Source organism: Glycine max, chromosome 17 (assembly GCF_000004515.6).
Source record: "Glycine max cultivar Williams 82 chromosome 17, Glycine_max_v4.0, whole genome shotgun sequence".
Classification (NCBI taxonomy): domain Eukaryota; kingdom Viridiplantae; phylum Streptophyta; class Magnoliopsida; order Fabales; family Fabaceae; genus Glycine; species Glycine max.
The window spans coordinates 33,080,845-33,152,933 of NC_038253.2; the positions used below are offsets into that span (position 1 = coordinate 33,080,845).

Genomic DNA, 72,089 nt, shown 5'->3' on the forward strand with positions numbered 1-72,089 from the left:
CATGATGCGATCAAGGAACAAGCCAGAGTGACTTTGCTATGTGCCCCTAAATCAGGAACCTAATGGAAAGGATCCAAAAGTCCACTTCTAGTGACAACTCCCAAGGGTACTCTCATGTAACCTTATCGGTCTCTAGAGGTATCATCCTCTTAGATAATACATTGTGGCAATAGGGACTATCAGTGACAATGCATCACTAAAAGAGGAAAACTTTAGATGAGGCTTCACTGTTATCAAGCAAGTCGGAGACCCAGCATGACCACAGATCAATCTCCACTCCTTATGGCTCACATAGACCTGGGTATAGGGCCTAATATCTCAACATGTGTGCAAAGGTGTAGGTGCCATGTGTGCATAGAAAAAAAAATATATCTAACTATGAATGTAATAGATAGACAGACACACACCAAACACAACAACATAGCAAAGGTTATATACAAATATGGACAAAACAAAAGATAAAAGGGAAAAGGAAACATAAATAAAGAAAGGTTATATACAAATATGGACAAAACAAAAGATAAAAGGGAAAAGGAAACATAAATGAAGAAGTCACGATAAAAACATTGCACATTGATTGAATGGCCTAACTCTCTAACGAGTCCCCAGTGGAGTCACCATCTGTCGCAACCTACCCTTCAACGAGAGGGCGAGGCAAAATAAAAATGTGCATCTTCCAAAAAGAAGAATGTGCGGGAGTCATCGTCATTAACGTTAATTCGAGGAAAACATTAAAAAAATCAAAAAGAGGTCTGCGAATTTTGAAAATAAGGGTTCGGGAGTTGTTTACGCATGGGGAAGGTATTAGCACCCCACGTGTCCGTCACAAGGGATAACAACCTTTAATCGAGTGTGCAAAAACGTGACTTCAATATTATTTATTTTCCCTTTTTATATTTTTTTATTTTTTTGGGATCGACAAGGGTGTTACGCTTGCTCCTACGTATCCTCAAGTGCGATGAGGAATTTCGACCTACGTATTTCTTTAAGTCTAAATGTTTTGTGTGTTAAATTGATTTTATGTTTTTGAAAGATTTATTTTAATTGTGAACAAAAAGTCATCCAAGGCATTGAACCTTGAAACGATGTTTTAAGTTTCAAAAAGCAGAGAGAATCGTTAAGGCATTGTACCTTGAAACGATCTCAAGAGATATTTGATAAAAAAAATAATAAGAGGTTATCAAGTGGTTTTATCTTGGTTTTGCTTATTAGCTTTCAACCTCTTTAAAGAAGACTTACGGCACTGAATGATCAGTTAAAATTTACTGTACAAAAGAAAAGGGATTACCGATTATAGAAGAAGGAGATGAATGTGCATCAAACAACATATGGGACCCCTAAGGGTGCATAGATCATGTTCAAATCCTTAAAAACAAACACTAACCGGATGACAAATGAAGAATACCGAAAGAAAATCGATGTAGAGGTTGATTACAATCACAATTCGGCAACGCCTCGACTTCATTTTCTCTTCTTTCTTCTTTTTCTCAGTTATTTTTCTCAAAATCTCTCAATGTTGAACCTTGGAACCCTTTACTCAGCCTCCCTCATGCCTATTTATAGCAAAAAAGGGCACTTGGTGGACTTGCAGCTCGCCCAGGCATGCTGGTTAGTTCAGCCCTAAGGCATTTGGGGGCCCAGGCGAGCCAGAGGCTAGCCTGGGTGAGCTAGGGGCCAGGAAACTCAATGAAAAGACCCTTTTGCCCCCTCCTTTTGGTATCTTTTGAATTCTTGATCAAAACACTAAATGATCATCTGCTTTGCACTATAACTGGTGTTCAACACCGTAAGTCGACTAGCAAGGATCAAAAGATCAATGAATGATAGTCCCCAGACGAAATTAGGGTATGACAATCATTAAAAAGGAAAAGATTGTTATGTCAAAAGACATTTATGTCTTAAAGACAAATAACTAATTATTTTGATTAGATGCAAATAAATACAAATAATAAAAGTTGTCTTATATGCTATCAGATCATGATTTGTATTTGTGCATCTGTACTTTTAGATGATGCATTCATAAGATGATCTGGTATAGCATTTAAGTAGTGCATTTAAGATCTTCATTTAATACTTTGTGCTTGGGATTCTTTCATGCAGAAAACATTCTCCTAGGATATGTCAAAGTCCTATGAAGAATAAATAAAGTCCAGAATGTGGAAGACGTTGATCCTCATCAAAAGGCATGCTCTGTTGTTGCGAACCTAATGATGAAATAAGTGACTTCCCTACTAAAGTACAAGACACACTAACCTATTAGTATGGACTTTGCATGAAGAAGGGACATGTATTAATGTAAGCATTAAATGCTTCAACGGGATCAAGACTTCTAACAAAGAGCAAAGTGAAAAATCCAACCATTGTGAGACAATGAATACTTGAATATGAAGGTTATATATAGAAGAAGCTTTGAAGAAACAAGACACAAATCATATATGCAAACATTCTCTTTTATTCTTTTTTGTAAAGCTTTCTGTAAATTTTTGTATAGATACTAGCTCTCAAAACACTTTGTATACCTTGAGAGAAAAGACTAAAAGTGTTGAGTGATATATTTGTCTATAAGACGGTCACATATTTAGTCAGTGTGCAAACTTCAAACAAATCTTGTTGATTTTTTTAGAGTCAATACTGACTTGGTAGGATAAAGAATATTGATTTTAAGTTAAGCTTGGGGTAGAGCTTGCATGTGTAAGAGCCAGAAGTGGCAGTGAAAATACTTGTAGCTTTGATAAGTTAGTGAAAAATTGGTGGGTTGCCAAGAACTGGACATAGTCTCGAGTTTGAGATGAACCAGTATAATTATTTGTGTGCTTCTCTCTATTGCTTTAACTGATAAAGAGTTTAAATCTATTTTTAGATCTTTTATCTTGTTTTGTTTTACAAAGAAAATTATTTTTTCCATCGTCTAGTAAAGTCTAATCTCTAAGTGTCTTTAGTTCTATCTACATTAGACGATAAACATTTTTTCAGTCTTAGAAAAAGTTTTAAATTTCTAAAACCACAACTCAATCCCCCTTCTTGTGTTATTTGCTTCTACAAATCCAATGTATGAAATGTATGGTATTATTATGTGCACCTAATAATGTAAATCTTAAGGGTTCCCTAGATTAACAATTATAGGAAACCAATAGGATCTTGAAATATATGATTCTCACAAATAATAGATAAATAGTACATACCTTTCTCCATAGTGAGTCTTTTCTCTGGTGCACTTTGATTCCTTGGAAGAGGATAGAAATAAGATTTCACTTCCTTGACTATTCTTTTTGTCTCTCTACATTTGTGATGGCTAGAGGTTAGAGAGAATATTTTTCTGTCAGGAAGAGGACCCTGTTTCACATTAGTAGGTATTAAACCCTTTATAATCACTACTCCCATCAAGTAGAAGTTATCTCTAGAAACTTCTATTTAACCCAATTATAATTTAGTCCTTAATTATTAATTATTTATTTATTAGTCCCTGTATAAGTCGCATGTCTCTTACATGAGACATTAATTCTAACATTCTCCCACTTGGCTCATGCGACATTATGGACTAAATAAATAAATAGATTAAACTAACATAATGCCCATTAAAATGACTAAATTATTCTATACATTGGGTACATCATAATTTCATGATTAAGAATTGAAACCAATTCGAGTCATGGCAGTTATGCGTCACTTAATCGACATAGTCCGTTCCATTTACTACAAATTAGTCTTCTCCTTAATATGACCATTAGTTAGGAGTAAATGATTGGGCCAACATAATGTCTTTATTCAAGAAAAAAACCTATTAATATTACTCTAATACAAATATGCATGCAAACATAGGAAACAGGTAATCAGAAACATATTATAAATGAGCTCAGAGTGTCAGTAAAATGCATAAGGTAAATTACACTTAATGATCATCAATCACAATAATGTCCATACTTAATGATCATCAATCAACATGTTCTATAAATGTCTTGGGAGTCAAAGGGTCAACTATCATAAGTTTTGTACTAATATGTTCTATTAACATTAACACTCTTTTGTTTCTAAACTTCTTCCTTCATAACAAAGTACTTCAATTCCATATGCTTAGCACCCTTAGAGTACTTGTCATTCTTAGAGAAAAATATTGTTGTGGAGTTATCACAATACATTTTCAGTGGTCTACCAATATTGTCAACAATTCCAAGCCTTGAAATAAAGTTTCATAGCCAATTAGCCTGAATTGTAACGTCATTACATGTTGCAAATTCAGCTTTCATGGTAAATGCAACAACAACTGATGCCTACAGAATTGCTTCCATTTGTTTTCATTTTAGATCATTTCTAGGACATTGTGCGAGACTAAATTTATCTCCTTTCTAAATTAGAACAGGTGATGTTGAGCACTTTTCCATCCTGAATCTCTCTAGTTCTTTATTGATATATGCTTTCTGAGACAAGCCAAACAATCTTTGTGATCTATTTCAAAATATTTCTATCCCTATCACATAGCTTGCCTCACACATATCTTTCATTTCAAAGTTGCTAGAAAGAAACTTCTTAGTCTCACAAAGAAGACCAATATCATTAATTGCAAGCAAGATATCATCAACATATAGAACTAGAAAAATAACCTTACTCCAATTGACCTTCAAATATATACACCGATCAACTGTATTTTCCTTAAATTCAAAGGAAACAATGGTATTATTAAACTTTAAATACCATTAGCAAGAAGCTTGCTTAAGACCGTATATTGATTTCTTTAATTTGCACACTATATGTTCCTTTCCTTCAACTGAGAACTCCATTTGTTGGTCCATATAAACATTCTCCTCTAAATCTTCATTAAGAAAGACAGTTTTTACATCCATCTGATGTAGCTCCAAGTCATAATGGGCTACTAATGCCATAATAATCCTTAAAAAATCTTTTTGTGAGACCAGTGAAAACGTCTCTTTATAATCAATGTCATCTTTCTAAGTAAATCCCTTAACAACAAGTCTAGCCTCGTTACATTCAAGGTTGTCATAGGAGTCACATTTAGTCTTGAAGACCCACTTACAACCAACTTTTTTACATGGAATTTATCTCTTCTTTCATGGCATTTAACCAATTCTCAAAATTATCACAGCTTACGGCTTGTGAAAATGAAACTGGATCATTATCATTAATGCTTAAGTTTGTTTTTGTTTCATATAGGTATACCACATAGTCATTCGAAATAACTGGTCTCCTTTCTCTTTGAGACCTCCTTAATGCTACTTCTTGTGGTTCTTCCACAATAGGTTCATTATGTATCTTGGGCTCATTATTGTGTTGCTTTTCTTCATTATTGTTTGGAACAACAACTAAAGGAGCAATCACCTTACTGCTAAAGGCATAAGCTAAAGGGACTTGTACTCTAACTTCTTTAATTTCCACATCTCGTGGAACTATACTCCCACTAATTTCACCATTTTCAATGAACCTTGCATTTTTAATTTCGACAACTCTCATACTATGGTTAGGACAATAAAACATATACCTCTTTGACTTTTCTGGATAACCAATGAAATACCCACTAATTGTTCTTGCATCCAATTTTCTTTCTTGTGGATTATAAATCCTTATTTCTACCTGACAACCCCAATCATACAGGTGTCTTATACTAGGTGTCCTATTCGTCCATAATTTAGAAGGTGTCTTTGGAACTACCTTACTAGGAATCCTATTTAACAAATACATGACAGTTTTCAAGGCATACATCCACAAAGATACGGGTAAAGTTGAATTGTTTAACGTACTCCTAACCATATCCATTAAAGTTTTATTATGCCTTTCTGATACACCATTTTTTTGTGGTGTACCAGACATTGAGTATTACGCACAAATGCCACGTTTCTAAAGGAGTTTAGCAAATGGATCTGAGTGTTGCCCAGTTTCATCGCCTTTATCAAATCTAACAACTTTTACCTTTCTCTCTAATTATCTTTCTACTTCATTCAAGTAAATTTCTAAGGCATCCACTACTTAAGATTTCTCATGCAGCAAGTAGACATAACCGTAACATGAATAGTCATCAATAAAGGTGATAAAGAATCTTTCCTTTTTGAAAGAATTAACATCAAAAGGCCCACAAATATCAGTATGCACAATTTCAAGAAGTTGAGTGCTTCTTGTAGCTCTTTTCTTTGTATGTTTTGTTTGTTTTCCCTTAATACAATCCACACAAAAATTTAGATCCATAAAATCTAGATCAGGAAGAATTTCATTCTTTATTAATATTTTCATCCTTTCTGTAGAAATGTGACCTAAGCTTTATGCCACAAGAAAGCATATCATTCATTCATTAAACTACGTTTAGTGCCAACATTATGATGCAGAGTTAAAACGGTTTCGGCATACAAACCATCTAATTTTAATTTATATAAACCATCACAAAGAACACTAGTACCAATGAGAAGATTATGCTTAAATAAACTGAAACATCCATTACCAAAAATTAAAAGAGTATCAGTAACATCAAGTTTGGATAATGAAACTAAATTCCTAGATAAACTAGGTACATAAAGAGTTTCTAGTAAATCTAAATGATGTTCAGTGTCGAGTTTTAAATGATAAGTTCTTACTGCTTCCAGTGGAGCTTTCACTCTATTTCCCATGAAGACAAACTTCTCATTTAGGCTTTTGGTTTGAATTGTAAGGAATCCTTGCATAGTATTAGAAACATGAGTCATACTTCCAAAATCAATTCACCTTATATTATAGGGAACTTCAGTTAAGTTTGATTGAAAACATACATAAGCATTAAGCTCACCTTTCTTTTCGAACCAAGACTTACACTTTGGGTAATCTTTCTGGAAGTGTCCAGATTTCCCACTAAAATGGCAATTATTACCCTTTGATACCTTATTCTGGATTTGCAAAGAGTCGTCATTGATCCTTAATGGCCTTTTGCCTTTATCATGTTTCTTCACAAATTTCTTTCCAGCTCCTTGATTTCCTTGGTGGCTTACATAATGGACTGAGTGACTTCTTTGATTCTAAGCCTTATTTCTTCCTGAACTAACATACTATGCAATCCATGCACATTCCATTTATCTTTCATGGTTTTATAGCTCATTTGGAACGGGCCATATTCAAACGATAACGAGTTCAGAATAAATTGAACAAGGAAGTTCTCATTCACAGTCATTCCCAAGGTCTTAAGTCTTGCTACAATGTTTCTCATCTCAATGACATGCTCATGCATAGTACGTGAACCATCAAACTTCATGGTGTCAGTGTACTCATTAATGTTCCAGCAAGAGACTTATCAGTTTTTTGAGAGCGCTCTCCCACTAACCCAATAAACTCTTTAGCACTTTCAATCTTAGGGAGAGTTGTCTTAATACTATCTGCAACAGTCATTCTCATGAACATTAGGCTGAGTCTGTTAGATATTTCTCAAGCTTTATAATGAACTTTCTCTTCTTTGCTACTAGCATCAATAATAATAGCAGACTTCTCTTCCAATACAGCAAGATCAAGATCCAAAACACTAAGATGAAATTGGATTTGCTCATTCCAGCCAAAGAAGTTAAGCCCATTAAAATTGGTACAGATGATACATGAGAATTCAATGAATTAAAAACATGTATTGCATAATAATATTCGCATAAGTGTTTTGAGACATAAAACACGTCATATATATGATTCATTCAGATAATGGTCAATGTACATTGATGCTCTCCTTTGGGTGATACACCAGCACACAACATACAAACATGATAATGCTAATAAAACTCTTAACATTATTTGACAATTAAATATGCACCAATTAGTATTACCTATTACCTTTGGGTATATAAATAAAACTAATGGTACACACAAGTTACTTACAATTATATTCATTAATTATAAGAACAACTAATTAACCTTTGGACGATCCATAAATATTTTATAACAATGAATTTCAATTACTCATAAACTGGTAATCATATAATTTAACATTTATTATTTTGAGTAATTAAAATAATCATTAATTTGAAATTAAATAATCTTATAGATTTGTCTACTTTGATAACTAACAAATCTATCATACCCTTAATTCCAAGTAAATATACGACCTACACATACTTATTGCTATTAACAATTGATAACCATTTTACCAATCTCATTTCAAGCCATAAAATAATATTCATTCACATTAAAAAAAATTAAATTCACATACAAGTCTCTCATACAATATTGGAACATAAATATTTGTCCCAACATTTTATGACATCCACTTCACCACGTAAATATTTCTCACAAATACTTTTATTGCGTTCCATGTTTTCAATGTCTAAACCATGCATAAAGCTTTAATTGACCCTAATGAAAAAGGCGCTTACCAAGCACATTAACAAGGCAACCAAAGTACCAAACCAATCACCTTCACTGTACTGAAGAAAAGGAAATTACAAAAGCTTTGTGACATGATAATCATAACAATAAGCTTCGTGATTAGAATTCACGTAAACTGGAGACGCTTTCATCCAAAATATTTGAAGATAAAGAATTAAAACTCCAAATAAGAATTCTTAAAGAATTCACATTTACCGGATGTTCATTCATAAGGAAATTGCTTGTTTTCTCACTAAATCAGTATAAGTCTTCGAGGTTATTATATTTGAAGCGGAAAAAAAAAATCAACAATCCCGATTTTGATACAATATTATATGCAATCGGGATATGAATGGCCAAAGTTTTATAATGAATCAAAATCAAAATCAGACGTTAACGTTAACTTTCCGCTGCAATTATTTGTCCGTGATTCAATATTATACTGTAGCAAAAAAATAAATTTTTAAATTTTATAATTAGGTTCGTGCAAAATAAATTATTCTTCATTAGATATTAGAGAAAACACTTTTTTAGTAAGAAAGAAGACCTGTTTCACATTAATGAATATTAATCTTTTTATAACCATTACTCTCATCAAATAATAATTATCTAAAAAAATTTATTTAATCTCATTACAATTTAGTGGTTAATTATTAATTATTTATTTATTAGTCGCTGCATAAATCACATATCTCTCACATCAGACATTAATTCTAACAAATAAATTCAACCGTCTAAAAAAATGATCCACCAAAAACCATTTAACTTATAGGATCATGCTCGACGTCGTCTCCAAATTAATGTATTACTCTATCAAATGCATGCTTGAAATTATATATAGGTGCACCTGTAAAATGAAGTAAGAGCATTCAAAAAAATGGAGAGCCTAATATAAAAAGCTAAGTGGGTGTAAACACATCAGAAATGTGAAAATGGCCTAATGGTTAATTGGTTTACAAGCCTTGAATACGTGTGGGGATGGAACCAGGAGGTTTAAATTCTAACTCCAATACTTTGTAAACTTTTTCCTTATGTGTTAATTGGTCTACCATGTCAGATTCTGTTAAATATTATGGAACCAAATTATCAATTGGAAGATACTTAAGATATCCAATTAGTACAATTAGAATTAGAATCTAAAAGACTAAAATCAAACCTGGAAAGTGGGGGCACATTGCAGTGCAAAATGGGTCGTGGAATTGAAATTACTAAAGTCTCACATGGGGACGGCAGGTAAAACAACAGAACTGTATATGAATTATGAAAATTTAAACGTTAAGTAAATCGTATTTTAATGTATACATTAAATAATATAAATTTCCACCAAAACAATAATAAAAATAAAATTTTATTATAGATAAATCTATAAACATATTTGATTAGAATTTAATATTTAAAAATATAAAACTCAAATGATAAGATACAAATAAGGTAGAAAAAAGTTGTTAAAAAAGGAAAATTAAACAGCCGTCACTTGTTTTCACACCATAAACGTTTATCGATCCTTCTCTGATTATGCGTGTTTTTGAATCCATTCCTCCAACAGTACATGAAATGCTTTGCGAACACAATTGTACGTTTTTTCTTCTTTTCAGAAATTATGTCCAGGTTTAACCGACGTAGATTTTTCATGTGATATGTGCATTATAACGTGCGGTGGGGATTCATAATTTGTTTAGGTCGTCGTTTCCTTTTATTTCATTTAAATAGAAAAGTAGATTCACATGACAGATTTGTTTTTTCAAAATAATAATTTTGCAGTTCTGGGATATTAAAAATTACGTGATACTAAAATTCACCACATAATTTAATAATTTTCTAATAACATGATAAAAAGAGTCACATACAGGTAAATAATTAAAAAAAACATTTTAATAATAAATTACTAAAATTGTTCAATTTTAATTAGGGAAGCAGCTAACATTAGATAAAAGAGATACAAAATCATCCGTCAGTCGAGAACCAAGCTGATTATAGTTAGTTTGGTTTAGATTTAGGGTGAATTCAAATTTTTAATTTATTTGGTTTAGTTGGGGTTTTGAATTTTTTATGATTTTCAATCCAAATCGATCCAATTCACTTAACATTGTTTACATTATTAGGTAATGATAAAAACAATACTATACTTTTTGTAGATTTTATCACTAATTATATTTTATTAAAAAAATTATTATATTTTCTTTCCATTTCAAAATAAGTGTCATATTTTAAAAAATTTGTCAATGTTAATTTTTCAATATAATATAAATTTTTTTCATTAATACCTCTAATAAGTATGCTTAATTTTTCAATGTAGTATTAATAATAATATTAATTTTATAAAATTATTATTCCCTTTAATTTATTTATGAGTTAATTACATTCATCCCCTTGAGATTTGCATTATTTACACCTAGTATTCCTCTTTTTTATAACCTATGTAAAAACCCCTATTCTTTGGGTCTCATAACAGTAACATCCCCTGGCCCTTAACATCGTTAAATTGTTAACGGACTTGCGCATGTGAGTGGCACATGGTTTTTTAATAATATTTTCTTCCAAAAACACCCTCATCCACTTCCTTTACCCAAGGCACACTACACTCTTCAATGAAGCACAATATCATAAGCAAGGCAACAAATTGAACTTTATTCCAAAATCCCAGCAACGTGAGATAGATGAACAAGAGGACACTAGCAAGACAAGAACGTAAACAAAGGGAACCTTATTCAAAAAAACCCAAAACTGTGAGATGAATAATATCACACCAACAACTTCCAAAATCAACGTTTATATTCAAGAAATTGTATACTTAATTTACTTCACCAAACACAAAAGCAAGATTAAAAAATTCACTAATCATTCCACAAAATTATCCATCAAGGAAATTTTCTAAAATGGGTAATTAGTCAAATAAATGGAAACGTTGTATTATTCGCCAACGACTTTGCCGTCGTCGTTGTCGTATGCTACTTCTTCGACGCACTCGCCCTCTCCCCCTCAAGAACTATGTCGACACCAAAAAAAACACAATCCCGATTCCCTCACGCAAGAAAAAGTTGTTGATCAGATCTCTGTTGTCCTCGACGTCCTTTGCCTCCACCACCGCAACGTCTGGTTCAAGTGGCAGCGGCGCCTCCCATGCGTCCTCTTCCGACGAGTGGGGAGAAGTTGGAAACGCTCTACGAATGCACCCAAGTCCTCCTTGGGGAGCTGCCGGCGCCGGCTGCGATAGGTCTCAGCCAGAACGGCCTCCGACGAGTCCTAATCAATGAGGAGCCGGAGAGAAATGCCACCCAACCCTTACCTGTAATCGTTAAATAAGTAGGGTAATTGGAAATTTTCATAGGTTGATTTTGTATTTGTTTTATTTTTTTATTTTAAAACATTGACCGAGGATAAACATTGTGATAGTTGAGGGGGCTAAAAGTAATGTTATTAAAGAAAGGGATATCATGTGTAATAACTTCGAAGAGTTGTATGTAATTTACTCTTTTATGTATTTGTTGACTTTTCTTAGATAGGATGGCACTTATTTTAAATTAGATTGAAGGAAGTATTGGTGAAAGTAAAAAATATTTATTGTTTTTTAATGACTAAATATTTTTTATTTAATATTTAATTCTTTTCATAATTGTCACTATATATCTCGTTAATTTCTTTACTCAAATATGATAAAAAAATAAGAAAATAAATATGATCAAATTACTACAAAATCATTATAGAATTTATAATGTTGTTTACTCAATAAATGTAGAGGAATTTATGTATTCTTTTTTAAGAAATGAAGTTGGATACGCTTATGGTTGTATAAAAAGAATATATTTATTGGTATAAAAAAATATATTATTTAAAATTATATGTAATAAAAAATCATATATAAATTCATGATTGAATAATAAGATGTATCTAGTAAATTAGTTATGAATATAATTTAAAATAAGAATTTTAATATAATTATTATGCATAAATAAATATTTACTGATATATTTGTAATATTATTGTTTATTATATTGTATATTGTTTATATATTACTATCCTTGCCTCTAGATATAAGATTCTCTTTTTTCTTTAAGAAAAACTCTTCTATCTATTTCATACCTTTAAGAAAGTTGGATTAATTCATTTAAAAAAAGTTGATTAATTTAATAAGTAACATTAAATTTGTTAAAAATTTATATTTTTTTAAATACTCTTAAAATTATTAGGATTCATCATCATTTGCATGCTATTTAATTGTTTTCTACCGAATTAATTAATGTGTTTTAGTCTTTATCTTTATCCTTGTAGAAGAGATGATGTATTTATGTTTTTAATTCATAACATTCATTATTGTAAAATAATTAAATATATCTTAATACTATATATATTTAGCAGGCGTGCGACTTGAGTTTAAGTTCAATGCATGTGATTAGATATTCTTTTGCATAAACCGTCAATTAATCGAGTATAAATACCACTTAGTACTTTTCACTTTTATTTAAAGATGCAATGGGGTTTTGGTGGCCTTGTGCTTTGTCAATACAGTCACTCTTGCTATATTCACTGTCTTTGTCAATTTATATTTTTTTTTGGTTCATCCTATTTGATGCCACGAAGATGAAAGCTATGCCTTGTTGCAATTTAAGGAAAAGTTTGTAATTAGCAAGTATGCTTCTTATAATCTTTTGAGTTATCCTAAAATAGCATCTTGAAATGCAACCATAGATTGTTGCTCATGGGATGACATTGAATTTGATGAGCATGCAAGTCATGTCATTACCATTGATCTTAGGTTCAGTTTAAAGGTAAAACAACTAAAACTTACGCTTTAGGTCACCAGTAAAAAAAAATATTTTCTGTTAGTATTTATAAAGAAAAAAAATTTCATATGTTGATAAAAATGTCACACTTTTGTAAAAAGGTCTAACATATTTAAAGTAAAAAAAAAAATATTTAGGTATTAGTTATGGTTGGATCGATCCTAATTGATCTTGATAGCAGTCAACTCTATGGTACAATAGAGGCTAATTGCAGCCTCTTTCACCTCAAACACCTTGATGTTGTTGATAATAACTTTAATCCTTCTCAAATCCCATCTAGGATTGGTGAGCTTTCACAGTTAAGGTATCTGAACCTTTCTGAAGCCAATTGTTTTGGTGAAATCCCACAAGTTTCACTTTTGTCCAAGTTACTATCTCTTGATCTATGTAGCTCATTTTATTCTTCAGATGCAGACAATCTTCTGAGTTTGAAAATATCCACTCTAAGAAGCTGAATTCAAAACACAACTAATCTTGAAATTCTTCTTCTTAGTTATGTGACCATTTCCTCGTCTTTGCAACGACTCTCTCTTGATCACTGTGAACTACACGGGGAATTTCCCTCTGGAATATTCCAACTTCAAAACTTGAGATATCTGAATATGGGAAATAGGCAAAACCTCACTGGTAAATTCATGATTTTAATTCTAGTGTACAAATTACAATGTTAGAACCGGCTTCCACAAGTTTCTATGGTTCACTTCCTGAATCCATTGGAAATCTAAAATCATTGAATTGGTTATCAATTTCACAATGCAATTTTTCAGGGTCTATGCCTTCTTCATTTGGAAACCTCACTCAGCTTATGGTTCTAGATATTGAACACAACAAATTCAGGGGCCATCTTTCATCATTCTTGGAAAATCTTTCCAAATTACGCACCCTAATAGTTGGTTGGAATGAATTCATTACTGGCACTTTCTCATGGATTTGTAAGTTGTCAGGGATTTATGTTTTGGATATAGACTTGGTAAATATTGATAGCCAGATTCCATTATGTTTTGCAAATCTCACCCAGCTATCTCGATTTTCCCTATTTCACAGCTATTTAAGTGGACCAATTCCATCCTGGATAATGAACCAAACTAATTTAGCTTACATGGATCTTCCAGGATGTAATCTTCATGGTGCAATTCCAAACTCTCTCTTCAAACTTGAGAACCTAGAAGTTTTTAATGTGGCCTATAATTTGTTGGAAGGAGAATTGGAGCTTCACAAGTTTCAGTCGTTCAAAATGCATTCAATGCAACCCTTTCTCGAATTCAATTGTTAGGTTTGCGTTCTTGCAACATGATTGAGTTTCCAAATTTTCTTACGGAACTTGGCTGAGTAGTCATATCTTTACATGTCAGACAATAATGTCAATTCATTGCCCAGTTGGATATGGGGAATAACAAATCTTCAAGGCTTAATTGTTTCCAACAGGTCATTGGTGGGAAAACTATCCCTACTGATATTCAATTTGAGATCATTTGTGCATCTTGATTTATTATTTAATAACTTAGTTGGCATGGTTCTCTCATGTTTCGGAAGTTCTAGTCAATCTCTGAAAGTTTTGGTGCTAAAAGGAAACAAATTCATTGGCCTCATTCCTCAAACATATATGATAACAAGTGATATGAGAATGATGGATTTAAGCAATAATTATCTGCAGGGTCAATTGCCCAGAGAATCGGTCAACTGTAGAATGCTAGAGGTTATTGATGTCAGGAATAACCAAATTAATGACTCATTTCCCTGTTGGTTGGGAACACTTCCGGAAGTTGTTGTTTAAGTGATAATTATTAGTATGGATCTATAAAGTACCCTAAAGCATGCACATTTCCCAAACTGCACATCATTTATCTTGCTCGCAATCAGTTCTCTGGAAGTTTGCCTTCAGAAACAATCCATAATTGGAAAACCATGAAAGCTTCAAACGAGAGTCAATTACAGTATGAGGGTGATCTGTTCTATTTGTTGTTGGGAAGCCTCCATTGGATTATAGACCAAGGTTATTATTCATTGACAATGTTTAACAAAGGGATAATCATGGTTTATAGAGATCTCCAAGACCTTTACTACTTGATAGCAATTGATCTTTCAAGTAATAAACTCTGTGGGGAGACTCCACATGTTATGGGAGAGTTAACTGGCCTTGTTTTGCTCAACTTGTTCAATAACATGCTTAGTGGAAGCATTCCTTCTTCCTTAGGGAACCCTTCAAACCTTGAAGCATTGGATCTTTCTCTCAATAGTTTATCAGGAAAGATTCCACAACAATTGGCAGAACTAATATTTCTGTCGTTGTTGAGAATCTCACATCAGGTGATTAACGAACATGATAAGTGTTTATATAACTGAGTAGGTCACCCCTTATGAACCGGTTTTTAAGGAAATCTTTCGGATGTCTTTACTACACTTTAACATGATATCAGAGCTAGGTTCCCATATTGAGAATCACACATTGGGTGGTTAATAGTGTATTTTAATGTGTCCTTCAACAACCTCTCAGGTGCTATACCATATATTAAGCAGTTTAGTACATTTCAAGGTACTTCATTTGAAGGTAACCAAGGACTGTGTGGGAATCAATTGGTAAAGAAATGTGAGGATGATTGAGAGTCACCCTTTGTTCCACCTTCAGCCTCAGATGATGATGATCAAGACTCTGGATTTTTTGGTGAATTTGACTGGAAAGTGGCTGTGATTGGGTATGGGGGTGAACTTCTTGCGGGAGTGGCATTGGGAAGCACTTTCAGTCACGAGATATTTGCATGGCTTAAAAGGGTCTCTTCAGTTGTTTGGTAAAAGAAAAATAGAATTTATGAATTTGTTTTTGGTACTGTTGAATTTAGATGGGTCTACTATATATGTTTCCTTTCGTTTATTGTCATTTCATCTTTTCTGTAGCAAGAATGTTTTATGCTCTTTAAATGGTGTCATGTTTTGTTTGATTATAATTGAGGGGTTGGATTCTTTCTGGTTCTTGAAAGAATCTAAATCCTTCTTATCATATTACTTTAATACATACTTTAAAAACATAAAAAAAGTACATTACATATATATATATATATTTGATTTTTTCCTTGATAATAAAAAACTTGGCAAGTACAGTTATAAAGCATAATGAATATATAATAATATATATCCAAGTTATTGATCCAAATAATTTGGATTGATAATTTAAGTTTTTCGTAATATTTTAATTTCGAATAAAAAGAAAAAACAAAGGTGATTGAACTTTTTTTTACTGCGGAGGTGATTGATCTAAGCTTTATCAAAAGAGAATGATATAAAATTTAGAATTACTAAGTAAAGACAATATGTATCTATTCATGCATAATCAAGTATGCTTTCCCTCATCGTAGCAACAGCAAGCTCTTCTTATAAACATGCAAGTATTATATATATAATGTGTTATAGGATATTATAATTGTATATAATGTCTATAAAATGTTACAAAAAAGTATTTAATGTATGTAATAACAAAATATTATTTTAACTATTAATTTAATGGTATATTTATATGATATATTACATCAATAATAATAATAACTAAAATAAGGTGTACCTACCTTAAATGACTAAAACAATACCTTATTTTATAGAAACCAAAAGGTTATTTAATTTTTTTTTTTAACTGATCAATTAGAACATTCTAAAAGGCGTGTGTGTCTACTAATTAAAATAGTTATATATGTATAATATATATATATATATATATATATATATATATATATATATATATATATATATATAAAATCTTTTCTTCAAAAAAATAAATTTTTAAAATAAAAACTTCACTTACGTAAGAGTCCTTTTCACATAAAATGTCACTTATTTCGCATGATGTACATAAATAATAGCTTAAAAAAATTGGAGGGAAATAGATTAAAGTTTAAAAACCTATTATCCGTTACTTGAAACAACTTTTATTATAAAAACTAATAATTAAAACTGCACTTATTAAAGTGATAACGTTTAGGCTATAATACATAAAATAATGGTTTTAAGTCAAGAATAATCATTTGTAGTCCCCCTAAAAAAATCATTTGTAGTCACTTAATAAATTTCTGTATTTTATGCACTTAATAAATTTCTTTATCATAAAATAAACTTTTTAATACAACTATAACTTTATGAAATAAAATTGAAAACTGGATTTCTTCTTTTTATCAGAAAAAAAACGTCTATGTGGCCAATTATGGTCTTCAAATTCTTTTCTTATGTACTAAGTATTGTTTTTATTATAAAACCCACTTAATTAATTCTATTATAAATATAAAACCACACATGTTATTAGTTTAAGTATATAGTATATGTTTTTGTACATGTCCGAGGGTATAAATGTAATTCTCCCTTATTATGATGAGTCATATTTGTTCGTATTTGTGTTTATCACCTTCTGTAATGTACCATCGAGTTAAATATCACTCAATATAATAAAACAATAATAAAAATAAACAATTAACTTTATCTTGAAAATCTCATCGTCTCATATTCATGGACCTTCTAACATTACAATGATACTATTATTTTGATAAGATTTTTTTTAAGGTAAAATAATGAATATTATTTTGAAATATAATATTATGATTATATTATCTTTGTTATATTATTATTATTATATTATTATGATATTTTGGATAAGGTATCAGGAGATCGAGTTCGAGGGGTACAGTTTTACCTCCAACATCCTGATTACTTATTATATTAATACTCATAATAAAAACTATAATTTTCTTTATTAACAAAACAACTAAAATAGTGAATAACTACTCCATTTTAGTAGCTTAGAAAATCAAATAATCATCAACATATATGTGACTCTGTGATTCACGTCCACTATGCATCAAACCATGCTCCATTTTCACTTTTTATTTCTATATTGAAAAATGTTCTTGAAATGTTTATGTTCACGTTCAACCAAAACACATGTTTGATCTATTTCAAGGATTAAAACATCTACTTTGCATGTAAATAAAATGTTGGCGGTAACTAATAAACAGAATTAACAAGTTATAATACTAACTTGAATCAAAACAACATGTAGCACATAAAAATGAAGTGAGAGGATTTTAGGGGTCAAATATCCATTCCTCTTCAACCATAAAAACAACACAAAAAAATAAATAAATAATCACCCTAGTCCCCCCCCCCCCCCCCCTAACCTCTATTCGTGTATCTTGAAGGGGAAGTGTGCTGGAAATTTTCTCTTCCAAGGCCTCCTCTAAGATTCCTCCAAGGCTTCAAGAACTCACAAACTTACTAGAACCTCTCATTTTCTCATGTAAGGAGATTTTTCTGTGATGAAAGCTTCGATAGAACCACTATTTATAGAGAGAGAGCAAGGTGTGTAGAAGGTACTGAATTGAGATAAAATAATAATTATAGAGCTGAACTCTAGGCTTAAATGGGTGGTGCCCTAGGTTGATGATAATTGTTGTGCATGATTACATTTGAGTTTCATTTAACACAACAATCACCTGCTTTTTCCTTAATTTTCACTTAGTTTAGTCTCAAATAGTTAGAATTTATTGCTTTTATAGAACTTTAGGCTTGTAAAGAAAACTTTAAGTTTTTCCTCTAGTTCTTATGTTTTTATCAGTGTTTTGGAACACTGAGAGAATAAGAGAAGTTGTCAAAGCAAAGAAGGCCCGCCCAATGAGAGCTCGTCCCAAGAAGGCCACGTGGCAACTTAGGAATGGAGGAAAAAGGATCAAGTCATTTGAAGAACTCGTCCAGCAAGCAAAGTCCACTGATATGAAGAAGTTTCAATTCAAATTGGAAATTTTGAAAAATTCTCCGAGCGAGTTTAACTCACCCAATGAGCAAGGACAGTTGAGAAAGTGACTTTTAGATTTCATGAAGAACTCGTCTAGTGAGTGTTGCTCACCCAACAAGTAGTGTGCTTTCTTAAGTGACAAGACAAAGGCCTTATACAGGTTCTATTATCTTATTTGTTATCTTCCTTGTTTATTCTATTTGTTATCCAAATTTGATCTGTTATCCAAATCAAATCAAATCAAAATTTGTTATCCAAATCAAATCTGCTATCCAAATCAAATCTAATATGTTATCCAAATCAAATCCAATCTGTTATCCAAATCAAGTCTAATTTGTTAATCAAGTCTAATTTGTTATCCAAATCAAATCCAATCTGCTATCCAAATCAAGTCTAATCTGTTATCCAAATCAACTATAAATCCAAATCCAGTCTAATCTGTTAACCAAAATCAAATCTGATTTGTTATCCAAATTAAATCTGCTACACATCTGTGATAATTAAACTGTCTTTCCTGTTATATACCTTGTGTGTCTAATTTGATTCATCAGGAACTTAAGAGGGAGTGAGTGGTAAAAGGCAAGAGTGAAAACATCACACAAAAGCCTATATTGAGAGCATCAAACACGAGTGAAATACCATCAAAGAGAGAAACACGTGAGTAGAGTGTGGTGAGGTCCTAAATCTTTTTTTTAAATTACTGCAAAATTTTTGTTCCTTAATCATGGCAGGAGCTGGTGACAATGGTGGTGTATATCATCAACTGGACGGATCTCAGCGCTTATTACTGGACGCGATGACTACACAAATGCAACGTTTGTTGAACCGTAATAATGAAGAGCTCTACAGGCAATAGAAGGACTAGAGCACCAAATGAATCAAATGTTGGGGAAAGGGGTCAATAATGGACCGAACCGAATAGAGGGCAAGACAAATTGAGGGAGTAAAACTCAATGTTTCCCTTTTAAAGGTAGGAGTGACCCAGACGCCTACCTTGACTGGGAGATGAAGATTCAGCATGCATTCTCCTACAATGATTATCCTGAAGAGCAGAAGGTGAAGTTAGCAGCAGCTACATTCTCATACTATGCCCTTGTTTGGTGGAAGAAAAATCAAAGAGAGATGAAAGAGAAGAAGGGTGGGAGATAGATACATGGACTGAGATGAGAAGGGATTATGCGAAAGAGGTATGTTCCAACTAGCTACAGTAGAACCATGCGACAGAAACTCCAGAGGTTATCCCAGGGAAGTTTGATTGTTGAGGACCAGGAGATGGAGATGGCACTAGTGAGGGCCAACATTGAAGAGGACACCAAAGCAGTGCATGATGGCTTCACCAACAAGATTTTTTCCAGCACCATGACCAGAAAATTATTCTTAAACCTCTATCCCTCAGAGAAGTGTGTGATGACCAAATCAGAAGGAGAGAAAAGAGAGAGCAAGAGAGAGACAATAGTGAGGCACCACAAAGGAATAGAAAAAGGAAGAATGATACACTTGAGAGATGGAGTGATACACAAGAGAGAAAGTGATAATTCTAATCAGTTAACTATTTATGTTTCTCCTAGTGTTCAACCCTTATTACAGGAATTTAAAGATGTCTTTCCCAAGGAGATTCCCATGGACTGCCACCTTCAAGAAGCATAGAACATCAAGTTGATCTCCTTCCAGAAGCTTCATTGCCTAACAGGTCAACTTACAAAAGCAATCCCCAAGAGACTCAGCATAAGAATGCACAGGCCAAAGTTGAGTATGTGAAAAGATTGTATGACCAAGTGAAGGTGCAAATTGCAAAGAAGAATGAAAGCTATGCCAAGCAAGCCAACAAGAAAAGGAAGGAAGTGGTACTTGAACTCGGTGATGATCCTGGACATTTGAGGAAAATGTTTTCCAAGAAGGAGGGAATGATGAGAATCCTGAAACTGGCCAAATACAGGCTAAAGGCCCAAGTGGAGAAGGACAAAGCCCCGAGTGGAGAAGGATGAATGCCCAAGTGGAGAAGGATGAAGGCCCAGAGGCAGAGACATTATCAAGACTATTAATTGTTGCTGAAAGTCCAGATTAATTTGAAGACCCATAATAAATATACCAGATGATGTGATCCTGACTAGGAGCGGATTGCTTGATACAGGCTACAGAGGTTTGGAAGACGCCACTTCCAGTGAAGGAAGATAAGTCAGGGTAGACGCCACTTCCAGTGAAGGAAGATAAGTTAGGGTAGACGCCACAAGGATTACCTTGATAAGTCTGATATTGGTTCTACAAGGAACCTAGAGAGAAGCTCTCACCAAATTTTATGAAAATGCAAAAAGTTTCTTTATTAAAAACAAAAACTAATACTTATAGTGTATCTGAACAAAAAGATAAAAATAAACATGAGCCTTCAAAACAGTTTGGGCCAAAAAAATTATAATAAAAAAATAGAACATATTTATTATGGGCCTTCAAATTAATCTGGGCATTCAGCAACAATTAATAGTCTTGATAATGTCTCTACCTCAGGGCCTTCATCCTTCTCCACTCAAGGGTTTTGTCCTTCTCCACTTGCTCCACTTGGGCCTTTAGCCTATATTTGGTCAGTTTCAGGATTCTCATCAACTTTTTTTCTATTTTTTATTGCTTTGTGTATGGCTTAATCATCCATGTGCATGTTGCTATAGTGTGTTTGTCATTGGAAAGTGTTTTCTACACTAGGAACTAAAAAGGAGTTTCTAATTAACTCATTTCTAGGGATAAAATGGTGTTGATTAGCCCTTTTACAAGCCTTTGTTCGTAAGAAAATCACTTAGTTTAGCTTGCTAAGGAATTGGGAGTGAAATTAAGTGGTTTAGGCTCCTTTACATAAGGAATCATGATTTGTGTAGATTAGATGGTTAAGGTGACATTAGGAGTAGTATTGAGTGAGAAAACATCCTTTTATTACATCAATAGCTCTTTTGGCCAGCCAAGTACCTAATAGTTTCATAAATTTTGCATTATCCCTTGTTTTTGTCTTCCAAGAGTTTGTGTTATTGCCTTTTAAGTTTTGCCCTGTTTTCCTTTAGTTCTTATTGTTTCTTATGGCACTTTAAATTTCTACACATCTTGATTTAAAACTCAACAATTGCTTTATTTAATAGCTTAGAATTGGTTATATATAAATTGCTTTGCACTATCAAAGTCTCTGGGGACGCGATACTCGATCTTACTGTTTTACTAGTTGTTCAATTTGGTGCACTTGCCAATCAGTATCAATAAGTTTTTGGCACCATTGTCGGGGAATTTGTTCCTTGTCCTCGATAGCTTGTGTGTCTATTTTCTAGGTCTTTGATGCCAATGGAAATACAATAAATCACACTAGAAAGAGGATTGAATAGTGTGTTAGATAAACTTAGAAATCTTTTTGCAATTGAAGTGTTTTGATAAACAAAATGATCTCTCATAGAACTGTCATCTAGTGACAGATCTTAGGTTTTCACAAAAGACTATGGATTATTGTCTGGTGATTTATAGAACAATGATTTAATGGAAAATTTAATGTAAAACTTATGTGCAAAGATGTGTCAATAATGCGCCTTAAAAAAATACATAGACAAGCTTAAAGAGAGTAGTAGAAGTACTTAGTTTATATTAGTTCACTCAACTTAAGCTACGTGTAATTCTCCTTTACTAAACTTTTGGCTTGCGCTAATCAACATTTGATTACAACAAGTATTCTAACATGACACTTTTGGTTTTACAAGTATCATCTAGGCCATTACTAGCACAACCCTCAGACTCCCCCTAAATTTAAGAACAAAGAAGTATTATTTTGTCACTAAACCACTCCTGGCTTTCAAAAACAAACAGTTTGAAGAACCACAAATTCTAACACTCAAGGAGTGTGTTTACAATGATGTAAGACTCGGTCCAAAAACTTTACCAAGCAAAGGATAAACTCAATAAGCATTGTGTTTCACTCAATAGTATTTCTCTTGAATTCTTTCTTGTTTCTCCTCAAAGTATGAATATGTTCCTCCATCTTGAGCAAAGCTTTGATGCACTTTTAATTCCTGATGGATGATCGAATCCATTTGAGATCTTGTGCATTCAAATTCTGATTATTGTCAATCTGGTCTTCAAGTTTTAGCTAGAGATAAGCGAGATTAGTGCAGTCATTGGCTTGTGCGACACATTCTCCTCAATGAGGATGATCTTAAATCTATTTGTTCCAAAAATTTTCTTCTCATTCTAATTTCAAAAAGTAGTCATGTGTAAAAGAAAAGATAATATTGTTTAACGGGATATTCTTCTTATAATTGAGATCTTATTTGAAACATAATGATTGGATCACACTTAATAATATAACGGGTTCATTTTAAGTGATTGATGTTTATTGGATGCCAGGTATGACTTAGTATGAACAAGTTCCAGTGTGTGAGAGTGGACGATCATAAAGAGCCCTTAAGATTAGAAAGATCTTACCACATTGGCTTCAACTGATAAGTCCTGATTCACTTACGTATAAAGCATTAGTCAACATAAATTATACATTTGTTTTCATCAAAACCTAGATATGAGTGGATCTTTCAATGATGGACCGTCTAGTTCTAACAATTAGGAGTTGCCTTCACCATGGTTTTAGTCAGCAGAGGATAGTCCATATTTTCTATGGAGGGTTGTCCTCTCACAAGACTAACCTTGATGCTTCATGTGGGGGGTAACCTGATGTTAAAACCCCCAGTTGTTGCCATCAAAATCATTGAGGATATGAGTTCCAATCCCAAAATAACTAAAGGGATATGTGGATTATGACCAATCAATACTAGGTGGAGACAGATGCGTCTAATACAGATCTTGGATAAAAAAATTAAGTGTTGTCTAAGCAAATTGAAACGATAATGAAGGCATAGTCTTGGGTTGTAGTTTCTACACCTCCTTACCACACTTGTGATAAGTGTGGATATGTCCATGCTCCAAAAGAATGCATAGTGAGTGATGAGTTGGCCTAAGCTATGGATGAGATTAACTTTGTGGGTGGTAAGAGAATGGATATGAGCAGTACTCCAACAACTACAATCAGGGGCAAAAATTCAGGTAGGTTCAAAATCAGAACTTGCGTAGGCCTCCACACTTGCAAAATCAGGGGTTTAGACAAGATAAGAGGTGACCTACTTTGCAAGACATGTTGATGAAATTCATGACTCAAATTTATAGCAGATGAAGCACATGGAGACCCGGCTCTACAACATGGAAGTTATCTTGTCTCAAGCTTTTGGAACTCTTCCTTCTCAAACTGAAAGTAATCCTAAGAAGAATGAGGTGAATGTTGTGAGTACTAGGAGTAGAAGGCCTATGACAGAGTTGAAGAAGAAAGGAGCAAACCACTTCCCACCAAAAAAAGAGATTCTTACTAAAGGGAGTCTAGATGCAGAAAAAGAAGGTAACAAATAGGTACTGACACCTCCTCAAGTAAGTATTACCTTCTCCTAGAGAGTGCAAGATAAAAGTGAGGATGGGCAATTTGATAAATTTGTAAAGATGATGAAAATTTTGCATATCAATATTATCTTCGCAGAGGCAGTTTCTCAAAAGCCAAAGTACATCAAGTATTTAAAAGAAATTATTTCAAACAAGGGAAAATTGGCAGATTTTGCTACAATTGGCCTCAACGAAGGTTGCTTTATTGTGGTTTTAAAGAAACTGTCTCCTAAACTTAAAGATCCAAAGAGTTTTTCAGTTCCTTGTGAAGTTGGCAACCTGCATTTTGATAGTGCATTATGTGACTTAGGTGCTAGAATTAATCTTATGCCTTATTTTTGCTCATAAGAAGTTGGTGTTACAAGAACCTCAACCCACTAATATTTCTCTTTTGTTTTCAGTCTAGTCCATTACCAATCCACAAGGGATAATGGAGAACCGTTAAATTGGAAAAATTATTTTTCCTACTGACTTTGTGATTCTGGACATCGAGTAGGATGAAGAAATCTCAATTCTCATGACACTTCCTCTATACAAGAGGAGTTTTGATTGATGTCCAACAAAGGAAACTAATTTGGAGGCTAGGAGATGAGGAGGAAGAGTTTTGAGTGTTTGATTCTTCAAAGAGATCCTTCATTTCCTGTAACTATGTGCAAGTCACAAAAAAGATAAAGATCATTGTGGCTAGGCCTCCCCCAAGTGTGGGGAGGGAAGACCCTCTAGAAAGGAATGTCATTCCAATGGACCCCAAAGGAGGTATGAGAGATAAGAAAGAAGGTCATTATTCAAGCTCGTAGTTTCAGGAGGGATGACCATATGAGAAGTTTACTCCAAGAAGACTCTATTCAAGGGTGGTTGATTTCATCCAAGAAGGGTTCTAGTGGGGCTCGTGACGTTAAACAAACGAAGCAACTTGTGTTTTATTTCTTAAATCCTAAGTAGTCTAGGTTGCAATTTATGTTTCTAAAATACTAGAAGTGTAGTTAGTAAGCATAGCGCAAAAGGGAGTTCAAACAACAAAAGAAACTTATGCACGGGGCATGCATAAACATCCACATTTCAGAAAATATGCACAACCCCGGGCATAACCTATGCACGCCCCTCTTTAACAAAAAGAAAAGGGAGGTGTTGATAGTAAAAATGGTACCTTTTAGAGTGCATATAGTAAACAAAAAATTAATTAAAAATAATAATTTTGTTGCTTTGTTTCATCTCTTTGGTTTGAACCTTTACTTTTCTTTGCAGGTTTGGAATTTGGCATGGCGAATGTCTCAGGATTGCTGTCATCCCAACATCTTTTTCACCTCAGGACTCCTTTTTCTTGTAGTTCTCTTCAATTGCGGAAGTCAATGTTTATTTGCTTTTTATTATTATTTGTATTATTCTTAGGATTATTACTTTAATTTTCATTGTTATTCATTTTTCATTTTTCGCATGGAGACCATGTTTCATTTCAGTGTGGGGAGGAGGGTGTATTCAAACCATTGTACTACCTACTTGTTTTAAGTGATACATGTTGTATAGTTCCCTGGAATTCATCCAGGCTTTCCTTATCTATTTTTATTGTATTTTAGGAATAAATGAGAAAGTTCATTAAAAAAACAAAAAAAAAATATTGAAAAATAAAAAAGATAGACCGAGTTAGTAACCAAAGGGTGGCTTCGCTAACAGGGGCTGAGAGTTAGCATTGCTATTTGCTACTAGGGGTTTTGAAAATTATTTTTTAAACTAATCTTTTTAATTTCTGGAAAAAAAAAAGCATCTTAAAAGTTATTTTTAGTTTACAACTTTCAATTTCCTACTACTAATTTTTCCTTGCATTTTTGTTTTGCGTTTTATTCTCCCCGTTCCACTTTTTAAAAGAATATTTTATAAAGTAATTTTTAAAAGCTAAAATAAAAACACTATCAAATACACCATAAATTTTCCTTCCATATTCTCTTCTATTTAAATTTTAAACTCCTTTCTCATCCAGTTTTCTTTTCATTGTTCCAAAGCACAGCATAAGAGTGCTAACGCAAGGGAGTATTATTAAAAACAGAACGAAGAATTCCGGATCATGCATTAGTCTACTATTTTACCTAAAAACTAAGGAAGAAACAGAACTATTTCCTATTCAAAATGGTGTTGTATTATTGGCCGATTTCTATTTTCATATTGAATGTTTGAAACTGAGATGGGGTAGGGAATTTGTACAAATATAGGTAGTCAAAAATTCATAGACCTATACACCATGCAGATCAGTGCTACAGTTACTCTGAACTGAGCAGATCCCAAAGCTGGAAAAGGTTCCAGAAGACACTAGACAGGGAGAGGGGAGTTGCAGTATGCAGCAATAAAATCTCCTCCCCTCACTGAACCCAACTCTCATTATTGAACACCCTGGATAATGAAAATAAGGCCACAACTCTTGACCAAGTAAACCAAAGGCCATGTGAATTACCAGATTAGTCCTCAAAAGCTTTCATTTCACCAAGGGAGTCCCCTCAGAAGCTTTCATTGCTTCTGCAGTCATTAGAGCACTCATGGCCTTGTGAATTACTACATCTGCTTTATATAACAATCTCTTAGCCCTATCTCTCTTCAACTTTGCCACATGGCGTTTAAAACGAGCCTCAGCCACAGCATCACGTAGTCTTAACTCCTCAAGGACTGAAGTATCCAATTGTTCAGTCCCTTGCCTCATAGGGCCAGCAAGAAGGTGATGCCTGCTACCAGGCGTATCATATCTGGACTTGTGAAATTTTGGGATATGATTTCTATATCCCGCTCCATTACTAGTAGGATAGTATTTCAAGCTGCCAGCATCACGAGGTAAGAATACCCTTGGTGAGGTCAGAGCCAATGATGAATCATCAAAAGAATCGTAATTGTGGCCTTGGTATAGGAACTTTTCATCACCAAAAGGTAAAGCATTCTGTCTTCTTCCTGAGTTTACAGAAATTAGATGTTAAGGAGAATGCTCTTAATTGGTTTCTATAATGTAATAACCAATGAAATCAACTTGTAAATCAAATACTCACTGAAAGTGTGGAAGCCATCCTGATCTAGATTACTGTTTGCATGCCCAGAGACTGAAATCTTCTTTTGGGATCGATGTTTCAATCCCTTGTTCAGTGATTCCAGACCCCTAGGTTTCAAACAGAAAGCAAACATGGCTGGCTTCTCCAAAGTTGTAAACTTGTCCAGGCATCCATTAGAATGGGCATTGTTCTTGGTCATGGCTAGTTCCCACTCTCTCACTTGCTTCTGATATCTTTCCCATAGAGGGGGCTGAAAATTACATGAAGGTTCAGAGATGAAATTTCAGGAAAATAATAACAAAGCATACACATTAGGTATAGAAGAAAACAGCCATGTTGAGAAATGCCAAGGTAAATTGCATAAAGTCATCATGCTTTCAGCCAATCAAATACAAATATTATGCCCACTTGTGTACTTGTGTTAAAGTAGAAATTGAAATAAATCATTCAAAGTTGTATCCAATAAATGTTATAAAATTCATTTTCTCCTAGCATGTTTTATTCTGTGGTAGCATTAATACTGCATAAATCTTGTCTGAATTTATTCTGTTAAGTACTTATGTCAAAAACAAAGAGTGACCCAACATTTACGGATTGAATAAATATCAAACAGTAGGTAGAAATCCAAATATGTAGCAGGGTTTTAACCTGGAGGCAATAAATACATTTAAAACCATAGAAATTGTTAAGTAGAACAACAAATAAAATGCATCACTCTTCAATGGCTGAGAAAACTTATTCTTAGATTTGAAAGGGATTAAAGATAGATAGATTCATATTTTTAGTGTAACAAAGCAAAAGATCAATCATCAATCTATTACAGCATTACTACATAATAATCCTGCTCTCCTATTATACCAGCAAAGCTGTCTTTCATATAGTCATTAAATGGAGGCAGACACATATTCCCATAATCAAAATAATTATAACATAAACAAGTTAATTTGAACATTACCTGAAAGTGCCGTATTAAAGCCATCCCCTTCTTCTGCCTTCTCTCCTGCCAATGGTCATAAATAATTTTGACAACTGACAAAGGCCCAACATTAACCATGAGTTCCTCTACCTCATTAGGAGTAAAATGATCACACTTCTTAGCATATGCAACCTTTTCAAACATGTCTATTGTCTTCTCAAACATCTCCTCTGAGATCCAACTCAAGTCGTTGTTGTCTTTTACAGAATTTTGAGCATTTGAAATCCACTGCTCATCCTCACTATCCATGTCATACAGAACAAGGGATGGATTCAGAGCCATCTCAACATCTGTTTCAACCTGTTGGTAGTACATACAGCTCTGAACAAAAGTTGCTTCACATCCATTATCATTGTTTTCTTCTATCAAATGAACACCAGGAATAGGTATGTTTTTAACTGAAGCAGCACGGATGTTACGGTTGTAGCATTCCTCATGCATCTCCTTGAAAAGAGCCCACTGACTCCTATCAGGAAATTCCAAGATCCAATCCTTCCCTCCTTTCCACATCATTGCATGTGTGTACCGATTTGTTGATCCAGGCTGCAGAAACTGATGTGCTTTGTATGAATACCTAGTAATTCCTAAAAGTTTCACAGAGAGTCTCCATTCATTGTGGTCAAACAGCTCTAGTACAACATGGGCCCCAGATTCTCTCCAGCCCTTATTACCAAGAGTAATCAAGACATTTGCACCACAAGATAAGCATTCAACATTCTTTTCAAGGCCCCTAGCAACATCTGATGACTTCTTCTCACTAGCCTTTCGAATTCGTTTGTGAGGAAGCCCTTTCTGATGATGGTTTCTCTGCTTTGAACTGAATTCATACCCTGCTGAAGGCACTGAGTATGACACTTGTGTACGCGGTTTTTTCGGTCCATTGCAAAGAGAATCAGCCTTGCCATCAGACCACACATGAGACTGAAATCCCAATGACAAGGAACTATTCCGGTTCCAATACCAAGAACTTCTGCGAGCAGTTGGATTGGAGCTTGGAATACCACCTCCATTTATATTCCAAGAGAAACCAGGAGAGTGTTCAGCATCACATAAATCACCATCATCACCAGGTTTCTCAAATTGATCAACTGCAGGAATTTGAATGCTGAGATCACCAATAGAAGAATGAGAACCATCATCAGCCTTATCTTGACGTATTAAAGAACTTGAAGGTAAAGAGCCTAACTCTTGCTCCAAATGGTGGTGGCATTTCCATTCTGGTACCTGAGTTGTACTAAGCCTCTCAGAATCATGGGAAATGGCAGTACCAGTACTGTTAAGACCAATGTTCAGGTAATTTTGAATGAGAATTTTATCACTGCAGGTAGAGGGATGATCTGAGTCAGCGCAAGACCCTCCATCACCTGCAACACCATTTGACAAAGTCTCCATATCTTTCCTCAGAATAATTTCAGAATTCCTGTGTGAGCAACCACTGGTGTTAGTACATCCATTTGTCACCAAACCAGGGTCTTCCTGATCGAATATTGGTGTTTGATCACAAAAGCTTATACGATTTGTAGACTGCTCCATCAGCAACATGAGATGCAAATGAAGAAAAAATGTAGGGGCTGCAGAAAAAGAAAGAGCAAATGGAGGAAGTTTCCACTTGCCAGCATCAGAATACTGATGAGTATCAGCTTGAGCGGACACTTTGGAAATACCCATGATGTTAATCCCTGGCCTACTCCTCTTCTGCCTGACCTGTTGCATGATTTGATTCACAACAAAACCCAAGATAAGCTAACTTGCAGTGACTTTTGGAAGCTTTGATATATAATGTTGATTACAGTAACAAGTGTTGAGCATGGCAAATAAATTCTTAAAAGGGGAATAAGGCTGGGGTTACCAATCAGAATATATAGGAAAAAAAGGGAACAAGTACCTTGACTGAGGAGGACCCACTGACAGATGTTATGGAGAACCTACATGATCCATTTTGAAGTGCCTGGATGTTATCATATGTGCATTCAGAAAGATGGAGCTGCTTACTGAGCAGGCAATGCCTCTTAAGCTTAGAATCTAAGCACATCCACTTTGAATTCTTCACTTCAGAGAAATTATAGAACTCAAACACAAGCGGCTTCTTAATAACATGAACACTAGAAAACTTGAATCCAATAGATGTACATGGAAATTGCAAGTCAACATACTTCCCTCGGTAAGCAGGTTGATGAAATACCCTAAGGACAAAAAAGAAAAAAGCTGCAGCCATGTTCAAGCAGCCTTCAAATAATAGAAACCTCAACCCAACCACATTATCAACAAAAAGCATCTCCAAACAAACTCTAGGCCACTTGGTCATAACTGTACCGAACCGAAGCAGCAAAACACTGTAAAGCAACCACAAATTTTCTGATTGAAAAAAGTCATTCAACACCAAACGCATTGGAAAGTTTAAGCCAAATTTGAATGATGCTGACTCCATGTCCCAAAAAATTTTTGATACTCCCGCCTTTAAAGTGAAGCACAATGGGCCCCCAACCTCAGCCCTGCCATTACTTGGATTTTTCATTTTCTCAACCCCACAAAACATATGGTTAAAGGCAACGGAACCAGATGCACCTGTAATAGCATAGTTTTCTTCAGAGATATGAGGGGATATTGGAGCTGGCTTTCGAATCCGCCTTCTGAAATAGACAATAGGCTGTTTTCCATCTTTAGTGGCAGTGGCACTTAGCAATGAGGACTTGTCCCTAAAATCATCACTTAATTTATCTTGTGATACAGAATCACTAGAGAAATTATTTTTAACACCTCTCAAAGAAATCTTAGCTAAATGGCCCTTTGCTGTAACAGGTTCATCATATAAGAATGATGACATTGTGCTTGGAATTGTACCAGAAGTTTTCTGTTTCTTAATGCCTTGAAAAGAAGATCTAAGCCGATGAGAAGATCGAGCCAACCATGAAATTATAGGCTCCGAGTCCATACTGCTCTCACCACTACGATCATCCTCTGTAGTTCTTTGCCTTTCTTTACTGGATTTGCTTCCCTTTTGGTGATCAGAACTCCTACGTTTTGTTAAGGCTCTTTCACCCTTTGCATTTCCAGGAACTTCACTACGAAGTAACAAGAGTTTAAATCTCTCAGTATGTAGATTAACCCATTCTACATCTCGATCATCATATTTGATATGGTAAAGCTTGCTTCCTTCATCGTAGTTATCCACGAAGCCGTAATACCAACTCTGGTCCAAAGGCCAAAAGATTTTAATTCTTCGGTTCAGTACCCAATATGCATTTACATCACCTAAAAGGATTTTATAAAAATGGCGCCTCTTCCTGGAATCACCCTTGTTTTTATATTGTTTCCTAGGCCTCAAAATTCTGCCAGCAGTATCAGCTGACGCTGATTCTGAACCTGACTGAGACTTTAAACCACGGTTAACAATACTTTGACTAGAGGATCCAAAAAAGGGCAAACCATTTAAACCTTTCATAGAAAATCCAGTACAGCTTGGATCAAACCTTGAAGATAGCATCCTAGCTGCATTCTCCTCAAGATTTTCCTCTTCATCTTGCAAATCGCCAGGTATTTTACAACTTGAAACCAAAGGTTCAGCCTCCTTGGAAACCTTAGTTCTATCTAAAGCTGAAGCCTTTCGCTTCCTATTCTTCCTTCGTGACTTTGATAAAGAAGAATCACCACTATTTACAACAGAATGAGATGCACAATCCCCATCCTCCTTAACATGCTGAACTGAATTTGAATCACTATTCCTATTTTCCTTAAATTCATCAAATTCTTTCGTATGCTTAATCTTGAAAGACTCAACCCCACTGCCCAAATCATCACTGCCTAACTTAGGCACCTGATCACCATAGCCAATTTTCAGACCAGACTGCTCCACCACTTTTGATGCTTGAACAAGTTCTGATTTCTTCCTCCCCACAAAACTCCTCTTCCTCTTGGGAATCTGAACATCATCATCACCAACACTAAATGAAATTCTATTTAGCGTACTACTACTACTACTCAATCTCTGACTCACCCCTAACTTCAACTCACTGCTACCATCACCATTTTCTAAGCTACTTAAAAAGACTTTCTTTCTAGCCTTTTTTTTCTTCCTCTTCTCATCACCACCCCCACTACTATTTCCAATCCTCTTTAAGTTCTTCTTTGCAGTGTTTTCTGTCAATTTTGATTTATATAGACTTTTAAGATCCAGTGATCTTGATTTCTTGAGAATTGCAGTGTCATTGGTGTTCTCTGCTCTCCCTTCCATGGAAAATCAACATAACAAACACGCCCACACCAAAATTCCCCTAATTTTCACATGCCATCATACATATATGGACATTTTCCCGGATCTGAAACACCAAAACCACAAAAATATCACAAAAAATCCCTCAACCAACACAGACCTAAATTCAAAATACCCAACATCCCCCATGCATTCTATTTATTGTATCAAACCACACCCAGCAAAATTATGCAAATTTTTAACAACGAAAAAAAGCAATTGTTCCAAAATTTACTTACCTCAACCGAAATGCCACCGGACAATTGATTCATCCAACAGATATCGAAGATCACGAGCGCGAATTGACGGATTAGGGTTTGAGAATCTCTAGCCGATTGGAAACCCTAATAGAAGCCCTGAAATTGAAATTCCCAATAATTTATATTTTTTAGTTTTTTTCGGTTTATTTTTTTCTTCTGTTATTTTAACCGCGTGAGGGCTAGGTTTTCTTTCTCGCTTCAGGAGGTAAAGGGTTTTAATTGAAAATTTCCAGAACTTTTATTTAATTTAGATGGAAAATCATCACAAGAAACTGTTTCAGATCGACACGTGGTTCCTTATCGCCCGTTGATCAAAATCTGTTCACTTGGATGTGATCCTCTGCGTCGAGGTATACACTGATTAAAATTTGTTAGCAAGTGATTACGATTTGCGGTTATGATTCAACGTTTTTGAAGAAAACAATTTAGTCAAAACGGGAAAATAGAAAGCGAAATTAACTAGCTAGCTTGCACGGTCGTACTGTGTGTTTTGTCGACTGTTCTGAAAATTAGTTTCGTGATTGACTCATGAGAGGTAGTAGATGAGTGAATTAGTAGTTTAATCGATAAATTAGTAATTAGTTTAATTTTACTTGGTATATATTAAAATTAAAATTATAATGTATATATTATATATTATATATAAGTATATAATTAACATTATTTGATTAAGAAAAGTTCATTCATATTTTAAAATTTAAAATAATTATTGTAAAATCGATCGAGTCGCCAAGTTTCCTCAAAATCGGTTGAGTTTGACTGGATCATCCCGGGTCACATACATAAACAGTCCAATAGCAAAATCGGCCCGATTAGGTCACTGATCCTGGTTGGATTGATCCGACCAATCGTGCCAAATCGATTTTTATAACACTGGCTTCCCATTTTCACCATGTTTTTAATAAAATTCAAAAGATAAATAATCATTTTGATGTCTAAAAGTAGGTGATGTTAATAGATTGATCCTAAAAAGATGAAAATTTCAAAAATTAGTTTCTAAGAGTTAAAAAAAGTACAATAAATTGATCTTCTTGCTAAATCATATATCTCTAAATTTAATTAAATATTAAAAAAGTACGATAAATTAGTCTTGTCGTTAATTCACATATCCCCAAATTTCGTTCCTCACGACAATGGAGTATTTTTGTAGAGTTTGCATGTTCACCCAACCAACCCAAAATCGAAAAAAAAAAGTGCATTTCAGGTGGGTTTGAACAGGTTGCAGGTTAAATCAGGTCGGGTAGTCAATTTAAAATGGTTTAGGACGATTGGGTTCGGTTTGGACTTCTTAGACTGAACCCGACCCAACCATGCATATTGCTTGTAGTCTTGCATATAAGGCTTGGGCCCAATAATTGGTAGAAGCCCAATTCCTTGAGAGACCAAGCATACACATTGGCTCATATTCACTCATACTTTAGAAACCCTAGTACCTTACCACTAAAACTTGACTCAGCGTCGCTCTCAGTCTCACTTACACCTCTTAGTGTTGCTCTTTCAGTCTCACCTTTTAGCATCGCTCTCTCAATCTCACTTCTCAGCACTAAAGTGTCGCTCTCACCTCTCAGCATCATTGCCCGCGACGGCATTACCCACCAACAAATAATTTCAATTTAAAATGTGAAACTACATGATACCCTCATAAAAACCACTTTACTCATTTTATATAACTCATAAAACAATTATATATGCATTTGGAATTCGTTTGGAAAATTTTAGGAAAACTTCAATATAAAATACCATTCTAACCAAATTTGGCTAAAGCCAAAAAAAAAACCGCTCAAGTCATTCACCAAATTTCCAAAATATTCTTAAGTCCAATATTTTCAACTCAAGCAAATTTCATCCAAACTTCATACTTCACATTTTGTCCAAATTGGCTTAAGCCTGACTACCTCAACAAAATGTAATATTAACTATTAAGGTCTAGAAGAAATTGGTTTAAGCCAATGTTGTCCACTACACATTCTATCTAAAATTTGCTTAAGCCCACAAATCTTGGTTTAAGCCAATTTTGTCCAGAATGCTAAATCTCAAATAAGAACCCATATTTGTTTAAGCCTATAAAAGTCTTAGCTTCCCTTTCCAACAAGCATCTCCAAGCTAGGATTTGAGAAGAAGAGGGAAACAAGATCTTTGAGACCAAGGAGTTTACTCTAATCTTCAACACCACCACATCACACTCATGAAAATGCAACAAAAACCACATCCATGAGGGTCTCTACGTCAAAAACTATTATGGATCGCTCCAAGGAATGGAAAAGAGAAAAGAAATGGAGCAAAGAGATCAAATGAGGATGAAGGAAAGCTCACCCACTCGATGGCAAACAAAACAAGCCACCAAAGACATATGAACTCAAACCTCAAACTTAAGGGAAAAGAGGAACTTAGAGAGGAAAAAGTGATAAAATGAGAGAGGGAGAAGGGAGTTTCATATCTTCAAAACTTTGGGTGAGTGTTTTGTGGTGTGCTTTGGACTTCTCCCACCTTCAATTGCTTTCCACTAAGCACACTCCCTTCTCTACACACTAAAGAAGATTGAAACCTCATGAAAACCACTAAAGCACATAAAATACTTAGAAGTCAAAGATATTTTATTAGTGAGCTTGCGAATTAACAAAAACTTCAAATTTAGTTTTCTCTAGTATTTGAATTAAATCATTTCTCATAAATTATTAAAACCATATTGTTACACATATTTGATAAGCCAAAAAAGTATAATAAGAATTTCTTTATTATTTAGAATGAAAATTTATTTTTTAATTATTAAATAAAAAATTGAAATTTAGTATGATATGATATAAATTATTTAAGAGTTCTCTTCAAGGAATATCTTACTATATTTTTCCTTATCTTCCCTCCCTTTTTTTAATTTATACTTTAGTTATTTCATGAATTGGTTTTTGTATTTTGTGATCATATAAATTGATGTAGGTTGTATATGTTTTCTTGATACTTAAATATTTCACGATAACATTGGTTTGTTGCCTTCATTCTCTGGAACAAACCTCAACACCATAAAGATATATGGCTTTGGCATTTATTTCATGCACTCCCACTATTGTATTGGGCACCTCCTATTGCATTCTAGAAAGCCTATTTCTGAATGTAATGGAATGGGTTTTTCATAATGCATTGGGAGGCACAGGATGCAATAATGGAGGTGCAGGATACAATAGCCTATGGCTTTTCTTGGATTGAAAAAAAGATGATTGCCATAAAAATTTTGTTGCAAATAGTCTTGGTTTTGGAAACGTTTATAGCAATGCATATGATTGAGTTTTGACTCGATTTCCTACAAGGTCAAAGACAATAAACATGCATATTGCACAAATTGGACAGATTTCCAAAGCTTCATTAGAATGTAATTAAGGTAGATTTTGAGTAAAGAAGAAAATGGAAACAATAAAGACATAATTGTGATCAGGTTGAATCGTCCTATTGTGTAATCCTTGTTTAAATAAATATAGATTTACCATATATTTCATTTTGAAATGCAATGCAAAGGCTTCTTCTTGAGAACTAATTGGGCACAATTATTGTGTCCACTTCTAGAATCAATTTATGGTAGGGTAAAAGTATTACAATTCAAAAAATTAGTTTTCAGAATGAATTAAATACTTTCTAGAAATAAAATTTAGTAAGTATAAGATGTTTACATTTACTAAATTAATACACTCAATAAATTAATTTTCAAAAGTGTAAAACTTTTACACTTTTGATTTGTTTTTCTTTCTCAAAACATGATACAATAAGTGAGGCTCAATCAATTTGTTGTGGAAGTTGTTGCATTGCATTTCAAAACCAAACATGCAATAAATATTTTTTTATTTAAAATTAAGGAATGTGCTTTAAATATCACAACAATTCAATTTGATTATCGCAATTTTTCTCTATTTTTTCTATTTTTATCTCCATTTAAAATCTATTCCCCAATCCATTAAAGACTAAGAAATTAAAATCTTGTTGTACAACATGCTTAGTCTCTTTGACCCCATAAGAGATCCAGTCAAAATCATATGCATTGTTATAAGTGCAAAATGCATTCAAAACCAGTGTTGCTTGCAACAAATTTTTTTTATAGCAATCTTCTCTTCTTTAATATCAAAAAAGTCATATATCTTTTGTGATCATGAGATTTTTTTTGAAGCATGCCGGTAACAAACCAATGTTGTTAATAGCATTTTCAGGTAAAGAAAACCCCCATAATAAAACTATGTGTGTGTGTGTGTGTTAATGATGAGGACATGACCAAGAGCAAGGGCAAGGATCCACTTGAAGGACTTGGAGGACCTATGACAAGGGCTAGAGCAAGGAAAGCCAAGGAAGCTCTTCAACAAGTGTTGTCCATACTATTTGAATACAAGCCCAAGTTTCAAGGAGAAAAGTCCAAGGTTGTGAGTTGTATCATGGCCCAAATGGAGGAAGACTAAATGACACCACTTTGTTTCAATTTTAGAGTGTTTAGTTTGTCTAAATAATGGCCCAATCCTTGTAAAGTTGGCTGACCAAAAATATGTTTTGGGTTAATCAACTAAAAGGGCTTTAGTTAGGTTTAGTTCAAGTTGTAATAAGGGCCCAATTGGCAACCTAGGCATCAGCCTTTTGGGAGACCAAATGGTGGCTGACTTGTGGGCTGTTGGGGGTGACTTTTGGTTGCCACAATTTCAGTTACACTTAGCCATTAAGTTTTTTTTAATTCCCTAGGTTAATGGCATTAAGTTATTTTAATTCTAGGTTAATGGGTCATTACTAAAATCTGCTGTAAAGCTTCTATATAAGCTGAACCATTTTATCAATAAACACAAGTTGAGTTTTATTCAAAAAATTAGAGTTTATCTCTTTTATCTTAGTGAGAGTGATTCTCCTAAATTCTTGAGTGATTCAAGAACACCCAGGCTGTATCAAAGGACTTTCACAACCTTTGTGTGTTGCCCTCGCTGGAAAGAGTGATTCTTTCCTTCCTTTCATATTCACCCTTGTTCTTTCAAACCACAATTCCAGAAAATTCACCTCTGCCCAGAATTATCTCGTGGCCATAACTCCCATTTTATGCACTCAAATTAAGTGATTCTTGAGCCTAAATTGAATTTCAAAACGAGACCTTTCACCTCGTTTTGGAATCACCTCATTTGGAGCCCTGTAGCTTCAGTTATTGCCATTTCTATATTTCTGTCCAGCCACCACTTAACCTACGTTTTACCATCCCATTCATCCATTTTATGCCAAGAACCACCTTATTAAGACCCACGAAATTAACCACCTTATTTTCCATCCTTTCCTTAATCAATTTCCGCATTTTCCATCAAGGTTTAATCCTAGACGATCCTAAGTCAGCCCTTGTGCCATGAGGATTCATATCAGTTATCATGAAAGTTATAAGAATTTGTAAATAAAAGTTTGATTTTCACTTTAAGCCAAGTTACCACAATAGGTCAAGAGCTTCAAAAATAGGTGATTCAATTTTTTAAAATGGTCATCAAGGCATTACAAGTGGAATTCATAGGTTCTACTAACACCACACCACACAAAGCAATCATTCTTATATCACTATTTTAATTTGGTGTTAGGGTGCTTGCAATGAAGTCCTAGAATGGATTGTAAAAGTGATGGATCTCAATAAGTATTGCAGAAGGCATGTGTTTTAAAAGGGTGGTTTTTTCTATTATTCAGAAATTTAGTTTCAAAATGTGTTAAAATTTTACCACTTCTAGAAATTATTATTGACAATATGTTAAATACATTCTAGAAATTAAATTCCAAAATATCTACTAAAACCAAAAATACATTATGGAAATTCTTTTTTTATATATATAAAAAAAAGTATCATTGGGAAACAATTGATTACAAAAATAGGTAGGTGCAAAAAGCAAAATCCCAAGCAAGAGTTGCCTCTTTCTTAGCAAAAGGCACTCACTTAATGAGTGAGCACCACTACATAAAAGACATTTCATGTTAGGCTTTCTACATCAATTGTTTAACAATCAATATGTAGAAAAATGAACACAGTGACAATTTTGAAATTGAAAAAAACTAATTTGATGGAAAAAAAGCCTTTTTTAAAAAACTTTTGGTTGTTTTCTCAATTGATGTAAAAGACAATGGCAGGGGGTAAATGGGGCTAGGCTGAGACTTAGTGAAGCAACACAACATTGTGATATTTTAATGAAACCTTAAGATGTCTTCATTCTAAAGCACAAACCCATCTTTTAAGAAACCCTTGTGGAGTTTTGCATGAATGACCAACACATTTAAGTGCTTCTCAACTTGTGACTGCTAGCAACATTGTCTCTTAGTCGTTGTCGTTGATGTTTTGGACTAACATGATGTTGTCATGGACGTCCAATGTTATCCTCACAATCTCTGCAAATGTTTTGGACATACACAAAATCAATGTGGATATCCACTCGTTGATGGGTCTTAAGAAGCTTCGTGTTAATCATCTTTCACCAACGTTAAGGTATGTAGATATAAGGTTGTGTGGGTATGGAGATCTAAATCTAAAATGCTATGAAAGAGGCCATGAAGCAGGACAAGACATCATGGATCTACGAAGGATTTGAGAAAATGAAAAAATGTGAAAAATTTCCTCATTGTTAGACTTCTAAGAGGTCGAATTATTTAGAGACTTAAGATTGATAAAATGGTGAAATATAATCAAATTGGTACAAGAGATCGAGTTGGAGTGGATTGGTAAAGTAGATTTGGATTTGGAAAATCTAGAAAATGGGAATGAAAGATAATACATCGATTCAAAATAAAATCGATGTAGAAGACAAAAATTTCTACAATGTTGACATCTACGTCGTCTAAACCACTTATGTAAAATACCCATTTTAAGCAACATAAAAGGGGTTTTATGCAATAGTGGAGTACCCAGATCATAATTCTTAAAAATATGCTTTCCTACGGCCATTAATGGCTATCCAACCATTCCATACCAACATAAATGCATCATATTTTTTCCTTCTAGTATGTAGACAACAAATTTTCATCAAATAACCATTCAATTATGCAAACACAAAAAAAAAACCCCAATTTTTCATATTAGGGTTCCAAAATCAAATTAATCCTTAAAAACAACTACAACAATCCATAGATCGGATTAAAGAAGGGAAAAAGTGAAAAGGAAGCACTTACAATGTGATCCTAATGTGTAGGTGTGAGTGGCTCCTCTTGCTCATTATCTTCTTGTTCTTCTTCTTCTCTATTTTCTTTCTTTTTCTTCTAGTGGAATGTGTGTGTGTGTGTGTGTGTGTGTGTGTGTCTTTTTGTGTTATGAGTGGTTGGGGATTTGGGAAGGGTTTATGAGCCTTGGCCTTTAGTGGGCCTCATGGGCCCTTCCTCATCTATTCTAACTTTGGCTCACTAATCGTGCTTAACATAGAACAAAATTTTGTATCACGTAGTGAAATCATAACAATAGAGTAAAAATGACATTTAGGTTATCATATCTCATTATTACTCTAATAGCCTATTATGGAGATGTTTAAAAATAAATATAAAAAAATGAAATAGGAGGAGGGATAATTTTTTATTTGAAAAAACTTATTAAACATATATATACTATTTAGAAAAAAAATATTTATTGCCTTGTAAATGTCTTTCCTTAATTATCTACTAATTTTAAAAACTAGAGAAACATGCTTAAGATTGAAAAGTTTTGAATGGGATAAGGAAATTTACTTTAAATGATTCAATATTTTTGTAGGATCACTATGTTCACCAAACTTCTCCTTTCGAGTATTTAACACAACTTGATCGATACTGAGGACAAGAAATCAAAATCGCAAGTTAAGCTGAAGCAACCACATGCCCAATTGACTCATGTTTTTTGTGGTAATTCATTAATATAATTAATGTGCTTCGAGAATAGACAAGTTTTGTATTAGAGTCTACAAGCCATCACAAGCAAACTTCATGGGTGCTACTAACACAATATGAAATCTGCACCCTTCAATCCATGTTCTAATTAGTCGTTGGAGGATGCTCATAGAGAAATCATGGAGAGGATTCCACGAGTGACGGTTCTCGGAGAGTGTTGCACAAAGTTGGTTTTTAATCGGATGAATTTTAAATTTATCTCCTCTTCATAAATTTAGGTTCTAGATGTGTTAGAATTTTAACAGTTTAAAAAATTAGTTTCCACAAAGTATTTAGTTATTCCAAAATGTTTATTATGACATATGTACTAGTGCCAAAAATAATCTCAACAAATTAGTTTCCAAAAGCAATGTATTTTTTAGAGGGGAAGGGAGAATTACCAAAATCATAGGGATGTTTATATAAGTAAAAAAAAGAGGTGAGGAAGAAACAACCCTAGCTAGTGTAAATCCTAGTAGCATAAAGAATACTTATACACCCACTCACGTTTTTTGTACTTTTCCAAATTATCCATTTTCTAGAAATTAATTTTGAAAATATATTTTTTGGTATTATAATATTGCTAAGTTTAATTATCAGAATCAATATCTATCTATCAATCATCAATTAATATCAATGTAGTTATATCATCAAATAATCAATTATAAATCAATATCAATATCAATATACTAACATTAGTGAGAGTTAATCTTGGAAAGTTGTCATTTGTTGTATCATTTTTCTTCTTCTTTGTTTGGTGGAAGTGAGGACTATAAAGTTTCTTCTCATAGTTGGATTCATATGGACACTTTTTCTTTTCTCTGGGAGAAGTGAGGACTAGGAAAGTTTCTTCTTTGTCCTTTAAATAGGGAAGCTACAACAATCATGTCTTATTGGTATTCATTAAGTGCCAAGTACATTGGTACTTTCAATTTTTTCGCTTTGTTGATGGAAAGGGTGTAATCCATGGCACAATACTTTTTTGTTCATTTATCTATGATATTGTTATTTATAAACCTTTTCTTATAAAGCAAGTGTAGATATTAGAAAATCTACAATACTCCATCTTCAAATTGCAATATGCATAATCAAATTAAAATTATATAAATAAGATTATCCAAGAGAATAATGAGGCTCCATTGATTTCAAGGCAAGTATCTTCTTAATTGCCAGTATTTGGTGTAAAACTCAGGAAAGAATATAGTATTTTTATGGCATTTAGTTGTAAAAAAAATTACTTACCATAACAGAAGAGTTTGACATACCAAACATGCCATAGCGCATATCTAACTTGGTGAGGTGGTTTAAACCGTAAACATAATTGTGTTGGTTGAAGTGCTTCACCTACAATGATGTGAGGCCCCATGCCTATGGCACCTTTCCCATGCCTTTTTGGTTCACACAAGGCATGCTCAATTCATAGCAGAAAAAATAAAAAATGAGGCCTTTTATTTTTTCAAGACTTTATTTTAAGCTCCTAGCCATTGCTCTTCTAGTTCCTTGATTCTCAATAATACTCCTCAAATTGAGAATGATTTTTATCAACTTCTTCTAAAATTTGTTACTATGGAGGAAGTCAAAAGTGTTGTGTTCTCCATGAACCCTTACAAAGCTTATGGGTCAGATGGTTTCCAACCAATTTTCTTTTGATCTTATTGGGAAGTCATTACTCAAAATACCTTTGAGATGGTTGCTAATGCTTTCAGTTCTAGTAATATTAATCCCATTTTGGCATTAACTCTTATTGTCCCTATTCCCAAGGTGGATAGCCCTTCTTCTTTGAAGGACTTCAAGCCCATTAGTCTTTGCAGTATGGTTTTCAAGATTGTCTCTAAAGTTCTCGTTAACAAAATAAGACCTTATCTAAATTCTATTCTTTGCCCTCTGTAACATAGCTTTATTCCAAAGAGATGGACTATGGATAATGTCATTATTGCTCAGAAGATTTCCCACCATAGTTATAAGAAAAAAAAGTTAAGACTGGTTATTTCTTATACAAAATTGATTTTAAGAAAGCCTACAATAAAGATGACTAGGTTTCCTTAAGCTTACTTTGTCTGAGTTTGGTTTCCCTCCTAAGATTATTGATTTGATAATGAGTTTCACAACCACATTTTTCTTGTCTCTTAAATGGAATAATGAGATTTTCTATAGCTTTTCTCGTACTACGGAACTCAGACAAGGAAATCCAATGTCACCCTATATTTTTGTCATTTGTTTGGAGAAATGATCTTTTTTTTGTTCATGAGAAAGTTCAAGCCAATAAGTGGGAACCTATGTCTATTTCAAATTCTGGACCTAAGGTATCTCATCTTTTCTTTGCTAAATGATTATTTGTTATTCGCCAAAGCTACTGCTTCTCAGGTTTGTCTTGTAAACCAAGTTCTTGATACCTTTTGCAAAGTTGTTGGATTCAAAGTTAATCTTCAAAAATATAGATTCCTTGCTTCAAAGAATATGCTCAAGGATAAGACTGAGTCCTTTAAATCTATTCTTGAGTTTGGTCGCACATACCATATTGACAAGTACCTTGGCTGGCCTATTCTTACTAAAAGATTTAAAAATAGGGACTTTGATTTCATTCTTGACAAGATTCAAAGGAGACTAACGGGGTGGAAAAGCAAACTTTTTAGGAGAGCAAGTAAGGTTAATTTGGCTAAATCTATTTTGGAGGCTATACCATCCTATACTATACAAAATGTTTGGATTCCTGAAGGGTTTTATGAGAGAATAAATGCTTATATTCGATTTTTTGTTTGGGGGAAACCTTATACTCATTAGGTTGATTGGAATATTGTTGTTTAACCAAAAGCCTTAGGGGGCTTAGGTTTGAGGAAGGCGTTTGAAATTAATGTTGACCTTTTGGGGAAGCATGTTTGGTCTCTCTTGCATAATGATGATAAACTTTAGGTTTATCTTCTTGATGATAAAAATCTTCAAGGAAACAACATTCTTCATATGAACAATGTCAAAGGGGGTTCCTACTCTTTTGGAATTCTATTATAAAAGCCCAAGAGGTTCTCCAAGATGATTTTATCTATAACAAACAAGTTGAGGGAGATTCATATGACGAGCTTGTAGAAGCCCTCAATAAATTGCATTAAGCTCTGCAAGAAGGATATTTCCCTGACCCAAATAGCCACTAAAACCAGCAATCCATTGCCCATCACTGGTTCTGAAGAGACCACCAAACCTCGCTCTTCCAGACTCACCCAATTTTCTTCCATTGACATTGAGAACATAACTTCCATTTCTGTTGGGATGCCACATGATTGGCTTGCTACTAGTATGTTGCGGCCTTTGTCCATGAAAGCAAGCATGCAATATGCCTGCCAAATGCATCACTGAAAAGGTAATTTGGTTAAGGCTAGTATATTTCTAGTCAAAATAGAACCTATTCCTAACTATCTAGACATTCCCACTACTAAAAAATAGGCTTTAAGCATCGGTTATTAAGGACTTTCAACATCGATTATTAACCGATGTTGAAACTACCAACGTTAAAAGTATCAATGTTAACATCAACTATGAAAATCGATGTTAAACTAAACCACACAAGATCGATTTTTCAAAAAACCGATGTTGTATCATAATAAATAACCCAAAAGAAATGTAAAATATATATAAACCAACATCGGTTATTAGAAAAACCGATGTTATTTTTTGGTTTTTTTAATATCTTGTCTGTTTTTTTAATTACGCCAAATTAACCTGCAAATTGAAAACAGAACCAATCCAAACAATTTTTATCAGGCAGTTCAAATTTTGTCTATAATAATTAAATAATTACTATCAATTAAAAGAAATATTTAAAATAATGAAATTGAATACATAAAATCATTGTAACCTAATCTAAATTAACATAACTCTACAATTGTAAAATTACTTAAACACCTACTGTTTTATTTTTAACTTTTAGATAATATCTTGCCCACTAAATGTGAATTGTCTTCATTCTCTTTGGTTCCAATGGTCTTGGATCAGTAAAATAGTGCATGATATAATAAAACATAAGTTAATAAGTATAAATAATAACAATTATAATGAATTGAATTAGTTTTGAAGTAAACAGTTACCATTTCCCAATTATCCTTGAATTCTCCTAGGACTATCGTTGACATCCAATGCATTACGTAGTACTCGTACTCAATGCTTCCTTTTTGCTTATTACACAAAATTGAATATGATATTCCGATATTCAAAGTTAACCGAAAATTAGTTTACAGAGTAATAAAATGAAATTTTTAAGGAATCAAACATTGTTTAAATGACTTACTTTAACTAGAATCCATCTAGCCGCAACCTTGGATTTACTTCCTTGACTATCGTTGAATCCCTTCAAAGCACTAATTAAGAGAAACATGCATGTGTATTGTACAATTAAAATAGTGATGTCAAATACTAATCATAAAGTAAATGTATTGCAAAATACAATTGATTTGTTAATAATTTCTTTCAAGTAGTTGTCGGGTCTATTGTGCAAAGAACAAAACCAGATGACAACATTGTCCTTAGGACATATAACGACCATTTGCTAATGTGCACTACATTGGAGAACATTAAGTTATTATAGTGCATATTATTTAAATTGATTTGTTTAGTTTAACTTACCAATTCAAGTAGGCCCATAGGTAGACATCTCTCTATGAATTCTGCATCCATTTCTTAATATAATCTTCTAATTCAAATTGTGATTGTCCAGATCTGTGTATGGACTATGGCTTGAGGAATTCATACACAGAGGCATTCCCCGCTCGCATACTTGTCTCAGTCATATGCCTATTGTTGTTAAAATAAAGTAAATAGTGCATGAATTTAAAACAATCAGTTAGCTAATATATATAATAATGTAAGGTGACTTAAAAAATCCACAGTTGTATAACAGAGATGCCGAGACATTGAACACTGTGTGCTATTTTAGAAAGATCTTCATGCTTTATGTGCAAGGCGAAGTGATCATTATACACCTCAAACATGGTAGCATCCCACAACATCTGCAAAAGCTTGAGGAAAAGCTGCGGGATGGTCAATGCCATCATGTATAAGGGTTCGACATCAGGATTCGGCATATCTACAGGTTTCGGTAGTCCCTAAGGTCCTTTTTTATCCTACATAGTTAATAAACATAAGTGAATGGCAGTCAACACTTTATTTGTAACAAATCCTTTTTAAATAATAACAAATACAACAAAATGAAATACATGTTCTAAAAAAGGTTGTACAAGATGTGTCGGCCAAACAAAGAAGGTGTTAAGTGTCTGCCTCACTAATTGAACCTCTTAAGTGGGTACAGGAACTCGAGCATCAGCATCTCAAACTTCCTCAACACTAACCTTGACTTGATCATTCCCAAGGGACATTGTGGACGATCGTCGACCCCTCATAAACTCTTCCAAGGGAAACCAAGTGGGGAGGATTCTTATCGACATACAACCCACATTTTTCTAAGTCACTCGTATCTGGGTCATGCCCCGAGGGATCGACACAACTTTCCTTTGTGCTGACACGAGCCCGTGATACAATAAATACATTTAATAGTTAGTCAATTACAATTTAGGATTTTTAGTACAACCAATTACAACAACATTCAACAATTAATTGAAATACCAAAATATCCTCCCAGATCAAATCATTTTGAGTTGTAGGGACTTATTTCCAATTATCAATTGTAACATCTACCTTGTCTTGAGCGACGATCCCCAAATACGTTCTTAATTTCTTTATGTGGGGACCATCGGCTTTCCCAGTGACAGGATCCACGTGAATCATTGGTCCCTCTGCCCCAACAAGTCTTGTAGCTAATGATACGAGCCCTGTTGCTTTTCTTGTTTTCTTCAACATAGACAGCAAAGGTGCAGCTGACTTAGGAGGAGGAAGAGGGAAGCTGGGTGGTGTAACGATCCGCCTCGTCACTATGATATCACTAACTCTAAAATGTGACATTTCATTTTTTAAGTGAAAAACTCCATTAATTTAATTATGAAAATGAGGTAAATTTTTCGCGATATATACATATATATTTACCAAACAACGCACAAATGCTTAAATAAATAGATATATGTATTAAACCATTATACAACATTCACGCGACAGAAAATAATTTAGTTTATACAAAAATAAAAAAGAACGAAGGTCACCCTTCATCACGTAATTTAGTTTGGAATTTACATGCCCAAAAATAAAAAAGAATCAAGGAACCAACTACGAAGGAGTTGATAACAAAAAAAAACTTTCTCCCTGAAATAATCCTAACATCATCACATCGGTTTGGCGACTCCAACAAAAGAATCTCTCTCCACATCATCTATTGTTGTTCATCTGCTCCCACAAACGAAGGTTCGTGATCATCACAGATACCAACCACACGGTACAAAATTACAAGGGTGAGTTTATTATAAAAGAAATCAGAAAACATCAAATAACCATGATTAGCAAGAAAACAATAACAAATACCATAATCATACACAAATATCTATCAGTTCAACATACACTAAACAACTAGACTTTTCCACAATTCCAATCAATCATGCTCAGTATGATGCATGCACCTGACCTCAACTCTTAAATGCAATGTGGTATCATTCATTAGGAAATAACCTAGGTGTGTCCATGCGACACTTACACTTAGAAAAACTAGGCAGCAAGTATTGAGGTCACCCTGTCATGTAACTCCCCTTCCCCTCCACCCCCCTCGTGGTGATCATCGTTAGTCACAAGGGATTTCCAAACCGAGTGACATGCCCTCGATTATAAGTATTTTCCCTCATGAAAAATAAAAGTACTTACTGACAAAGTTTATACTATTTTCATGCAGTATGAAGTATGAAACACGGGTACTATCAATGCACTAATCATGGATAATTAAAGATTCTAAGTCATCCCCCACCAAATATGCTTAAAACTCTTTAACCACTCTATTCCCCCCCCCCCTAGGGCATCCAACTTGGCGCTGCACCCCCCATGTACATTCACAACATACATCATCACAATGACATCATCTCATCTCAATGTCATTATCATCATCAACATCATCTCATCTCAATACTATCATCTCATATCAACATTATCATAAACATCAACATCATCTCATATCTATGTTATCAATGTCATCAGTAACTGCATTCCACACACACACACACACTTATATACATATAAATTTTATGTATGGGATTCACACTCCTCAAGTATTCAAACAACACAAGTCTCATACAATGATATTATCATTTACAATTTCAATTATCAATAACAAATAACCCGCATCCCATTAGTCAAAAACACAGTTTTCTTGAAAACCAGCATGCAACAGGGACAAACATACATTATTATAGTTGGTTTCCATGATCCTAACTACGGTGTCAAAGAGGTAAACCAAAATAAACTCCCCTCACCTATCGTTATCTCTCCATCAACTCCTCTCTGCATCGTTCAGAGGTCTCTCACATTCAAGCTCGTCGGTCCAAACGTAGAGTCCTTGGAGAAACTGTGAAAGAAAGGCTAAGGGTTTGTTTCTTTATCGAATCCTTGTGGTGGATTATCAGGATTCCGCTCCGATTAAAGCATTCATCTTCGTGTGGTGGTCCGGTGGAAAGCAACGGTGACTGGTGGCCACCCATGGTCATGGGTGGTGGAGGAGGAGGGGTTAAGGTTTCTGGAAGGAAATTTTAGAGAGAGAGAAAGAGAGCTAAAAACACATAATTTTACGTTGTTGGACATATTTATAATCTATAGATCTCGCTTAGCGGGCTCATCTCGTTTAATTTTCTTTTGGCATTGAGTGCGACCACTCGCGCTGAGCAAGTTACCTCCTAGGGTTGGAATTGCACTAAGCGCGCTAGTCTCGCTAAGCGAATTTCCTTCTCGGGTAGGGAATTATGTTTAATGTGTTTGTCTCGCTAAGAGAGCTATCCAAAGATATTATTTGGAAAGTCCCAACAGTCAAAACGCGAAAACATGAGTCATGAAAACTACAATTTAAGTTTGAAGGTGATCCAACAGTTAACAAGTCTAGGATCGCAGTTTTACCGAAACAGGTTTAGGTAAAACTTGAAATCTCACAATTTCATCATAGGTTAATCAAACTCCACATAACCTAACATCCACGTCAAGTAATAACACATAATTAATTCACACAACACCTCAACTCATCAAAATCAATCAAATAACTCAAGAAATGCATTGAACATCGATTTTAAGTTATCGAAATTTAAGGGTGTTACAAGTGGTGTAGCCATGTGCCTGTTAAAAAACAACATTAATTAAACTCAACTCAAAACTATATTAAATTATGTAATTGAAATTATGAAAGCAAGTAAATTTAAAATAAATTACTTTATACGATGTTAATTAATTCTCCTTTATCATGATTATTATGATTTGGATGAACGTCGTCAACTCCTTCTTCTTCATTGACGTTAGGCGGTATTTGTGTGGAGGATTGAGACAACTATCAACGGTTGAATCATCAAGGATCTTGAACATAAAACACTTGTTTAGCTTGTTCTGCCTTGATGAAAGGCTCATTATGGCAAGCGAGCTTCTTCAGATCTATCAAAGTAAATAAAAAATCATCTGTTGGCCCCTTGATATTGCTATCAATCCACTTACACTTGAAAACACTGACAATGGATGTTACATAATTAAGCACCCGGATTTCTTCAATGACTCCAAACTAAGTCATGGAAGCTATATAGGGATTGTCATCATGTACAGTGGCAAAGTTTTGAGATTCAGCCCTTAGACTAACCCCACTATTTTGCATTGTACTCTTGTCATCTTGTGATTTCATGTAAAATGAATACTTGTTGATATCGTATCCTTGCCAAGTTATAAAATTTATTTTAGGGCCATCTGCTCATTTCCTTAACATTTTAGAAGCATTATTGTCACCAAAGATTGTATCTTTAAATTAATTTAAGATAGTCTTGTTATGCTCTTTCAACACTCTATTCTTGGTCATTTTTTGGTTACTTTCCTTGACTAAAGCTTCGTGACGAATTATGTGTGGCAGAACTTCATTACTGTTATTTAGTATATACAATTGAGGTTGTTGCAATTCTTCTAGACTTGGAGTGATAACATGAAATCCGTTTAAACCCTTACCTTCTACTCTTTCATCATGCTGAGACTCAGGAAGCCCAACAAGTTTTGCCTTTTGAATGTACTTTGAACAAAAACTCAATAACTTCTTCTACAATGCACCTTTCAACAATAGATGCTTTAGGACGATGTAGATTCTTTGTATACCCTTTTAAGATCTACATGTGTCGCTCAACCGGGTACATCCATCGCAAATAAACGAGACCACAACATTTAATTTCTCTCAACAGATGAACAATTAAGTGAACCATGATGTTAAAAAAAGGAGGAAAATACATCTCCAACTGACACAAGATAATAGCAGCCCCATTTTCCTGTTCATCGAACTTGTTAATACCAATGACTTTGATACATATGGCATTGAAGAAAAAGCACAACTGAGTTATGGCATGCCTCACTTTGTTAGGCAAAATATCGCGTATCGCCACAACTAACAATTGTTGCATCAAGACATGATAATCACAAGACTTTAAGCCAACTAACTTTAGATCTTTGAACTCACAAGGCTCTATTTGAAGAGTATCCCTTTGACACGGCACAAACACTGACAAAAACTTATCTTCTCTTTTCTGGACAAAGTATGACAAGCTGGAGGCAGTATACTTTCTTACCATCAGACTTTGGATGTAATTGGTCTCGTATACCCATCTCAGCTAGATCTTGACGAGTATTCAAACCATTCATTGTCTTGCCTTTAATGTTAAAAAGCATGTCGATGACACTATCATACACATTTTTCTCCACATGCATAACATCAATACAATGTCTAACATCTAGATCAGACCAGTACAGAATATCAAACAATATCGACATTTTCTTCCATATGCAAGTTTTACTTTTTTTTTTCCCTTCTTTTGGGTTTTGCCAAATATAGTCTTGATGTCCTCAACCCACTCAAGAACCTGCCGAGCAGTTAATGGTATTGGTGTCATTTCATTCTCTTAATTTCCATTAAAAGGTTTTTTCAATCGTTGATAAGGTGTTAGAAACTATCGGTGTTGAGTGTATACTATTTTTTTTCATGTTTTAGTTGTACGTAACTTGTGTCTTCTTCACAGATAGGGCATGCACGATGACCCTTAACACTGTATCCACTCAAATTTCTATATGATGGAAAATCATTAATGGTTCAAAATAGCATTGCACACAACTTGAATATCTCATTTTGATACCCATCATACACAGCAACCCCCTCGTCCCACAAATTTGTCAAGTCTTCAATCAACGAACTGAGATAAACATCAATGTCATTTCCTGATTGTCTTGGGTCGGATATCATCATGGACAATATCATGTATTTTCGCTTCATGCACAACCATGGAGGCAAGTTGTAAATTACTAGCAAAACAAACCACGAACTGTGCTGATTGCTTAAACTGCCAAAGGGATTCATTCCGTCAATGGCAAGTCCAAGCCTAAGATTTCTTGCCTTTTCCCAAAATTTGGATACAGACAATTATCTTTTTCCATTGGGAGGAATCAGCCAGATGGCGAAGTATTCCATCGTAATTTCTCCCATCTGCATGCCATGTTAGCTCTTTTGTGTCATCTACATTAGCAAACAAATGCTTGAACCTTGGAATGATAGGAGGAAACCATAACACCTTTCGTTGTGTGGCCTTTCTTTGTGCTTTCATCACTACTACACTTGTCATGATTCTTCACTTTGTACCATGATACCCCACACCTGGGGCATTTATGCATTTCTTCATACTCATGTCTATACAGTATGCAATCATTAGGGCATGCATGTATTTTCTAATACTCTATACCCATCAGACATAATATCTTCTTCTCCTGATAGTAACTTTTTGGCATTATGATTTCCTCTGGAAGCATATCTTGTACTACCTGAAGCAATGAAGTGAAAATTTTATCACTCCATTCATATTTGGCCTTCACATTAACCACACTTAACACCGCTGACAACCATGTCAATGACTTCTTGCAGTCCGAATACAAAGAATTCTTGGAATCACTTTCCAGTGTATCATATATATGGGCATGTGCTTGCTGAAAAGACTTTTGTCCAAGATCACGAATCATTTCCTCTAGGAGATCTTCCATTTCTACATCAATTGGTTCAAATTAGGACCCCCTATGCATGTTTGTCAATTCACCATGTCGTATAATTCTTCTTAATCCCATCACATAAAAGATGTTCTCGTATGCCCCTGAGTACTTGTCATCTCCCATTCAAACAGTTTATACAAGGACACAAATATTTTTCATCCTCATCCGGTTGACTTCTTTCGAAAGCAAATTGTAAGAACTCTTCAACATCTTCCTCATACACAGGGCTGATGTGACTTGCATTCATCCAGCTTTGATCCATCTAATTAATAACTCTATGATATACACACAAAACTAGTGATTCCATGCATGAAAACCTCACTTCTTTCATTAAAGGTGTGGCCCTATCCCATTTAGGCAGACATTTATTTACAATAGACTCATACATAAAGGTAAACTTTATTTTCTTAGATTTGACGAAATTTTGACAGTATTTCGCATTGATCTCCAAGTACACAACATGAAAGTGGTGACATGAATTCCACCATAATTAAGTATGCACCCAGAGAACAAAGTGAAATGCACTAACCAAAATTTCATCAAATTTAAGAAAATAAAGTTAACCTTTATGTATGAATCTACTATAAATAAATGACTCTTCCCAAACTGTCTAAATGGATAATTCAATATTCAAAACAATGACTAATACAAATTATCTGCTAGAATCATTGTATTAAATCTCAAACAGGGAATCTAAGATTCACTCATGATGAACATAACTTGTATATAAAGCAATGGTCATTAATCACAATCAACAAGTTATAAAAACATTGGTAACAAAAAAGAGCATCAAAAGTTTATGAAAAACATTCATACTTGTGATGATGGTCACTATAATGTCCAACAAAGAATGACATGATAATGATGTAAACAAGAAAATGAAAAGTGCTTACAAATTAAAGATTTTAATGCTAAGTGAGAGATATGAGAAACTTGGATATATAAAGTAAGACTTTACATGAAATGAACAATGACACTTGAGAATGAATGAACTATATCTATCATGAATAATGTATTTCATATAATATATTAATTAAGATTCATCTAACTATATTATCAGTCAAGAAAATGTTTTATAAATAAGATACAAGGATAACCTTGTATTAGCTCAACCATCAATTAACCAATCAAAAAAGGAGAAAAAAAGTAGTTGTTCAACTTAATTAGATCTCAACCATGATGAAGCTCTATGGTAATTATATTTAGAAAATGGGTTTGGATCTAACCCAACGTTGCCAAACCAAAATGTAAGATTTGAAATCAAAATGGGTTTAAAATCAAAATAAAAGGATTTGTAGAGTAATTTAAGCTAAATTTTATATAAATAAATTATTTAAGCTATTAAATTAATGAAACATTTTTTTTCTTAGGATCATTAATAGAAAAATTACATTTATTTTAATTTAAGATAAAGAGTGAGAGTTTGAATTTATGACTTGAAAGATAAAAGTTAAATTTTAATATAAGATATATAAATTTATATTTTACACTTCAAATTCACCAAAAACGTTCAAAATCCAATAATTATTTATATATCTAATAGGCCTTTAGTTTATTCTTTTGGATGGATAAAGGGGACCAAAATGATTGATTGGAAATTAAAAGGCTTAAAACCAAACTTTTAAAAAAGTATACCAAAACATATTTTGTCCCAAAGAATAATGTTTGGATCCTTTGGGAATTAAGTAAATTAATCCATTCAAAATAAAAAATATTAAATAAAAGAAAATTTGAAAATCACTAATAATAAATTTAAATGTTACAAATTATTTATTAATTTTAATTTTAGAATAAATAGCCTATGTACTAATAGAATAAAATATTTTTTCCGTAATTATTTTTTAAATTCATAGCTATAGTTTCTTAATGATTAACAGTATAATTTTTTACAGTAATAATTTATAAATTAAAATTCTTAATTTCAATTGTTTGATAGAATAAGAATTATTGTATATCATGAAATTTTGTACTTGGTGTCTGCTTAGATATATGGTCATCTATATAATTTTTAATTCACAAGTGATTAAGAATAAATTAATATAATTATATAATTATCCATGTGTTAATGTTAACCACTTTAAGACTTAATTACCTATTATTAACTAGGCAGTAATTGTTTTTTAGGGGAGTTAGGTAGTAATCTAGTAACTATATCTAACTTTCTTCTTTAACTAAACCAACCGATAAACTTAAACATCTTTTAACCAACATAAAGTTAGGAGCTGAATTTGAAAAAAAAAAATTAGCCTAGTTTTCCTTGTCTATATAAGCCTAATTATTGGGGTCAGAGCCACCTCTCACATTAACATCTTAAGCAACTAGGCTTCTTAAATTTCATTCTTACTTCCTAATATCAAATTGCCTTCTCAAATTTCATACAAGTGGAGACCTATATTGTTGTTGATTCCAAAATTAGATTTAAACATTGGTTTTAAAATCAGAAAAGTGGAAACAATATGCCCTGTGTTGAATTTTTACAAACAAGATTACTATAGCAAAAAAAAACAACAACACAACTGTTTAAATCAAGGCAAGCTTTCACAACATAGAGACCTTCCAATTCAATATATTCAACCTTTTAAACATAATTTCAATCACCAAGTTCCATGTCACAAAATGTTGTAACACGATATAAAAGGGGTTGGTGTCAGGCAAAACGTTTCTCTCTTTCTCTTTCACGCATATTCACAAACAGATGGTGTTCACCACCTAGCTCAACCAAGATCCAAGTAAACTCAAATTAAATAATTTCATAAACATATAAATATGTTTAAGTAAAACATACAGGTTGTCAATAAAATCAAAATCGAAAGAATAATAAAAAAAAAGTGTGCAGCGAGCGATAGAGAGAAAAATAGAACCTACCAGCGAGAGACAAAGAAACAGAGTAAAGGACGCGAGAGAAATAATGCAACGTGAGAGCGGCAACGTGGTGGGCAACGCTGCGGGCACGCAACAATGCAGTGGGCAATGCGGTGGTGGCACGATGAGCACGCAACGATGCAGTGGGTAAGGGAGTAAGGGACAATGCTGACGACAGTGAGAAAGCGAGAGTGAGAGTGACAAAGGGAGAACGGGAGTTGGGCACCAGACCTCTTATTTTATAAAAAATCCAACAACATCAATGTATAAATAAAATTGATGTTAACATCGGTTGGTTAACATCGATTTTTTAAAAATCGATATTAACAAGCTCATATTATTTATGAATATATCACCGCATTTTTTATAACATCAGTTTTATTAAAAATTGTGTCAACATAGCAATCTTAAAACTATTTTTTCTAGTAGTGTCCAAACACCCACTAGGAAAAAAAGTTGGTCTAGTACCAATAGCTAGTAGCTCCACTCTTAAGCCAAGCCATAGGATCCAGATGAGTCATGAAATCATCCTTTGTAAACCCAATTTTTCCCATAGCTGTCTGGGTAAGGAGTAGTCTCTAAAACAATGTTGGAAGGTTTCATCCTGCTGGAGGCAACAAGCACAAATGCCATCTTGCACAATACCTCTCTGATGCAACTGATGTCAAGTTGGGACTGAATTATAGGTTGCTAACTAGAAGATAAATTTCAACTTCTCTGGGGCCTTAACTTTCCAAACCCAGTTCCATCCATTACATAAATCATCTCCAAGTCTCCTCCTCAGAAGCCATTGATAGCCTGACTTTGTGGTATAACTCCCATTCAGATTCTCGTTCCAAATGAGAATGTCAAGGACCCGATCATTAAAAAAAGGCTTAAGCCTTTGGATAACAGCTACAAGCTCTGCCGAAATCATAGTGGCCAACTCCTGAAGCTGCCAATTATTGTTACGAAAGACATATTTTTATCTTAAGATCACTATCTTGAAACAAAGAAGTCACGATGTATGAGCATTTAGTTTTATCACTATCCATGAAAGAGGTAGATTGACAGTACTTAAACCAACTCAACCCAGAGTTTTGAAGGATTATTAATGGGAGTTGGTAGGTGCACCCAACATTATTGCTGGTGCACCCAGCACTTAAGGGTAAAAGTAAAAAATACCCCTGCTTATTTTTTTTTAAAATTTTTGCATCCAGGCTTTTCATCTTCTTCCGTGCTCCTTCTTCTTGATCTGCGACCTTCTTCCTTCTTCCGTGACCTTTTTCTTCTTGTTCCTCTTGTGCACCCAGCAAGCTTCACCAACTTGGTCTGCGACCTTCTTCTTCTTCTTCCGCGACCTTCTTCTTCTTCCACCTAGCTCTATTTTGCAGTGTCGTCTTCTCCTCCACTACTTGGCTCGTTGGTTCATTCTTCTTCTTCTTCAGCGCGTTGACATTGTCGAGGTAAGTACTCTTCTCCCTTGATGTCGTTTGCGTTTCCATTGTAGGTTTTTTGTGTAGCTTAGGGTAGATGATCCTCGTAGGTTTTAGTTGATCCGCATTTGGTAGCATTCTAGCACGCTTCGCATGGATCAACTTGATCCACATGTTTCATGCAGATCAACTTGATCCGTAATTGTTTATTTTAATTTTAAAAAATTTGTAATTTATGAAAAATGGTTTTCATTAGTGTTTCAGGTTAGTTTTGAGGCTTTTTGGCTGAAGTAGTGTACGATTGAATTTGGAAAATGCTATTTGGTTTGGTTTTGAGGCCTATTTTGTTTTGTTTGTAATTGATACACATCTTTGATATTTAAGTATTACCATATGTTGTACATTGTATTCACTTTGCTACTGCATATCCCATGCATGAATAACATGCCTATAATTTGGTTAAATATCATAATTGATTGATTAATCTCATAGTTCCTTACAATTAAATGTCAGTTAATACATAATTGAACATAAACATCACAAAAGGGCACCCTCAGCTGTCAAATTGTTGCATCCCCTTTCATTATGCAGCCAAAGGCAATATATTTGACAGCTTCCTCCAACATGGTGCTTATATCGACCTGCAATTTCATGAGGAAACAAATTTCTGAATCAGAACCACTTGTTTGACTTTGATTGTAGTTTGATATTGTTATTGAGAGAGCTACCTTTGTTCCATTGTGAATGTTGGCCAAAGTGAATGTTGAAAGAGCTTTTATTGCCTCACTAAATTAGGCAATAAACACCAATTGCCATCTTTACATAGTTATTTAATATACAATAAAGTTGTCTGAAATGTTTATGTTCCTAATACATGAGTATGTTGGATATATGCCTAGTTAATTAAGTTTCTAATGACATCGTCAATATTTATGAATATTGTTCCAAGATAATTTGGGAGCTTATAATTAACAAGTATCATGTGATACTTGTTAATTAACAAGTATAATGCCTAGTTAACAAGTATCATTTGATACTTGTGGACATTGTAAAATCATGTTTCATACCTTTAACCATAACCCAATCAATCTCTTAATTAACAAGTATCATGGAACTTTACAGGATAAAATACATTTCTCACATTGACAGGATAAAACACATTTAAGTTAGCAAACTCAACAATCATTGATGGCAAACTCCAAAAATATTCCTTCTCTGTTCCTTTTGCCTTTTGTGCACAACACCATACTTTCCCTCTAGCTCCAAAACAAGAATAGTGCATTCAATAGTTAATGCTTATTAACACAACTTTTAGACACATTCAAAATCATAACCTACACTGGAAGAAGACAAATAGGTTTGAGATAACACAAATTTGCTTAACCTACTAAGATAAGAACACAAATTGGTTTGGCAGGGTCCCATCATTCTTTTAGAAAATGAGAAAAAGGAAAATTGCTTTGGCAAATTTGCTTGCATCTAATAGCACAACATTTGCAGATCATGGTTAAGACTAGAGGATTAGGTCGTGCTTTAGGTACGATTGTTGCTAGAGGTCTGGGGAAAGGAGGGGATGGTGATGATACTAATGGTGCTCCCCAACGCCGAAGGCCAACTGCATCGGCACGCATGCGATAGGTACCAATCATTGTTGATGATGATGTGCCTGTGGTACCTGTGGACTCGCATGCGGCCAGAGGTAGAGGCTGTTGTAGCTGGGGATGAGCCCATGGTAGATGTTGCCGCACAGGACACCGGTGCAGAGACTGATGCACAGGATACCGGTGCATAGGATATTGGGGACGAGCTTGAGGGATTTCCTGGTGGACCCAAGGATCCATCAGTGCTTACAGAGTATACTGACCATGTTGCAGCCAGCATATGGTCTGGACAGGTATTTATAATATTAAAGTTAGTTAACTTTTATTTTTTTTATTTATTGGTTATTGGTTCACATTTTTTGAACAAATTATGTTCCTTTGTACTTCAATTCAGGAACGTCCTGAGTTGAAGTTATCCTCCCATGGGAGGAAGGTGCATAACTTAGGCAGGCCTGTTCCTACAATTGAGGACATGGTTGTTGAGACATGATTAAGTCTTTTAATCGCGTGCTCTATTGACACTGGCGATCGGGGACTTATATCCTCCTTTGTCGAGAGGTGGCACCGGGAGACTTCTAGTTTCCACCTTCTTGTGGGGGAGATTTCGATCACGCTGGACAACGTTGCGGCTCTTCTCCATCTACCGATCATTGGTGTACTACATGACTTCCAGCCTCTGTGCAGTGACGAGGTGGTGCTGCTCTTGGTTGAGTTATTGATGGTCTCACCAGAGGTGGCCATGGCCGAGATAGGCCAATGTGGCAGACCATTCGTACGCCTGTAGTGGTTGCAAGACATATACCAACGCAGATGTCCGACACTGCACTGGACAGCTGCCGCTCGCGCTTATCTTCTGCATCTTTTGGGTTGCACTCTCTTTGCTAATAAGAGTGCAACCCATGTTCATGTCGTACACTTACAGGCCCTGCGTGGCCTCACTCTTGCGGGGCGGTATGCATGGGGATCTGTTGGGCTCGTCCATATGTACGATCAGCTTAATGATGTCAATCTCAGCACCAACCGACAGCTTGCTGGTTACATCACCTTGTTACAGGTAATTAACATGTATTTCATAATTTAATTACAACAATGTTTTAATAAGTGTATATTTAGTTAACATGTATGATTTTCATGTAAACCCTGTAGTGTTGGATATACGAGCACTTTCCGTCAATTGCGGAGTGCAATGCTGATCCAGACTACGACAAGGTGTCACCACGTGCGTGTCGGTGAATTGCGACAAAGAAGACTGTGAAGAAGGTATCTACAACGACGTACAGGCAGTTCCTGGATCGTCTGAGGATCCCATATGTCTGCTAGATGTCATATTCAAAGCACCGACCTGTGCAGGACTTTCATCCGATTCCGTGCTTCTTGGGACAGCTCCGCTAGGGGCCTGTTGTTGTCAGATACATACCGGAGAGGGTTATGCGCCAGTTCAGCTACGTCCAGTGCATTCCTGCACACACTGTCCATCCATGGGTGTCATATGATGACGTAGACGATACGTGGACGCACTATTCAGACCATCTGGCGGCAGCAGGTGATCCATGTGTTGTACCAGGTCAGTGGGTGCATGACTACATAGACTGGTTCTTTCGTATTTCTCATCCATTCATGACCGCGGCACAGCCATCAGATCCTCTGGCAGACGCACCTGCTGCGCAGCCCAAACATGTCCCTTAGGTCCCAAAGTCAGATATCCCTCAGGTCCCGGATGATCCAGCCAGGTCTGATGTCGACGAGCCCAGACATGCAGTGGTAAGTGTTACTATATGGTTAGACGTATGAAATGTCATTTACGTCAATTTTTTAATACTAATTTGTCTAATTTGTTTGTTTTCTATTTAATAGGAGGCTTGCGATGGGATCGCCGAGAGGTTGGAGCGTCACCTCAACCTAAGGGTAGTCACGCCAAGCACATCGATGCATGAGGTCATCGAAGAATGCCTCAACATTGCTAGGAGTGTCACCCAAGACCGCATTGTGTACGTGAGGTCTCTGCGTAGGCGACGCATAGATCAGCCGTAGTTTCTTTACACATTTCATATTGATATTCAATGTATATACATTTCTTGTACTTTACCACATTTTTATTTTTTACTTAACATTTTGTATATTTAAAGTTATTTTTGTTTATAATATTAGTGTTAACGTTTAAGTGTTTTTTTTAAATTACTTGATTCCAAATTCATTTAAATTTCATTGAAATAGTATGAATGTTAAATTTAACTAAACATTCATTCAGATAATATTTTATTTACATAAACAAAAGAGATATAAAATAAAATTAATTATTTTTTCAAATGGATTTTAGTTTGTAAATATTTTTTTGATTGGTCATGACTGAAATAAATAAATCTTCAAATTGTAAAAAAATGACCTTCAATTTTTAAAAAATTATCTTCTGTATATTTACAAATCAACTTGATCCACTAGTGTGCAAAGAATCAGGAGTATTTTTGGTATTTTATAAGAATGTTGAGTACACTAATAATACTGGTGTATGCAACTAGTAACGATCCGAATGAATTTGTTTCAACCTTTACTTTTAACTCCTTTCCATATGAAATAATCCTGAGAAGTCTTGTCAATAAGCTTAAAAACACTCTCGGGAAGTCACGAAAGTTGCATATAATAAGTTGGTATAGAGGCTAAGACTGAACCTGCCACTGTAAGTCTACCTGCCTTATTCAAAAGACGGTGTTTCCAAGAAGCCAGATTAGACTTCAATTAATCAATGATAAAATTGAAGTCCTCTTTGGGTGACCATTTCTGAAACAAGGGGAAGCACCTTTCAAAAGCTGGGGTACTTCTAATAGCTGTAATGTCAGTAACCTTTTTCCTCTATACAGTAGGAACTCCAGACGTGCTCTAATTGTTTTTAAAAAAAATAGTATATTAGTATTTTATAAAAAAATAATACTTTATAATTAAATAGCCAAAATAGTTTTCTTGTTAAATAACTAAAGAAAATATATTAAATTGTTTTATATAAAATAAAGACATTATTTAAGTAATAATTCTAATTCTAATTAGGGCTTTTATGCCTTTAGAGGGACCCTAGGATATCTTGGGATGTAAATGAGTTGAGTTGTGCTTAACACTAGAAATTTAAGTTTGCCTTGTGAGAAAATGGGTCGTTTATGCTTGATTAATTTACTTAAATGAATCTAACTAAAAGTTTAGATTTAACTTGTTTAAGAAAATTAAAATTTGACTTTAACTTGTTTAGTTCACCCATGAAATTGTGAAATCTGTGTAATTATAATTTTTTACAATATATATATAAAAGGGACCAAACTTTGGGAGTAACTTGTAATTTTTAAAAGAATTACTTTTTATCGTCACTCTTCATTTTCTTTTAATGTAACATTTCAAAGGATTAACTTATATTTGTTTGATAGATTAAAAGAACATGAATGTGAAGATGAAGAATAATTTTTTTAGGATTAGTTATTTATGATTTGTTAATGTTGAGTTTGGATTTAACTCATTTAAATAATCAAGTTTAATCTCAAACTTTATTTATTTAAGATTAAATTATAATTTTGGTTTCTCGAATTTCTTAAATTTATGATTTTGGTTCCCTTGGATTTTAATTGTAATATTTGATCCTTTAGTTATAAATTGGTGATTTTTGTCCTCATGATATATTATTAACAAATAATTCTAATTTATTGACTTATTAAGTTAATTATAAATTAATTAAAATTATTAATTATTCAAAAATTTAATTAAAAAATATTAACCCCAATTCTTCACAACACTTTGTTCTTCCTTTTCTCTACGAACACCTCTTCCACCTTCCTTATCATAGGTGACTCCAATGGTAGCAACACCATATTAGGGTCAATAATCTTTTATTAATTTTTTAATGATTAATAATTTTTTAAATTTATGATTAATTTAAATCTCTAATAATCATAATTATTAGTTAATAATATATCAGGGGGATCAAAATCGCCAATTTATAAAACTAGGGGATCAATGTTATAATTAAAAATCAAGGAAGCCAAAATCATGATTTAGAAAATTAGAGGGACCAAAATTATAATTTAACCTTTATTTAATTAAACAAACGAGATTGATCAAACATTTAATAAGTCAAGCTTGAATAGTTTATGAATAAATATTTTATGAAACTATTCCTATATTTGAGGCTTAGTCAGTTATTGAACAAGTGTTCTCCTACAAACTAAGTTACACTCATTCAATAAATAAAGACATAACCTATAAAGTAAGTGAATATATGAATTATTTAAGTGTTAAAAAAATCAGCAAAATATTTAAATTTCTTTCAAATTAAATAAATTATTTTTCAAGTTTAATTCAAGTTTTACTCTCTATTTATGTTATGTGTTAAGTTTAAATCTTTTTTTAGTCCCTATAATATAGGTTCATGATTGGGTAATTTTGTCCTTCTAAAATTTTTGTAGTATATTTTTAAAATTTAATAATTTTTATCCACCATTATCATGTCATCAATTTGTCAACGAAGATTACTGGATGATGTCTAAATGATGGCATGACTCTCGTATGTTAATATAACATATGACATGACAATTTGATACTTATTACAATTTTAGAGAGTAAATTGGTAATTCACCTTTTTAAACATGTGAGGAGAAAATAAGAATTTAAATATTTAAAATTAAAAATAAAAATATAATTAAACTATTTTTATAATAATTTTTTAAGAACAATAATATTTGAACAGTTCATCATTTGTAAAAAAAAAATCTATCGACATCTCTTATTTCTCTTTTTTTTTACATTATATGACATCACTTATTATACTTATAATTTTCTTTTTATTTGTTTCTTCATCTAAATGTTGAATAAGATGTCATGACTTTGGTGTTCAAGTATATTTTTGGGTAAATACTAATTTTGGTCCCTAAAATATAAGGCGGTGATAAATTGATTCTGAAAAATGAAAAATTAAAATTTAGTATCTAAATATACAAAAAATACTACAAATTTATCCTTCCGTTAAGTTTCATTCTTCAACTCAAACATTCCTGATACCTCTGGACCCAATTTTCATAAAAAAGAATGTCAAATGTGCTACTTAATTACTCGATGGAAATAATTTTTTAGCATATTGTCTATGAATTAATTTATGAGTTTTAAAAATTGTTAAAAAAAATTAGTCTCTAAACTTAACAATTTGATGACAATTTAGTTCTTGAACTTAATCACTTATTGATGTTTTGATCCTTGAACTTAATTGCATACTATTATTTTGGTCTCTTAATGTACTTTTGAATTTGTAATTATGTCTCACATTACATGTAAATTATTAGCATAATCATCATCATATCTTCTTAACTATGTGGTTCTAACTAATCACAAAGGTTGAATGTTTGAACTGACAGACACAACTTAATGATACAATAAATTTGTCACATTTTTTTACATTTGAACACTAAATTTTAATTTTCCATTCTCCAAACATGCCACTGCTGAGTGCTACCCATCCTTTGAAGATAAAAGTCACTAGTTGCGAATGGGCAGAGGTATGAATCAATGATGTGATGTCCCTAATTTTACCATTTTACTTTTCTTACCTTTTCTTACGCGTAGTCAATGACACGTCATAAAATAAATCTTACTTATGGTTTAGTTCTTTTAAAAAATTTGGCAAAATTGCAATTGCAATAACATTATAAAAAAGGCTTAATTTTTGTTTTGTTTTGGCAATTTAACGATTTTTTAATTTTCATTCATACAAAAAAAATTGTTTTAAGTTTTGTAAAATGTATTTGTTTTACTTTTTATCTTTAAAATATTTTAGATTACATTTTTTATTATTCAAAATATTTTTTACTATTCAAATGTTATGTAAATTGTTTTAAAGATGAAAAATAAAACACATAGTTTTTGTAAGGACTAAAACAAACAAATAAAATTGTAGGGACAAAAATAAAAAAAAAATACTGCATTATAAGAACAAAAATATATTTAAGACTATAAAAAACTTACAACACATTATACCCAAAAAAAAGTGCCGCAATAATTCGGTAATCTAATTATTTTTAGAGCAACCAAAACAAAGAAAGGAGTAGTCAATTTTGAAAACTAATTTTTATTTTAAATAAAAAATTAAGATAAATACTTACTTTCGTTCTTGAATTTGTTAGGTGTTTCCAATTAGGTCCATAAAAGATGAAAAATTAAAATTTTGTTCTTAAATATGCAAAAAGTATGACAAATTAGTTATATCTTTAGTTCTCTCACTTAACTCAAATAATAGTACCTACATGACACTTTTGATGATGACAGGAGAGCTAACACTTGTCATGGGTCGTTGTAACATCCCAATTTTTGTAATCTATATTAGAAAATATTGTTATTTATAAATAAATAGAGTTTTAGAAAAATGATGAGATTTTATAAATAAATAAATAAGGAGATATAATTATTAATTAAAATAATGATTTGAGAAAAAATAAAAGAGTATTTCATTTATTTGTTTGATAAAAAATAAAATAGAGTTTGTTTTTATAAAATAAACAAATAAATAAATATAGAGCAAATAATAGGCTGAGTACCCTAGGTATAAATAATTATGTTAAGTCATATGCTTCTTTTTGGCCTCATTTTCGTTTTTTCCCTTCTCTCAAAACCTTTTTTTTCCCACATCCCACCAAACATATCTTAGAAAAAATGACGATCTCGGACTCGTTCACCGTTGGATCGTCGTGAAATTTGAGTACCACGTTGGCAACCCAATTCCAAACATTCTCACCGTTGGGAATTTCAAAATCATATCTGAGCGTAGAGGAAAACCCTTCGCATTGTAGCATTTTAATTTCCCGTAGAAACCCAAAACTGTCTCGGTAAAACTACGATCCCGGTTTCGTTAACCGTTGGATTTTCATGAAATTTGGATATGTTGTTCGAAATTCAGTTTCTCACACTTTCAATGTTGGGATTTTCGAGATAATATTCGTGGAGGGAGAAAAATGAATCGCATGAAGACAGTACAAGTGGAAGTTTCAATCTCTTTTCACGTTTGAGAATTCTATCGAAACAGTCGGAGGAATAACTGAAGGATTCTCAGGAAACCGCTAGAGATGTTACTATCGCTGGCTGAAGACACGTGAGTCCGCTCAGAGGTAAGGGATGAGTTTATCGCAATTGGGGATTAGAATGAACATGTGTAGGGACCCTTAGAGAACTAAATTTGGGTTTATTTTAGGATGTTTATTGAATTATAATTTTTCCTTTATGATTATAAATACAATATTATTGTGTTCTATGTACCAATTGATGTCCTGATGAGAATTGATTGATAAACTTGAGTGTTCTTGATGTCTTTGTGTTTAACCCATGATTTTGACTAATTGATTTTGATACAATTGTGAGAAACTATTTCAGAGGTTTTACACCTCATGTTGTGATAAAATCTTTTGTATAAATTGTTGTGTTTAGGTTATGAAATGATGATTCAAACTGTGCGTATGTGATAAATTGAACATGTGACGGATGATGAAATACATGTGTATTGAGATGAGATGCATGTATTGAGTTGTGAACTATGAAATGTGCAATCACACAATTGTAAGACCCTTTAAGGGCGACGAGTATTGTGATGGGATCCACTGTGGGAACCCGACGAGTTAAAATGATTTTGAAAACAATTGAGTAAATGTGTGTATTGCATAGTTCATAAGTAAAGTGTATATGATTCATGAGGTGTGATAACATGTTAAATTGAGATTATACCATGGTGATTGGGATTAAGTGTATGTGATAAATTGAGTATGTATATGATTGAGATATATATGTGCATTGAGATGTTGTGTGCATTGAGTTGTGAACTATGAATTGTACAATCACACGACCATAAGTCCCTTTAAGGGCGACGAGTTAATGCTAAGTCCCTTTTAAGGCGACGAGTTGATGCTAAATCCTTTTTTGGGCGACGAGTTAATGTTAAGTCCCTTTAAGGGCGACGAGTTAATGATAAGACCCTTAAAGGGCGACGAGTTAAAATTATTTTGAGAACAATTGAGGAGTCGTGTGTTTTGTACAGTTCATAGATAGAGTCTGTGTGCTAAAATGTTTTCTGGGTTGGACCTGAATCAGGAGGGAGAGGCCCTGACGGACTCTTCAGAGTGTAGGCCTTGGGGGTCACACGGTTAGAGTGCTCCTTTAAGCCTATGTTGATCCCATATGGTTGGAGCGTTCTCGCAAAACACTACGACCCTGACTGGTCTCCCTATGATATTACCTAGTGAGAGTGACTTGACTTACTATTGTGTGGTTTGTCTTGTTATGTACTCCTAGGTGCCCAACGAGGTTTTTCACTGACATGGTACCACATTGCATATAGGCTTGAGTCTTAGCATAATTGTTGCATATGCTTGCTAATTGTTTATTATGAAATTGATGTGTTATTATGTCTTGATCGGAGTGTGTGATTCCTGTGTATTGTGATTGATGATTGAAAGGTGTGATTGATGGATGAAAAGTGTGATTGATGAATGACAAAGTGATGAAATAATGTGAGATATGCTAAGTAAATTGTATTTGGCTACTATATGTTGTGTTGTTTCTCTCTAGTAGTTAGAAATGTGATAACTCACTTCTGGTTTGCTATTTGTGTTTGAATCCTGTGATGATCTTGAACTTTGTGTTTGGGGGAGCAGATGAATAGGTGGATGACTATGAAGAACTTCATGCTAGAGGACACCGGAACACCACGCTCTGATAGGATGTGACATTAGGATATAGGTTCTATATTAATTGTATGAAACTTAGATGACCTTCTTTGTGTCGAGATGACTTTATTATTTATTTGGACAAGTTTGAATATGATATAGAAGAAAGTGAATGTGAGCCTTTTACCCATTTAAAAATCTTATATTTAAAAATGTTTTAAAAATACTTTTAATTAATATTTGAATTTTTATTCCTTTATTAATATATATGTGAGGGGTAGAGGGTGTCACAGTCGTACTTTCTATTTGACCAAAATGGATGATTTTATTTGACCAAAATTTAGGATGAAATTATATATTTTTTTTTGTTTTTCACCTTTTATTGTACTTTCTTTTATTTTGTATACTCCAACATGCCAGACAAAAACTACCTTCTTCATTGAGAATATAATAGGTGAACTATATTTTCAACTTATAGTGGATTATGTCCTCTAATATTCAACCATTGAGTAATGATGTGAAAACTGCAAAGACTAAAAAAAGATAGGGACAAGATGTAGTACATTTGCCCCATAGAAAGGATATGTAAGAAAATGATTCTAATACTTTTATTTTTCTTTCTTTTGTGTTTGTCAAGTTTTTTAACTGACTTTCGTCATTAACATTATTCCATACGATTGATTAATTGATTAATTAATTAATCTAACATTCTACATATATTAATAGCATATAAGATAATCACTTGATTTGGATAAAAAACCTGGTTTGGAACCTTATACAATCTTGTTAGTAATATCCTAGATTTAGTGCTTACTACTGTGATGTAATCAATTATAAATTAGTTTTGTATTTATAGTATAATTTAAATGATAGAATTGCAGAAAAAATAGAAGTGAGAGGATATGGTAATATCTAAGCTAATAATTTCATGCAACATGAGACTTAATTGAAAAATTGGAAGTGCTTTTAGGGACCAAAATGATTGTACGTGTTAATGTTAAGTCAAAAGACATTTATGTCTTAAGGATGAATCAAGACTCCTAATTATTTTGATTAGATACAAATAAATACAAATGATAAAAGTTGTGCCTAATATGCTATCAGATTATAATCTATATTTGAGCATTTAAAGTTTCAGACGATAAATTCATAAGATGATATGATACAACATTTTAAGTAGTGAATTTAAGTCATTCATTTAATACTCTGTGTTAGAAATTTTTTAATGCAAAAAATATTCTCCTAGGTCTGTCAAAGTCCTATGGAGAATAAATGAAGTCCACAGTTTGGAAGACGTTGATCCTCATCAAAAGACACACTCTGTTGTTGCATACTTGCTATGATGAAAGAAGTGACTTCTCTGCTAGAGTACAATGCACAATAATGTAACAACAATCTATATGAGATTGGTTCGATAGATCCAAGTCAACTGAATGTAACATGTCTTTTATATAAAGAACATGAAAGATGGCTTTGGCATAAAAGACTTGGGCATGCCAACTTAAAACATATTTCAAAACTATCAAAAAAGGATTTAGTTAAAGGATTGCCCAAGATTTGTTGGAAAACTCATCTTCTCTGTGAGGCATGTTAGCAAGGGAAACAAATATAAACTTCTTTTAAATATAAAGATGTTGTTTCCTCTTCCAGACCGTTACAATTGTTGCACATGGATATATTTGGATCAATCAGAACATTGAGTCTAGGAGGAAAAAAGTATGGTTTTGTCATAGTTGATGACTATTCAAGATATACTTGGGTATACTTTCTTGCTCATAAGCATGAGTTTTTCAAGGTGAATATTCTCTAAAAGAGTTCAAAACAAAAAAGGCTTTTGTATCTCTTCTATTAGAACTGACCATGGAACTGAGTTTGAAAATGTTGAGTTTAGATCATTCTGCGAAAAGAATGGTATTTTCCAAACTTATCTTCACTAAGAACACCTCAACAAAATAAGATAGTTGAAAAGAAAAATATAACTCTACAAGAGATGGCTAGAACCATGTTGTGAGAACTCACTTCCGAAGCATTTTTGGGCAAAAACAATTAATACAACATGTTGTGTTCAAAACAGAATATTGATCAGACCATTGATCAAAAAGACTCCCTATGAATTATGGAGAGGAAGAATACCCAATATTTCATACTTTCATCCATTTGGATTTAAGTGTTTTATCCTTAACACTAAAGATCAACTTGCTAAGTTTGTTTCTAAAGTGGTAAAGGGATTTTTCTTGGCTTTTTTGATACATCCAAAGCATATAGAGTTTTTAATACTAGAACTTTAATTGTAGAAGAATCCATCCATGTTAAATTCAATGATGGACAAATGTCTAGTACAAAGTTATCAAATCTTGAGGATGATTTTGCAAATATGTAGATAGGATCATCTATATCTCCTAAAGAAAAAGAGATTAAACAGCCTAAAGAAACCCTTCCTCGGATTGAAGAATCGTCAGATCATAAACCACAGACGAAGGACTAAAACTTTGTCCACCATCATCCACAAGATCAAATCATTGGAGATCAGACTAAAGGAGTTAAGATCAGATAATCTTTCAAAGATCTTGCTTCAAGTTCTCTTGTGTCTGAAATAGAGCCCAAGACCATAGAAGAAGCTTTGACAGATGATGACTGGATTATTGCCATGGAAGAAAAGCTTCACCAGTTTATGAGGAACAACGTCTAGACTCTTGTTCCCAAACTTAAAAACAAGAGCATCATTGGAACAAGATGGGTTTTCAAAATAAACTGGATGAACAAGGAAAAGTGGTAAGACACAAAGCTGGGTTAGTAGCTTAAGGCTATAACCAACAAGAAGGTATTGATTTCACTGAAACCTTTACTCTTGTTGCTAGACTTGAAGCTATAAGAATCATGCTTGCCTTTGTTGCTCATAAAAACAAAAAAAAAACTTTTTCAAATGGATGTTAAAAGTGATTTTTTAAATGGCTTTATTGAAGATGAAGTGTATATTAGACAACCTCCTACCTTTGAAGACCATACACTTACAGACCATGTTTTCAAACTTCAAAAGGCTTTGATGGTCTGAAACAAGAACCTCGAGCTTGGTATGATAGACTAAGCTCTTTTGTTTTAGAAAATGGCTTTATGAGAGACAAAGTAGATACAACTTTCTTTAGAAGAGAAGTTGGCAAGGACTTCATTATAGCTAAGATATACGTTGATGATATTATCTTTGGAGCTACTAATAAATCTCAATGCAAGGACTTCTCTAATCTTATGAAAAATGAGTTTGAAATGAGCATGATGGGAGAACTTAAGTTCTTTCTAGGGCTTCAGATCAAGCAAGAAAACAAAGGTATCTATATCCATCAACAGAAATACACTAAGGAACTTCTAAACAAGTTTAAAATGGAATATGTTAAGCCCATGAAAACTCCAATGCATGCTTCCAATCCTCTAAGTAAAGATGAATCAGGTAAACCATTAGATCAGACGATCTATAAAGGTATGATTGGATCTTATCTATATTTGGCCTCAAGTAGACTTTATATTATGCATAACATATGTCTGTGCGCTAGATTTTATTCTGATCCTTGAGAATCACATCTAAGGCTGTAAAAAGGATTTTATGTTATCTAGTAGGTACCGCTAACCAATGTTTGTTTTATAAGTAAAATCAAGATTTCAGGTTAGTAGGTTACTGTGATGCAGGCTATGCAAGAGACAAAGTAAAAAGGAATAGCACAAGTGGAGGATGCCACTATATTGGACCTTGTTTGATATCTTGGGCAAGTAAAAAAAAAAATCCATTGCTTTATCTACACCTAAAGTTGAAAATGTGTTTGTTGCAAGCTGTTGTTCACAACTGTTATGGGTAAAGTATCAGCTGGAAGATTACTTTAGTATTAAAAATAATATACCGATATATTGTGACAATACTAGTCCAATCAACCTATCTAAAAATCCCATACAACATTCAAAGGCTAAGCATATTGAGGTAAGATATCATTTAATTCGTGATTATGTGCAAAAAGGTGTTTTTGATATAAAGTTCATAGACACAGATCATCAAGTGGTTGATATCTTCATTAAGGCTTTGTCTGAAGAATGTTTTGTCTATATAAGGAAACACTTAAATATGACTAATTTATCAAATTAATGAAACTTTATTTTCAAATGATGCATCGTCTTATTATTTTTATCATTAATCTGTTGGGACTAATGTTTGTTGAAGTGCACATTTGCTAGAGGAAACATGTTTACAAAGATAAAAACATATCAATTTTTATTGACAAATGTGTGTCGCAATTCTTGCCATCATTAAAAACCATTTTCAAAATGTACTTAATGAGATTTGAGTCGTTACATCTAACCCTCTCTCTTCTTCTTTTTGAAAAACTATAAAAGGCAAACACGAACACTTGTAGAAGTTCCTAAAATTTTTGAACTCTCAAAATTATTTGTGCTTGTGCAAAATCATCGTCTGAGAACTTAAAAACTTCAAAAGCTTTTCTCTTTTCTCTTGTTTAAAAAAAAAACTCTTGTGAATAATGGCACCTTCAAGGAAGACAAGTCTGCTGGCATCCCCACCATCAACAACGTTGGAGATGCTACTTAAGCTTTCCCTAAGGACTGGTTTATCCCTAGGAAGTGGATAAACTTCCAAAGCTTAAAAGAGGAAGGATTTGACGTGAAGGTAATCTTTGATAGGGTTGGCTGGACATCTTTTCTAAAGAAGTTTAGTACCTGACATTATGAACCTTGTGCCTTTTTCTAGTGAACTGTAAAGCAAGATGGAGTCAACATCAAGGGGACTATTACTGGGACTCAGGTGGTGATCTCTCCAACCACCATTGTTGTTGCGTCTGGATGGTTTGACCATAAGCAAAGACTGGGAGAAAGAGATAACCTAGGAGTTGTGGAAAAACTGTTTTATGGAAAGCCATATCCAAACGAAGGTGACAAGAAGGCATTCAACACCTTCTTGATGACAACTAACTTGACCTACATGTGTAGGATAATCCACAGTGTGTTGTTCAACATGGTCATGCCTAGGGTAGGCCTAAAGGACAATGTTAGCGATAAAGACCATTTTTTGCATCTACAAAATCATGGTAGGTGAGAAGGTGAATCTGGATGAGATTGTCTTTTATTGGATGCAGGCCTTCAAGGATAGGTTCAACCCCAAGGTGAAGAAGAACCTTATTCCTTATGGAATGCTCTTCACCCAAATTCTAAGGCTATCTAGAGTGGAGGTCTCTTTGATGGAGCCATCATTTGGAGCAACTTAGCTAAAGGGTGCTACCTTCGTGAAGATGGGGATTGCTGAAAAATTCCCAGAGTATGTGCAAAGGCACATAAAGAAGAAAATGAAGAAATAGGTGATTAAGACTCCTCTATTTGATGTTGATCAAACTATAGGAACTCAAGCTAATCGTTTGGATCTTAAGTCTGGAGCGTATTCTCAACAGATGCAGGAGGAGCAAGCCAAGCTTAGCCAACCCAGACACAAGTTACCCACCAAAAGAAAAGACCACCCTCCATCTTTTAACCCCCAGCCCCTATCCTTAGCCAAAAATCCAAGAACCCAACCTTTATCTGACCCCAAAAAAGAGAAAGGGTTCAGACTTTGACTCAGACCATGGATCCAAACCCAAAAAGCCTACCATCAGAATCAAACCTTTCTAGACCCAACCAACACCTTAACCTTTACCATCATCTCCTCGACCTAT

General features: G+C 33.8%; 1 protein-coding gene and 1 pseudogene across 2 annotated transcripts; one reads left to right on the top strand and one right to left on the bottom strand.

Annotated features, from left to right (window-relative positions):
• Positions 1 to 14,697: 14,697 nt before the first annotated feature.
• On the top strand, positions 14,698 to 15,884 carry LOC100791912 (receptor-like protein 20; annotated as a pseudogene).
• Positions 15,885 to 26,408: 10,524 nt separating this feature from the next.
• Positions 26,409 to 33,024, bottom strand: LOC100792436 (uncharacterized). 2 transcript variants are annotated; one of them, XM_006601060.4, is made up of 5 exons: positions 32,788 to 33,024; positions 30,185 to 32,615; positions 28,279 to 30,003; positions 27,324 to 27,573; positions 26,409 to 27,224 (listed from the first exon to the last, which is right to left on the bottom strand). In XM_006601060.4, exons 2-5 carry the CDS (start codon positions 32,528 to 32,530, stop codon positions 27,136 to 27,138), a joined length of 4,410 nt encoding a protein of 1,469 aa, XP_006601123.1. In that variant the 5' UTR covers positions 32,531 to 32,615; positions 32,788 to 33,024; the 3' UTR covers positions 26,409 to 27,135. The 2 variants fall into 2 exon arrangements, with proteins under 2 accessions (XP_006601123.1, XP_006601122.1); XM_006601059.4 differs by having other exon boundaries at positions 26,409 to 27,228; positions 32,788 to 33,023.
• Between the last annotated feature and the right edge of the window lie 39,065 nt (positions 33,025 to 72,089).

What these genes read in the sequence shown, in the direction of transcription:
- LOC100792436 (XM_006601059.4), bottom strand. Translation starts at nt 32,530, where the DNA reads ATGGAAGGGAGAGCAGAGAACACCAATGACACTGCAATTCTCAAGAAA. An exon ending in CTTTAATACGGCACTTTCAG is followed by an intron (nt 27,574 to 28,278) that starts GTAATGTTCAAA and finishes TGTAATTTTCAG; the next exon opens with CCCCCTCTATGGGAAAGATA. An exon ending in GGATGGCTTCCACACTTTCA is followed by an intron (nt 27,229 to 27,323) that starts GTGAGTATTTGA and finishes CTGTAAACTCAG; the next exon opens with GAAGAAGACAGAATGCTTTA.